The 59,600-nt window shown below is 35.5% G+C and overlaps 4 protein-coding genes and 1 long non-coding RNA gene across 7 annotated transcripts; all 5 read right to left on the bottom strand.

The window, feature by feature from the left end:
- Positions 1-564: 564 nt before the first annotated feature.
- On the bottom strand, positions 565-3,339 carry LOC145629961 (uncharacterized). The gene is made up of 2 exons (XM_081682205.1): positions 2,946-3,339; positions 565-980 (listed from the first exon to the last, which is right to left on the bottom strand). The coding sequence occupies exons 1-2, from the start codon at positions 3,337-3,339 to the stop codon at positions 565-567; spliced, it is 810 nt and encodes a 269-aa protein (XP_081538331.1).
- Positions 3,340-3,433: 94 nt separating this feature from the next.
- On the bottom strand, positions 3,434-4,600 carry LOC145629972 (uncharacterized). The gene is made up of 2 exons (XM_081682217.1): positions 3,651-4,600; positions 3,434-3,578 (listed from the first exon to the last, which is right to left on the bottom strand). The coding sequence occupies exons 1-2, from the start codon at positions 4,598-4,600 to the stop codon at positions 3,434-3,436; spliced, it is 1,095 nt and encodes a 364-aa protein (XP_081538343.1).
- Positions 4,601-15,484: 10,884 nt separating this feature from the next.
- On the bottom strand, positions 15,485-20,051 carry LOC145574711 (uncharacterized). Of its 2 annotated transcripts, none has more exons than XR_014098174.1 (3): positions 17,796-20,051; positions 16,749-16,843; positions 15,485-15,718 (listed from the first exon to the last, which is right to left on the bottom strand). XR_014098174.1 is itself a non-coding variant. In XM_081632591.1 (3 exons), the coding sequence occupies exons 1-3, from the start codon at positions 18,078-18,080 to the stop codon at positions 15,629-15,631; spliced, it is 441 nt and encodes a 146-aa protein (XP_081488717.1). In that variant the 5' UTR covers positions 18,081-20,051; the 3' UTR covers positions 15,485-15,628. The 2 variants fall into 2 exon arrangements, 1 of the variants encoding a protein (XP_081488717.1); XM_081632591.1 differs by having other exon boundaries at positions 16,749-16,814.
- Positions 20,052-20,869: 818 nt separating this feature from the next.
- LOC145629982 (uncharacterized) lies at positions 20,870-26,610 on the bottom strand. Its single transcript, XM_081682226.1, has 3 exons — positions 26,294-26,610; positions 26,106-26,189; positions 20,870-21,029 (listed from the first exon to the last, which is right to left on the bottom strand). The coding sequence occupies exons 1-3, from the start codon at positions 26,479-26,481 to the stop codon at positions 20,870-20,872; spliced, it is 432 nt and encodes a 143-aa protein (XP_081538352.1). The 5' UTR covers positions 26,482-26,610.
- Positions 26,611-34,521: 7,911 nt separating this feature from the next.
- Positions 34,522-38,548, bottom strand: LOC145574821 (uncharacterized). Of its 2 annotated transcripts, XR_014098210.1 has the most exons (4): positions 38,440-38,548; positions 38,097-38,239; positions 35,972-36,178; positions 34,522-34,746 (listed from the first exon to the last, which is right to left on the bottom strand). It is a non-coding gene; the product is annotated as an uncharacterized LOC145574821 (long non-coding RNA). The 2 variants fall into 2 exon arrangements; XR_014098198.1 differs by lacking the exon at positions 38,440-38,548 and having other exon boundaries at positions 38,097-38,381.
- Positions 38,549-59,600: the final 21,052 nt, after the last annotated feature.

Genomic DNA, 59,600 nt, shown 5'->3' on the forward strand with positions numbered 1-59,600 from the left:
ATGCGAAAAACATGATCGTGGAAGATAGACAACAACTTTATTAAGTGTTTTCCCTTGAGCTTTGTTGATGGTCAATGCAAAGCTTAGCTTTAAAGGAAACTGTTTACGCTGAAATTGAAAAGGATAAGCTGAAGACTCTGATGGTCTTAGCTTAATTCTTGGTATCAATACATGCTCTCCTTTATGATGGCCAACAACAATAACACATTCAATGAGATTTGGGAAGAACTTTTTGCATATCAGCCTTGTCCCATTGCAAAGACCTGATGATGGTAAGATGTTACGCAATAATATAACTGGACTGTTGGCTTTCAATAAAAGTTCATGGGGACTCATGCCGCCAGGACAAAGCTTATTTAAAAATTCTGTAGGATATATGGAGCAATTATCGTCAATCATGGAATCATAACTCTTGTAGGCCACAGCTTCACCTGGAAATTTTGCTATTAAGATTTCATTAATAATATCTACATCGTCATTGATTGGTGTGAGTATAGCTCTGGTTGTGAATATATTAGCATCAAATGGAGGCATATCCATTTCTGGAAAAGCAACTGAAGTCAGCTACATATCTTGACCTACAACAGTATCATAAGGCTGTACAATTGCTGGTGGAAGCTGAACAAGAGCATTTTCACTGTTCTGCAACTGTTCATTTCCTAATGCCAGCAAAAAGGCTGCATAGGTTGGATCTTGTCTAGCCCGAATATTCTCTGTTAATCTAAACTTAATTAACAGCGACCACAGAACAGAACTGACCAGGCTAGCAGCAACTGCTTCGCGTTGTGTTCTTTTTGGGACAACTGGAAGAACTTGCCTGAAATCTCCTCCAAAGACGACAGTTTTCCCTCCAAATAAGAGTTCAGGGTTACAAATATCCCTGAGTAACACATCAAGTGATTCGACATTTTCTTTTTTTGCCATTGAAGCCTCATCCCAAATGATGAGGGTTGTTTCTCTTAGTAGTGCAGCTAGACTGCCTTGTGTAGGGAACATTTCAAGCATTACCCCTAGCTTGAACCCCACTGTGATCATACACTAAAGCATGGTGGCGTCCAAAGGGAAAGAAGATAGAGCAAAAGAGTCGCCAACAAGTTTTAGGAACTTGTAAACCGTTCACAGGGTGAAGGTTACACCCCTTAACGATCCAGGAGATTGTCAACTCCAATAGGTCTGGAACCATGACTGGTAGTTTGGGGATGAAGGTACAAATCCAACCTAAAAGAGATTGAACTTGCCCTAATAATAGGCCTCTACTTTATTCTGATCGTATTCATGTGCGCTTTCTGACTAACATGCAATCAATAGGATTACCCTAAACTTGTTTATCTATGTTGGTTGAATATTAATGCACAAATAAAACTATTATTGGCGATCACTTGAATTATAATCAAATTAACCCTAAACAAGATTATTAATTATCTTATTAAACGTGATTACAAGTACAAATTCCCTTTAAACATGCATAAAAGGCGTGATCAAGCAATAACAATAAATATAATCAAGCAACATAATAATCATAACAATAATCATAATAATAATCATGTTAAAGAATAATAATAGCAAGATCCTAGGCATGATACTAACAAGATTAATAACAAACCCTAGCATGTCACTAAAAATCAAATATATAGCCCTAACATGATACTAAAATCATAAATATTAGGAAGAACATAAAAGGCATCATACTTTTAATCATACTTAATATTAAATTTACCCTAAACATGATACTAGGAATCATTGTTGTCATTCAAAACATCAAATTAAGGAAACCATCCTAACATGATACTAGGAATCATAATAACAATCTAAGCATAATTTCTATATAATAACATCAATAAAAACCATTAAAGTACTTACTTGGATGCATCGTACCTCTTTCTAATAACAAAATACACACGTTAGTAACTTCAAGGAAAATAATAAACAAAAAATTAAATTAAATAATAATTGAAAGAGAGATTTGGGACCAAACCCTCAGAGATTAAAACCTTTCACTTCTAGGGCGAAGGCAACTTCGAATATGGCTAGGTGTATCTAAGTCTCGTGAGTGCGGAATTTTGTATTTGAGAAAAGGCTAGTTTAGAAAAGAGAGAGAAAGAAAGTAATCAAGAATTTCTTGATGAGAGTTGGTGAAAATTGGTGAATAAGAATTGATGAGAATTGATGATTGAAAACGGAGTTTTTGGAAGACTATTTATAGAGAAAATCAGCCAAAAAGATAACAAAACAAATCAGAGTTCTGACGCAAATAAAACCTGATTAGCGCCGACGCTGGAAATTAGCGTCAGACGCTAACGCTAGCGCCAGGCGCCAAGCTTAGCGTCAGGCGCTAATGCTGGCGTTTGGCGCTGACTAAAATATTGACGCATTTTCTAAAATCAGATAGAAATTTCCGTACAGGAGGATAAAATCGTATTTTCCTTTAAAAACATTCTTTTATTCTGATTAAAACTCTAAAAGTCAACAAAAGTCAATTTATCAATGCTAATTGGATTAGGAATGAAAAGAACCTTCTAGAAGAATCTAGAAGACTAAAACCATTCCTAATTGCATTATGAATGATAAATCTATATTAGGCCCTCCTCTAGATCATTGGGCCGCATGTGAGGCTCAAACCGGGCCCAGTTCAGTATTTTGGCCATAACTTCCTCATTATTCATTGGAATTGGGCTTATAATATATCGTTGGAAAACTCTTTTCAAGCCCTATCCAACTACAGTACTATTGGACCCACATCATGGACCAACCAAACTGGATTGGATGTTTTCTTAAAATAGGTTTTCAAAACAGAGAGAAGAGAAAAGAAATTAAAACTATCTGCAACACTAAACTTTCCACACTTTCACTTCATTCGATTATGATTCAACGTGAAAGGTACTCATCACTGGGTTTGGTTTTGGGGAGACACAAATGGGTGTCTACACCTTGTTTAGGCACATTACAGGCAAGTGACTCAAGAGGATCCAATGGAATTTTAAACCGGGAATGAGCAGTCCTTCTAGAGGGAATATTGGCTGCAGCTATACCAGATGTTGCAGTTGGCAAAACAATCTTATTCATGAGCCTTATTTCAGCATATAAAGCATTATGTAAAAAGGTCTTTCCTGTTCCACCAGGACCATCTATAAAAAATGATCCATGTTTTTGCTTTTTAACGTGATCCATTATAACATTAAATGCCTCTTGTTGAGCCTGATTCAATTGACTCTTGCATTGTAAACACTGGTCTGGTATTGGAGCATTCAATGCATCTTCTATATCCTTTGTTCTTCGTATTTCATCATCATCAGGCTGAACTAAATGGTCTAAGCCATATGCAGCAAGAGAGCTGCCCATTGATTCCAGAAAGCACTCAACTGATCTAACAGTGAGTTGCCTTACTTTTTGTGGATCAGAAGCATATTTGTGTCTAAAATCCTCGGACAAAAAACTATAGTATTTCATCCAGAGAGAGACAGGATTGCTGGGTTGGCAAAAGATAAGTACAGTAGCAAAGCTTGCGAACTGCAATTGGCATCTGAACTGCACAACCTTCTTTCAAACATAAATCAACTGAATCATCTTCTTCCAATAGCCTGAGTTTGAGTGCAGCTTTCTGAAATGTAGCACATAAATGACCATTCACTGTTCGCAGATCTTCAAATTACCTGGGACTTCTGACATTGTGCAGCAACAATCTAAGATAGCATCTTTCTCCTTCTGAAGGTCCAACAAAAGCCAGTCTACCAATGACTATCTTTTTATTTTGCCTTTTATACCAATGTTTGCTACCTGCATCCCAACGATAGTGCTCAGAAAACTCATTGTATAACCAGCCTGTTCCAGATGGTAGCTTACAGTTCATGCGAAAAAATTTTGTAAGGCAAGTTCTTGAACGCTTGTCATTTGAAACAACCGATGTAAGCTGTTCATGGGGTCTTAACTGTATAAGCTGTGAATTTGGTAAGTGTACAGGAAGAGGCAAAACTGGTGGATGCATTTCGTATAAATCAAAACCAAAAAGGCACCAAGCAGCTTCACATGGAGAAACCCAACGACATGATTGATATTCCTGTATTTCATCATGAATGGGCATAACATCTTTAGATTGCATAACATTGAAAGATATCTTGTCATGACCCTTATAAACATATTTGTATAGATACTTCACCACCTCTATAGTGGAATAGACTTCAACATTTAAGTGGCAATCAAAATATGATGATAAATATGGATTATATGGAATGACCCATTGATTATCCATGACTGTCTTTCGAATTGTAACAGTCACTCCTATATCTCTTCTCCGATACAATGGATAGCCATCATTGCTATTTCTTGTTTCATCACAAAACTGCTTTGGATACCCATATTTACAATGACCATGACTTCCCTTATGTTTCATGCAAGGACACTCTGGATCCAAATGACCACATGGACCATGCATCATGTGCTTTAGAATAATTTTACTAAGATGACTGTTGTCAGCAGATGGTATTTCAGCACAGATAAATTTGTCAAAGTCAGCAGGGCATTTGATTTTATAGTCCTGCTTCAGAATTATCAGGAAATGAGCATGAGGTAGGCCTTTTTTCTTAAATTCAATTACATAGATCATTGCTGCTACCTCCCCAAACACCTTTTTCTTTTTAATCAAGTGCTTTAAAGCAAGAACTTTTGCTCTAAAGATCCTTGCAACAATATCTGGCCTGTCTTATGCCTTTTCTCCAACAGCAAGCTCTTGTTTAATTTCAGGCCAATTAGCATTGCAGGTCATTATAATGAATAAGCCGGGTTTGCCAAACCGCTGAACCAGAGCCATTGCATTTAAGTATCTCTTTTTAAGATCTCGAGGACCACCAATGAATGTTGGAGGCAGTATGACCTTTCGCCCCACATTTGCTGCACAATTCTCACAACAATCAATAGTATCAAGGATTCCTTGATAGAGATATGTTCTTATAGTCTGCTGATTTCTACGGAAAAAATCTAACCGCGTATTCTCAACTTTGACATACATATCCACTATGTACTGTTGAAAGCATCTACCTCCTCTTAGCAACATGTTATTAGGTCTACACTAAAGCTTGTATGCATAGTATTCCCTAGCTGAAATGTTCATATCTGTCTTTGATGAGCCTCCACTTGCACTTGAAAATGCACAATTTTTTTTTCCAAAGTTTAAAGAATTGAAAAAATAGTTCAAGGTACAACATTGAAAATCCCATGCTAGAACATAACCAAGCATATCAGTCTACCCTTTTTCAATAATAATCTGTCTGCTTTTGTTCTTACCATACATTTCCTAAATACATGGATTATCTAAGTGTTAAAAGATATACAATGTACATACGCCTTGCTTCCTCCTCTAGCATCTCTTTAGTAGTATGAACACTACACGAAGAAACAGGATCAGTCTGTGATTGCAGTTGTTGTCTTCCACCTCGAGACATATTTTTTAACCCTTATGTCCACCCGCAATCACCATACGGAAAAAGCAGCGGATATTGTAAAGGATCATAACAACCATAATAATGCATGATTCTATGACACGAACTCTTTTTAGGTAAATCATTATAACTTGACTCATCTTCTGATAAATCATTTTCAGCTAAATCATCTTGAGGTCTATCATGCTGAGATGTATCTTTTTTTGCCATCACCAAAATATGGGGACTTTCTGATTCACTGGAAGATGTACTTTCTGGCCATATGACAGCAACTTCAGCAGTTGAGGGAGCATCGTAAACACGCTGATCTGGCACAGTTGTTTTGTTTATTAAAATTTGTGTAGATTCAGTCACCTGGATCTCTCTCAGTGAACAAAAGAATCTAGCATAAGGATTTAGTTTAGTAATTTCCATCAGAATAGCCAGCACATCTTCCCTGAGTTTTGGAAAGCAGCCAAGTCTTTTTTTGGCCTCAAGTTCTCCATCATAGAAATAGAGCTGCATGTACTTAGGTCCTTCCTTTCCAGGGAGTAAATAGGGAATATAATGATATAGCTGACCATGTAGCTTAAAGACATATATCCCCTTTTTAGTCTTAGCATCGAATTTTCCACCCAATGATGTAAATGCAAACATGTTGTAATATAAGCGTATATATTGCCTAAAATGTTTTGCATCTTCGTCCATAGAAGTAAGCAATCTCACAAGCTGTGCAGGGAATTCGTTTGCTGCAATCTTAACCTCACCATCAGCACAACAGAAGTGAGGTGTTTTAAAAGCAAATTTACGTGCCCCACACTTTGGACACTCGGTTGGAGAACGAAGTTCATAGGGTGATGTAGGTAAGCTATTGCCAATTGCTGCATCAGGGATCCCTGCTTAGCAAAACATATTTGTAAAACAATGAAACATATATATCTTAGTTAAAATGGGAGATACAGATACAGATGCTGAATGCATTTATATTTCTATTCAAATGATTGCCATAAATATTCAGTGTCATATAAGATATGGCATAATCTGAATTACTTGTAACAGGATGCTTGGGTTTAGGTATTTTGGCACGCTTTGCAGCTGGCAGACTCTGCATCCTAGCAAAACAGAAGCAGCAAAACATGTAGCTATTCCATTAGATAGTTTTTTAGGCATGCATAGCCTCTATTGCAGGAATTAAATGATATTTCTAAGACGGAACAGCTTCATGGATGCGAAGATTCACTAAAACGCATTTCAACATGTAAATATACCTCTGCATTCATCCTGAGACCCAGATTCTAAACTCTTAAGTCGTTTAGTATTATATCCTTTTGAAGATGATGGTTCTCGTAATAACCGATCTACATCATGATTTTGAAAACACACAACTCAGAATAATAACCTTAGATGGCATATCCATTTATAATAAAGATAAATTACATGTTGCAGGACATACTCATAGCTGAACAGACAACGACTTTAGACAACTATCGTACTATAATTCCATATTATGAGCAACTGTACTGCATAGATCCTGGTTATTACCAAATATAGAATATAATAGATAGTTAGCCAATAGCATTGCCACCACTTTAATAAACAAACAGCATAGAACAACACATACATAAATTTTGCATATCTCAGAAATGAAAAGAACAGGCTCAACAGCAATCATACATAAAAACTTTTAGCTAAGTCCATTCTATTATTGCATCAAATATATATTATACAAAATACATAGGATTAGAAATGCTTGTAATAAAAGATGCCTTACACAATGTCACTTAATACAACCTTGATATTAGACTGGAAAATAACAGATAGTCCTATGATAATTCTAGTACTAAGGAACTAACCCAGCTACACAAATAAACAAAAGAGCTAGGCAATACAATTACCGCAGCACCACGTTTCTGCAATACACTAACAGGACCTAATTTTTCTTAGCACCACGCTTTGCTCGCTTAAAACACTTAGCCAAATCTTCTGGAACTGGAAAGACAAAAACCATCTTACAACCAGAATCTGCAGAAGGAGATGTTTCAGCATATATGTGTCTTAAAAGCCGCTTCTTAGGAGGCAAAGCAGGTGGAATAGACACAGGCACCTGAAATTCCTGCCCAAGTGGAGTAAGACAATCCTGCTCAATAAGAACTGTAGAAAGTTCTAGCTCCTCTTTAATTCCCATCACACGTTCTTTGACACCTACATAGCTCTCCCTCTCTAAGGTACATAAGATGGCATTAAACCTAGCTGTCGTGACCTTATAATTGGCATCAACTATGACAAGGTTAAAGACATCACTAAGATAGTCGATAGCCTTTCTAGCTAGGCTTTGCTTAGCTGCAGCTACAGTTCGGCAACGATCACTAAATAAACACCGAAAGCCTATTCCTTCTTTATGAGGTAAGACAGTAAACCATGAAGTATACTCGTCAGGAGAATGTTCAATCGTTTCAATTGGAGTGCACCTTATCTCAACAGTTCTAAAGATGGCCCTTAAAATGACAACAAAATCCACAACAATCTTCCTATAGTTATCCTCAGTTCCAAAATGAAGGTCTTCATACAAACACACCTTGCATTCCTCCTTTTCAATGCGCTCTAGCTCTTCCTTCTTCAACCAAAACAGCTGACCACAACGATCATACATTTGTTTCCTTAAATAAGTCACACCCTCAACAACTATTTCATATTTTTTCATTAGGTCATAAACAACCTTTTTAGCAGCCACTTCACAAGACTCTTCTACACTGCTAGTATAGCCACCAATGTAAACAGATGCAATGGGATCGCAATCTGTCTGGATCACCACACAAGCAATGCTTCCTGGCTCATCAACAAACTGGTAATCCGGATCAGGAAAGTTCAAGTACTTGGTAATTTGCTTCAGAAGGGGACGAAATGGCATCACTACTTGTGTGGGTGGCAAGTCCATGACCTGTAAAAACAGGCATCAAAATTTTAAAAAGACCTAAAGAACTAATCATTATATGCAACCCAAATTTAGATACCTAGACAATTTTGGCTAACTTTTTACAGCAACAAAGCAGCCTATGACAGGACCACATATTCGCATACACAACCCTAGAAAATCAGCTCATAGCAGCAGCATATATCACAGCAAAAAAAAAAAAAAACTATAAAAAGGGAATATATATAGCTGCATACATGGACAAGTATAACTAATGCATAAAACAGGACACTTCCTAGAAAAAAAGATACTCCCAAAAAAACTATATAAGAGATGATAGGAAACAAAGGAATCTCCTATGACCGTATAGTATAATCTAACAGCACACAAAGCAAGTCAACATTTCCTATCATTTCATGACTACTTAGAACCATGCTTTCATCACTTTTCACCTCCAAAGCACAATCAACAAATGACAAAAAATACATGCAAAACCCAAAGAAAGACTGACCATAATGCAACAAACACATAGCTTAGCCCATAAATTCCAAAGCTACTCAACCTAAATACCAAATCTCCAGACCTACTACATCACATGGCTAAACTCTGCAAATCAACACCCAAACCCCCAGAAAGCAGAACAAGTATCAATCTACCACCATTATCCAACAAACACATAAACTACTCCATAAATCTCCAAATTACTGAACCAAAACAGCATTTTTCCAAATTAGTTACAGCACACGACTAACTCAAGCAGATCAACCTCAAAGAGCAAACAAAACCGAACCCCAAAAATCTATGCTCACCTTTTTTGGGTTCTATAAAAGCAATCCACTCAAATTCTGCCTAAAACAACCGATTTAGATTGAATAGATGCAAAAATCTGCTTATTCATAAATGCAAAAATCTAATCTATTCAAATGTTATACTACTTAGCATGCACTGATAGCTAATTATCTTTGATTTTTCAATCAAGAAAAATAGTGAAAATTTCAAAATTGGAAAGTATATGTTAATATGAATTTAATGACGCCTCAATTCACAATGTACAAATAAGGGTAAAAGTGTAGTCAAATTTACAAATAAGAAGTCAAGAACTCTTCATAGCCTATGTGACATACTCCAAACAACACAACCACACCTCCTAACAACACATAACATAATTCAGCAGATAACACCACACTAAACAGACCGTTCTCCCAACAATAACTAACATAAAAGCAACAACTATAACATCTAAACCAAGCACTATATTTCATAACAACCAAAATCATACATTATGAAAACCTAATCCTACATTCCATGATTAAATCACAACAAACCAATAACAAATAATTTCAGTAAACGCATCAAGTTCCATTCATCAAACAGCAACATAATGACACACCCATATGTATACAAATTACAATAGAAAATCTTCTAAGTCCTTGTCACCATCTTGTAATATATGGAATTGTCTTGTGTCATGGATAATCAAAGTCTTGGTCCATAAGATTATTGGCAATTGTTCCATAGATCATAACAATGTAATAATGAATAAGATACATATATGCAATATACATTTATATATCCGAAAAAGCTCACAAGATTTGAGTTACCTGATTTTCTTTGCTTAAAACTAAATCACTTTGCTATGACTTTTTTTTTATAGCACCAACAACATAACAAATCAAATGAAAGAGAGAGCTCAAGTGCTAGACTTATTTAACCACAAACAAGAAAACTCATTTATATAAATTCACTATTAGTACAACCCAATATCCCTTTTTTAAAAAAATAAATAAAAGAACACCTAATTTCAAAGTCTATTGTTAGTCAAAGAAGCATACACAAGGCTACACTCTAATAACCCCTAAAACATGGAAGACCAAATCCTTACAAGTAACAATTATGATTGACTGAATAAACATCTCCACCTCACACCACTTATTTTCAATCTAATAATCACTAACATTTAATTAGCAACAAATTACTAATTAATTTGTAACCGCAAACCTTTTTAAAAAGCAAGGCAAATTTTTCATAAATTCAGCCAGCAACACAACAAAATGCTTTAATATTAATTTTCAACATTAATGATCAACAATAAACTAGGTACGAAATAGTTAATTTTTAACATTAATGATCAACAATAAACCAGATACGAAATAGTTAATTTTCAACATTAATGATCAACAATAAACCAGGTACAAAATAGTTAATGACTAAACCAAAATCACATGCGGAAAACTAATACATGGTTGATCATCAATGTTTTTGGTTAATTTTAAAAAGAAAGTGTTCCTTAATGTTGATCATTAATGTTGAAAATTAACCCAAAAATCAAATCCTAAGCCATCAGTCTTTCCTTTTTTTCTTATAAATATTTTTTCATTTTCAAAGAAAAAACACGGTTGAGGAAAAAAAAATAACAAATTGTTTTTGAAATATCATTTTTCCTTTTACTAGGGATTCTTACGCGCGCGATGCGCGCAGATGGCTAGCACTTTAAGGAGATTTATTATTAGTGGTCTTTATGCCTTATGCATATTTTCATGGTATATATTTTATTATATCTATTTCCATATTAAGTACGAATTGATGAGACTAATTAAATAAATTAAACAAGTCATCATATAATCACATATTTTGTAAAAAAATGGAGAGTGTAAAAAATGGAGAGTCTAAACTCTTAAAAATGCTTTAAATATTGAAAAAAACACAAATAATTAATCAATTTTGGTGATTCAAGAGACAATTTTAAGGCTTTTGAATTCAATAAGGGTAAATATGTAAAAGAACATCTTTAGGGATATAAATGTCCATGCATTATTCATAAGAGTATTTTCTCACTTTTTATAAGGTAGGGAAAAAAAAAACAAAGATTTTTAAAAAATACACAAAGAATAAAGGGAACCCCAAAAAGGGAAAAGGAACACTTTTGTTACGTGGGACCCACAACAGCTAGATACATCAGAAATCAGTGAAGACATTAGATACATACACTAGGAAAAAGGAAAAAAAAAAGAAAAAAAAAAGCAACAAGGGTAAAAACGGAAATGCACTGTAGATTTCAAATAGTGCTCACAACTTCTTGTTTTTAAAAGGGTAGAGATATAAATAATGTGATTAATTTATGTTTATGTTAATGTTAATATATTTTGTTTAGAACAACTTTATTTTAATTAAGGTTATATAAATTATTTATCTAATTATGTTTAAGTATATATAAACAAATAAAAACAATTTTACTAATTTAGAAAAAAAACAACAATGCATATAATTAAAAAAAAATTACGAGTGCAATAATCCGAAAACACAAAAAATTGAAGAATAACTTATTTTATTATATGCCGGGAGCCGATACGATAAATCGATAAAACAAATAATTAATGATAATTAAAAATCGTACAATATTTGGTGAATAACTTCATTTATTATACGGAATACGAAGTTCGATGTTACAAAAATTGTACAATCTATATATATATATATATATATATATATATATATATATATATATATATATATATATATATATATATATATATATATATATATATATATATATATATATATATATATATATATATATATATAAGGGGGAGTTTTTCCCCAAGTTTTTAGAGAGCCACGTAGGATTTAATTTTCTTAGCCCGCTATGTAGGTTTATAAATTTAAGTGGTAGTCAATTAAATAAGAGATTATTAATTTCTTTTACAATTAAATAATTCAAATTCCACGTAAGCAAAATTGGCGAATGAGATTTTAAAGTTTAAATTAATTAAGTATAAAATATTATCTTTTGAGGTTAGGAATTTTATCTAATATTTTAAAACTAATATAATAACAATTTTAATCACATAAACATGATTTTTTTTTTTTAAAAAAAAAAAAAACTAACAAACCGTGCATCGCACGGGCTTCATAAGTATATATAGGGGAGTTTTTTCCCGAGTTTTTAGAGAGCCATGTAGGATTTAATTTTTTTAGCGCGCCACGTAAGATAAACAATTTTAGTGGTAGCCAATTAAATACGAGATTATTAATTTCTTTTAGAATTAAATAATTTAAATGACACGTAAGCAAAATTGGCGAATGAGGTTTCCTTGTTTAAATTAATTAAATATAAAATATTATCTTTTGATATTAGGAATTTTATCTAAATATATAAGAAATTTTAGCACATAAATATATTTATAAATTTTTTTAAAATAAAATTTAAACAAACCGTGCATCGCACGGGCTTCATCTAGTAGTGTATAATGGTGAGTAAATATGGGCCTCGTGTCGTGCCGGTCCATGCCCGGCCGTGCCACGTGCCGTGCCGGCGTGCCGCCCATTGTGCCGCGTGTCAAAACTGATTTTTTTGTTCACGGCACGGCCCACGGCCCACAGGTGGGCCGCCGTGCCGGGCCCGTGCCGCCCGCGTGCCGACACGGCCCGTGCCCACCTTTATGTGGGATCTTGTTAGATTCGTCACAATATATATTTTCAAAATATCAACTTTTCATAATTTTTGTTTATCGATAATTAAAGATATTAATGGCTGAATTTGTACATTGGCAAACGTGACTAAAGAAACATGTCAACTAAAAAGAAACGGAGGATGTACTAAAAAACACACCAGCAATGACACGTATCATTTTCTGGTGTACCTCTTAGATTTTTTTTTTATTATTATTTTATAGCAAACAAATCATATACATAAATAAAAAGATAGCAAAATAATACATAAATAAAAGATTTGATATGTTTTTCTATAATATATACATTAACAACTATATAAACTTAGATTAAACAACAAATAGTAAATCAAATTTTTAACATAAACTGTGCCATAATGTTATGTCCTACTTATTACAGTACAACAATTTTTTTTAATTATTTATATGTTAAAAAGCTCCTATAAAGTAATTTGAATTTCAAATTTTAAAAAATATTTAAAATAAAATATTTGATGTATCCTTCTACAAATAAGTATTAACAACTATAAATTTAAGGGGGAAAATAACAGATTCTTAACATAATTGAAAACTAGGTTAGCGTTCGTGCAATGCATGGATATAGTGAAAAAAGAGAGCTATATAAAACAACAATACTCCATTAAAAAAAAACATAAATTAATATTCCATTGGGTAAATGATTGTCAAAAGGTTTATTAAAAAAAAATTGTGAAACTATTCAAAAAAAATATATTGTGAAGAGTTTAATATATAGTATTCTGTATTAAATTATTTTGTAGTCAATATTTAGATTTTTCTATAAAAAAACGTAAAAGAGGAAAAAAAAAGTTTTGGCGGGAAAAAATTAAAGGAGAAGCTGACACGTGTACAATATGGATAAATGAATGATGTCGGCGATTGCTACTTTAGTACTCCGTACTAGTATAGTACTCGCGTGTTGCACGGTGGTGATAAGTAATATTTCCATATATTTTTATATATATTTTGTTATTAATATCATTTTAAAATAACTTGGCTTTTTTTTTTCTTTTTTTTTTTTAAAAAAAAAATGGTATATAAATAATAAAAAAAAAAAACATGTACATAGTCCTTTTTTTTTTTTTTAAAAACGTTTATTATTTAATGTTGCAGCATAATAACTACTATGATGGTATGTAAATTTTACTAAAATGATGGTTAGACAAATTTTATTTAATGTTTCATGTCTATTGAGCTTAAATGTTTAGCTTGTCCAAAAAAAAAAAAAAAGTTTAAATGTTTAGGGTGGAAGCTAAAAAAATGCATATAATTAGCTATCAAAATCTAATATTGTTGTATATTGAAATGATTGTAGTAAGGAGTATAGAATAATATTGATGTCAAAGTCAAGTTTCATATTTTTAGTTTTAAACCTAAGCTAGTTAATCCTAAATTCTAGCAAGTAAAAGGAAAAGGGTTAAAAAATAAAAATAAAAATAAATTGATGACATCATAATTAAATTTGGAGGGAAATTTTTTAATGAAAGCTTGACACGTAAGACCCTTTAAAGAATTGATGACATCAGCACGTTTTGTTTTAGTAATAATTAATGTATTAGTTATAGATTGTACCAATTTGTTGATGAAATTAAATATATAAAAATATACATATTGTAAAATGCGTTTTAAAAATAGCTATCCAACAATAGGCTCTTTTATAATAACTAAATGCATTATAGGCTCTTTTATAATAAATTCATTATTCCGCATAGTATTTTAGAAAAAATCATTGTTAATTTAAAAATTGTTATTAAAAATTACCGTGCATGACACGAGACCTAACCTAGTACTAAATTATTCAAAACTACATTCCTTAATATTTGTATTGACACAAAATAGTATTCTACTCTATGTTCCTCAATATTACTATGGACTATTATAGCTTATTTGCATGTATATGACGACTTAATACTTTATTTATAAATGTAAATAAATTTATTACATTCCTTAATATTTGTAATGGTGGCATAAAATATTTCACAAAACCACATTTATTGTTATTTGTATTCAATATTATTGCGCATAGATGATGACTTAATACTTTATTTGTAATGTAAAAAAAATGTACTACTATTTTAAGGTGAAAATAAAGCTACACTAGCGTATAATCTCTCATAGGCTAACTCAACTTGCGCTAGCTGCTGAACTATTGGGGTTTGAGGGGGAGTGTAAAGGAATCTCTAGTATGAAGTGTCCCGATTGGAGTTTAATCCCGCAACCTCATAGTTGTAAGATAATTATTCACTATAACAATTAAGCGTTGCTTGCAGTAAAGATATTCAATTTCATTACTCCATTATATATATTATTTATATCAGTTGGTATATATTTAAATTTTGGGGTCAAAGGCCAGTGGAGCAAAACGATTCTAGAAAGCTTCTTCATTAAAGCTTATTAAATAATGTTTTTTTATATACTTATTATTAAATGTAATTAAACTTTATTAATAGAATTCCCTATGATTGCAAGTTACAAGTCAGAAAATACCTACAATTAGGCCAAATATAATTATCATTTTGTAATCTTAGTCATCAATTTTTCCAAAGTTGCCTACCTATATTGTATATATAATTCAAGAGGTCAGTTATCACTTACTTTGTGAGCATATAAGTATATACATGGCTTCCTAACTAACAAAGGAGAAAATATGCCGCAAGTTGAATAAATTTACTAAAGAATGACATGCTTTGGGCACAAGTTGAATAATCCACAAACAAAATTAATTAGGCATGACAATCGTACTATAAATGACAAAGTTAAGAGCCATATTCCATTACCTAAGACCCTATAAAATTAACTCACATCGACCGACCTAAAGAAACTCTTACAACGAACAAAAATTATATGGTATTTGAGGATGTGTTGGCCTTGCAAGATCTTTTCCTCTTTCGAGGTCTGCTTCTCTTCGTATCACTATCAGTCTTGTCAGTCTGCATTACACTCATGCATCAGTGAGAGATAATAGCTTCAATAGCAATGCTAGCAGATTAGTTTGGTCCATGGGTAGCACAAAGGCCAATGGAGGAATTTGAACCTATGACCTTATCATTAAGCCAAAACCTCATTGGCAGCTGGCATGCTATACAAGTTATTGTGCAATGGCGTTTAATGCTCTATAGAACATGTATGAGCCTGATTGAATGACTAACACATCCTACTACTTTAATAAGAAGCTAAACCATAATAAACGATGCCAATTGATGCAAAGAACATAGAGCAATATTGTGGAAAAAAAATCCCTGAAATTTCTTCATTATTAAGCATCTAATGCACATTTCATGGCTTGAGGTAGCAAGGAGTCTAATAAATATAGTATAAACAACTGAATGATGAAACAAAGTTGGGGAAGGAGAACCGCAGGTCAACACCAGTAATCCTAGAAGACTGCTTACGAGTTCGGTAATCAGTCTGTCACTATTTTTTACCTTAAAATCCAGCCAATACCTTGATGGTCATACTTTACAGACACATATTTGCCAGACTTGTACCTAGTTTCACTGAAACATGACACCCCATTGGCAAGACAAGTAATGTTAGATCTTGAGAAATAGGACTACAAAACATAAATATAAACAAGATCCTTAAAGCACTTGCTAACTATTTCATTTTTGTTCTAATAACAGAGCAAGAAAAACAGTCAACATCTTTTCCTTAAGACTTAGCTCAGCTTAAACCAATAGCTTTATAAATGTTTGACAAAATGTGAAACATTAATTAAAACTTCAACCCCCAACCTATCCTAAGTCTTCTCTTAGCCCTTCTTCCCTCCACAATCCACACCCCTAAAAACAGAAAAAGAGAAAGTAACATAGCCATCTCCATAATTATACCATTACCAGAATTTCATAGCATTCATTAGTAAATAATTGATACCAATTGCAAAATCTGAACTACATTGCTGCACTAAGATGTTTGAAAATTCATCAACATAATAGATAAAAGATAGCTTGAAAAGCTTACCTTCCCAGCACTAGGACCCCGAACTGCTAATAGTTTTCTTCTTTTTACATGACTGCGGGTTTGGACCTTGCAAGGTTGGGCGGAACAATGAAAGCCTATGAGTTAGATGACCACATAAGACAATATGATAAAAATATAAACGAGAAAACAGGAAGAAATACATCATTATCAAGTGTATTAGCACCATTAAAATAGCCTTAATCACGAGGGGAAAAAATAATAGATATTAGGTATATTTCCTTACTCATAAGTCCAACATCAGTGATGGATACAGGTACATTCAGATTATGTCCTCGATTGAACAAAGCAAGAGCTCTCGTAATTCAAACCCTAGATCTAAAATAATTTCACTAAAGCACCTTCATGGCTTCGTGACCACTAAATACGGGTCGAAGGCTAGGCTGAAGGTATTTGTTAGTAAGTTTCCCCCTCTCCTTCCTTTCTCTACTCTATCAATCTCCATCATGATAATAAAGTCATATTTATCTAAGAAATGTATCCTAGGAATGTCCTGCATCATGCCATAGTGCACCAACAGCCAATATCTAGGAACAAAGTACGAGTCAGAGCAATTAAACTCTCAACCTTCGGAAAGGTTACAAAAAATATACCACTGTCTTTAATGGTTGATGTAACTGTCAAAGTAATATAGCTGCCATTAGGTTCCTAGGTTCCATAGTTCTAGGATATAATCAGGAAGAATAAATCTTTGGTAACCTATACCATAGGACTAATAGAACAATCTTCTATTTGATTTTGGAATTATGTTCCAGTTGTGTAGATATACTACTCAAAGCATCAGAATTACATTAAAAACTGTCTACAAACCTTTTCGTACATCAACAATACTTAAATGCCAATGTTCCTAAAGTAGATCAAAGATAATGAGAAATGGCTCCTTTTCCCCAACACGTTAGACCCACTAAAGAGACCAGGCGGAGGCAGGGAGAATGGCACACACACATGCAGTGAGATTATACAAAAATAAATAAATAAATAAATAAAAAGTACACGTATATGATTTCATCAGGTGTAATGGATTATAACCTTTGCTCTTTTCTTTTTAAATTGAGCCTTGTCTTTTGCATGAATTGCATCTGTCTTACTAGGCACTCGAGTTACTACAGGCTGACCCGACAAATCCTCATCGTCAGTTCCTTCCTCTGCCGGATCCTTTAATTCCTTAGTATTCAATATGCCCTTTACTCTCTTTTGTAAGAACTTATATTCTGAATCAGTCATATGTAGCCTTTCTTCTTCACCAGCCTTCACAAAGTCACGCTGATATGATGAAAGTTGCTCAAGAAATACAGTCATTCGTAAACCGAACATCACTAGGACTCCAGGTATGTAATCCCCCGTATTTTTAAATATTTTATAAATGAAATTTTATTTTATTTATAATTTTTTTTTGGTATTTTTCCAGAATTTAATTTCAAAGGTTTCAATTATTAATTTGGGTCGAAAATTATTTTGGTACAAATTATTATATGTACCTTCATTCTATAATTCAAGTCCAAAACCATCAAAGCCAACCTCACTTTAGTTACTTAATTAGCCTATTAAATTTATGAGGCCCAATCTTACTACTTACCCTACACCACTCTCTCTCCTATAAATACCCCATACATCCCCAAAAATTTCCCCACACAAAAAGGTTAGTAAACCTTCTTCTCTTTATTTTTTTTCCTTTATTTTTCTTTTTCCTTTATATTTCTTTTCTTTTCCCTTTTTCTTTTCTTTTTCTTTCTTTTCTTTTTTCCCTTATTCCTCCTTACGTGAGAATTTCTCACACCTTTCCTCCTTGTGGCCGCCTGCTGCCACCTCCGGCGCACCAACCTGCTGCAGCCGCCGCCCTCTGGCCGTCGACGAGCCACCCTGCCGGCCACCGTGGCCACCCTCACCTTCCTCCTCCTTTTATTTTTGTTCTACTATCTCGTTTATTATTAAATTGTTTTGGGTATTGATTTTGTAGTATAAAGATTATATTTTTAGTATCAAAATCATGTTTTTGATGTTTTAAACTAAAAATTTCAGATTTTCATTATGTTATAAATTTTCAGATTTTATGAATTATAAACCTAGGGTTTTAATTTATTGAAATTGGGATTTTAGGGTTCTTATGATCAATTAATTTGGGGGTTTTTGTTCCTATTGTATTTCTATTGATTAATTAAGCATAAAAACATGTTTTTAATGAAGTTTTAAGAAGTTTTTAATCTAATTATATTGCTGGAAATTTGGTTAAGTATTAATTTATTGTTGTTGGTTGTTTTCTAGGAAGTGTTTATTCCCTAGGAGACTTTTAAGTAACTAAAAGTGGCACAAAGGATTGTTTACACGAGGTACGTACATGTCTACTTCGTTGTAAGTAGTATCATGTTTAGGTACCAAAAGGAATGAACTTAGTTTCATGTTTAGTTTCATGTGCTTATGTTTATGAGACATGTTTTGGTGAATTAATTATGTTTGTATGGAATTTTGGTTGCAAACATGTTGAATTATCTTGGATTAATTGTTTGTATGGATTGTTGATACAAGCATATTTTTATTGGATTGGTTTGTTAACCACATTTGGATTATTAAAGGATTGGAATTGAATGGTTTGAGTGGAATGTATTTATTAAATATTCCACAAGGTTATTATTATTTTATTTGTTACTCAATCATGACTTGTTAGTATGTTGAGTAAAGGTGGATTAAGCCGAAATGGCTAGGTGGGTTGACTATATTCAACCAATTTTGGATAATTTAATGGAATTAAAGGTCAAATTCTGATGTGATCATCATTGTCCTAAATAATATTAAAAGTGAATTGATGTATGGTTGTTATGTATGGTCTTCTTGAATGAGTCGGCTATTAATTAAAATTGTAATAATGTAAAGTGAAACATGGATAAGCAATAAAACTTTGGAAAGCGTGCACTTCTAGAGTATTGACAATTATGGGTTGGGATACACGGTGGTAGCCCGTGGCTTTCCGAGGCTTGTTTGATCAAAATGTCCTCTTCTCTTTTAGTATTTACATTTTTTATTGTATAATGAAAGTTAGATGGGATCCTAGACTAACTTTGTGATAATGGAGTCGCGCCCATTCTTACATTGCGCTAAAATTTTATTTTAAATGGTCATTTGGGACCAAAATGATTTGGTGGATTGGACAACCTCGTCTACTTCTTACTCCAAACTAAATTAATTAAATTAAATATAAAGAGTCAAGTGTTTGGAATTAGTTAGTAAGTATGTTGAGTCACTTGAATTGTTTAAGTGTGGAGTCTTGATTATTAAATTCACGTTGTATGTTTATTTACTTTAATTAGTTGAGCATGCTAGGTTTTGTGCATTGTAGCTTGTATGTACTCAGCTTTGCTGATTGCGTGCTTTTATGTGTGTTTTCTTTTGGTCATGGCCTTCGCCTTTCAATGACCCTGTAATGATCCAATTATTACACTTGTATTATTAGGGAGCAGAATTGCACATGTTAGCTTAATGATGTGACGTTCGGGGATTTGACGTACACATTATCAAGGGATTCGTGTGATTGAGAGTATTCGTTCTTTGTGTTGAACTTATTTATGTTTTACTATTTTAGTTATGTTGTAGGATTTTGAATATTGGTTTGGTTTAATAAGGGCCTTTATGGTTCCAATTTGTAAGCTTTGACTTATTCGTTTTTCTAAACTATGTTATTTTAAAGACTTATGTTTGGTTTTCCGCTGCAATACTTTGATAAAGCCTTAACGTTTTAACACGTGGCCTGACGATAACATGCCAATGGTTCTCCACTATTTTATTTAAATTAAGTGGTTTGGAAAAGGGAGAATTATTGAAGTGTTACAAGGTACCTGTGAAGAATTTAGAACAATGAATTAGTGATATGAATCCAGTCAGGAACATCTTCATAAACTCAAGATTGTGTTTGGATAACAGTCACAGAAGCAAAAAGGAAGAGGGGAAAAGGTAAGCTTACCCTCTGCACCTATTTAGCATTATAGAGCTTTGAATAATTATTGTACTAGTTAAGGATTTAAGGCTATAATGCTACATTCTATCATTGGGCAGTTCATAATAGTAAATTTCTTTTGAATAAATATTGAATTCTTAAGTACCATCATAGAAGATTAAAAATAATAGAGAACAAAGGCAATAACTAAAGTTACCTTTCGGCACTTCTTTCGTAACTCAATGTATTGTGTAGCAACAAAGAAGTGTTCAGGATTATTTTCTCCAATAACTTCTATTATGCAATTTAAGGCACTTTCCTGTTCTCCATGCTCACATCTACCATAAAGTCAAGTGTTAAAATATATCAAGGAAACTCATTGTTTTGATCAAAGCAAATCTGCAAACGAAAATTCTTTATGGTAGTATCATATAAAAAAGCCCATGCAACCATTGAAAACTTTAACAGCCAAACGGCTCCAGGAAAATTTTTAAATTTACCAAGCATAAGCCTCTTCAAGCACATAGTGACATAGACTGATGATATAAAACATATTTAGATGCCATACCCAATCCATCAAAGTGCCTTTTCAAAATATATCAATGTTTCTCTAACTACCTATTCAGACAAAAACTACAATAATGTATCGTGAAACATCTTACAAGAAGTCAGTATACAAAGAATATGGATGCTCTCAGTCTACAATCTATCTCTAATTGCCTAAGTAAGACATAAACTACTACTAAGGGCAATAATAAATCATAAAACAACTTATAAGAAAAATCAGTCTAAAATGGGAGTGTATGGTTCAAATAATTTAGGTAGAAGGTATGGGTTTAATATAGGTAAAACAAAATATCAATTTCCAAACACATACTTCCTCTGTTATTTTTTACTTGACTGGCTTTGACTTTTACACTATTCACCACCCCTCCTTTGACTATCTTTTGTGGATTATGTGTAAGGAAAAACATATTCACGTGGGATCTTGTTAGAACCATCTCAATATATACCATAATAATATATAACTTTTATAATTTTTACGTATGGAGGATTAAAGTTATTAAAGTTAAATTCTTAGGCAAACGTGATAAATGAAACAGGTCAAGGAAACACAAGGAGGGAAGAGGTGGGTATGACTCAATCCATATCTTCAAGTATCAAATAAAAACAATGTTCGTTGCTGAACAAAGCTAAGCACATAGTATTGTATATCAAATCCAACTCATACCACTCTGTAAACTAAAGGCCCCTTGTAGACACCCATTTGTGTCTCCCCAAAACCAAACCCGTTGATGAGTACCTTTCACGTCGAATCGTAATCGAATGAAGTGAAAGTGTGGAAAGTCTAGTGTTGCGGATAGTTTTAATTTCTTTTCTCTTCTCTCTGTTTTTGAAAACCTATTTTAAGAAAACAGCCAATCCAGTTTGTTTGGTCCATGATATGGGTCCAATAGTAGTGTAGTTGGATAGGGCTTGAAAAGAGCTTTCCAACGATATATTATAAGCCCAATTCCGATGAATATTGAGGAAGTTATGACCAAATTACTAAACTAGGCCCGATTTGAGCCTCATATGCGGCCCAATGATCTAGGGGAGGGCCTAATATGGATTTATCATTCCTAATGCAATTAGGAATGGTTTTAGTCTTCTAGATTCTTCTAGAAGGTTCTTTTCATTCCTAATTCAATTAGCATTGATAAATTGACTTTTGTTGACTTTTTAGAGTTTTAAACAGAATAAAAGAATGTTTTTGAGGAAAATACGATTTTATCCTCCTGTACGGTTAATTTCTATCTGATTTTAGAAAACGCGTCAGAAATTTAATCAGCGCCAAACGCCAGTCATTAGCGCCTGGCGCTAATGTCAGCGTCTGACGCTAACCTTGTTTTTTCGCGTCAGAACTCTGTTTTGATTTTCTATCTATTTAGCTGATTTTCTCTATAAATAGCCTTCTAAAAACTTCGTTTTCATCAATCAATCATCAATTTTCATCTTCAATCTCCAATCTACAACCTCCAATCTACAATCATCACTTTCTCTCTAAACTAAAGCTTCTCTCTCTCTCTTCTAAACCTATCCCCTTTTCTTACAAAATTCCGCATTCACAAGACCTAGATACACCTAGCATTATTCGAAGTTGCCTTCGCCCTAGACGTGAAAGGTTTTAATTTCTGAGGGTTTGGTCCCAAATCTCTCTTTCAATTATTTAATTTAATTGTTTTAATTATTATTTTCCTTGAAGTTACTAACGTGTGTATTTTGTTATTAGAAAGAGGTACGAGGCATCCAAGTAAGTGCTTTTAATTGATTTATTGATATTATGATATAGAAATTATGTTTAGGTTGTTATTATGATTTCTAATGTCATGTTAGGGTGTTTTGATCTTCCTAGTATCATGTCTAGGGTAAAGAATAAGTTTCTTAAATCAATTATGATTCCTGCGATGCTTCCTATTCTCTTCCTAATATTCATGTTAGTATTATGTTAGGGTTAAAGATTTGATCTTTATTGTTTAGTGTCATGCTAGGGTTTGTTATTAAACTTGTTAGTATCTTGCCTAGGATCTTGCTATTGTTATGCTTTAACATGATTCATTATTATTATTATAATAATAATAATAATAATAATAATAATAATAATAATTATTATTATTATTATTATTATTATTATTATTATTATTATTATTATTATTATTATTATTATTATTATTATTATTATTATTATTATTATTATTATTATTATTATTATTATTATTATTATTATTATTATTATTATTATTATTATTATTATTATTATTATTATTATTATTATTATTATTATTATTATTATTATTATTATTATTATTATTATTATTATTATTATTATTATTATTATTATTATTATTATTATTATTATTATTATTATTATTATTATTATTATTATTATTATTATTATTATTATTATTATTATTATTATTATTATTATTATTATTATTATTATTATTATTATTATTATTATTATTATTATTATTATTATTATTATTATTATTATTATTATTATTATTATTATTATTATTATTATTATTATTATTATTATTATTATTATTATTATTATTATTATTATTATTATTATTATTATTATTATTATTATTATTATTATTATTATTATTATTATTATTATTATTATTATTATTATTATTATTATTATTATTATTATTATTATTATTATTATTATTATTATTATTATTATTATTATTATTATTATTATTATTATTATTATTATTATTATTATTATTATTATTATTATTATTATTATTATTATTATTATTATTATTATTATTATTATTATTATTATTATTATTATTATTATTATTATTATTATTATTATTATTATTATTATTATTATTATTATTATTATTATTATTATTATTATTATTATTATTATTATTATTATTATTATTATTATTATTATTATTATTATTATTATTATTATTATTATTATTATTATTATTATTATTATTATTATTATTATTATTATTATTATTATTATTATTATTATTATTATTATTATTATTATTATTATTATTATTATTATTATTATTATTATTATTATTATTATTATTATTATTATTATTATTATTATTATTATTATTATTATTATTATTATTATTATTATTATTATTATTATTATTATTATTATTATTATTATTATTATTATTATTATTATTATTATTATTATTATTATTATTATTGCTTGATATTTTTATTGTTATTGCTTGATCACGCCTTTTATGGATGTTTAAAGGGAATTTGTACTTGTAATCACGCTTAATAAGATAATTAATAATCTTGTTAGGGTTAATTTGATTATAATTCAAGTGATCGCCAATAATAGTTTTATTTGTGCATTAATATTCAACCAACATAGATAAACAGGTTTAGGGTTAATTCTATTGATTGCATGTTAGTCAGAAAGCGCACATGAATACGATCAGAATAAAGTAGAGGCCTATTATTAGGGAAGGTTCAATCTCTTTTAGGTTTGATTTGTACCTTCATCCCCGAACTACTAGTCATGGTTCAAGACCTATTGGAGTTAACAATCTCCTAGATTGTTAAGGGGTGTAACCTTCACCCTGTGAACGGTTTACAAGTTCCTAAAACTTGTTGGCGACTCTTTTGCTCTATCTTCTTTCCCTTTGGACGCCACCGTACTTTAGTGTATGATCACAGTGGGGTTCAAGCTAGGGGTAATGCTTGAAATATTCCCTACACCCCTGAATACGGATGCTCTAACTGCCTAGTCAGACACACACTACTACTAAGAGCAACCTTATATCATAAAACATCTTACAAGAAAAATAAGTCTAAAATGAATGTGGGAGGCTTGATCAGCTTATGGGGGTGTTTGGTTTAGAGATTTTTGGAGAAAAAAGAGTTGTAGGGCCATTTCAAAAAGCTATTGGGGTGTTTGGTAAAGAGTTTTTTGAAATAGCATTTTAAATCCAAAAAACTCTTTTTCAAAAAGCTCGTATGAGGATCTATTTGAAAGAGCTTTTAGCTTTTTGGTCGTTAATACATTAAAACAACGAATAACTAGAAGCTATTTACCAAACACTTATACACAAACAATTGATTACAATCAGCTAGTTGAAACACCTAATGCAAACAATTATACCTCTTTGCCTCACCCTTTCTTATTTCGATAATTGTTTAGATAAGTTCAAAACAAGTTCAAATTTCCAATTTCCCATCAAAGTTAGAACAAAACAAGGTGCAAAAAAGAACTAAAAAAGGGTTTCTAAATTAGAGTGAATTCACCTAAGCAACAAAGCCAAGGATGAAGCCTTGATATATTTAATAAACTAGATCAAAAGGCATAGGTCAGTATTTCAAAGGGAAAAAAAATACAATACTGAGCAATTTAAATAGCTGATGCCTGACATCAAAGAAGGAAATCTCAAAATAAGATGACCATGACAATAAAATCACTTGGAATTAGGAAATAGAAGATTTCAACGGAATTTCAGGTGCAGCTCCATTCTCACCTTCCTTCCAAATCCCCCTAACCTCCTTTTTTTTTTGGTTTGCGTATTATTTTTGTACACAAGGGATGTCAAGCACTAGAGAAAGGAAGCACCTCGATATAAACCCAAAAAATTCAAACTGATCATTACCGGAAACTAACAAGAGGCATTCCAGTTGAATTACATATCCTAGCAGTATAACTACACTAAAAATTACACACTTAATATATGATTTCAACATAACATTACAAAGTAAACCAACACATTTCACACAAGGGAATACTAATTCAAAATTGTTATACAAAACCCATCAAAATAGCATGGTTATGCAAACATTAAAACAAATTCCAATCCTAATTAAATTAAAATCTGCTAAAATAAAAGAAGGAAAAATTAAAAGCAAACCTAGCAAGCTTGTAATCTCTTCGAGCAACACGATATGATTCAGCATGTGATTTTCCAAGAGATTTCAACTCTTCAATAACACATCTAATATAAGAAATTAGTATAAGAATAAAAATTAATATAAGAAATTAACCAAAAACACAGAAAAAAATTAAATAGTACTAAATACAATCAAAAGAAGAAATTACTTGGTAGTGAAGAGCTGAACAGAAGCACGAAGAGTGTTAGAGACAATAATTTCAGGAGAAAGATGATTAGAAACAAGGTGATGAACAAAGGTACCGTCGCATAGAACTTTGAATGGTTCTCGAAAACCAAAGCAAGGAGTGTGGAATTTGATGGTTTTTCTGTGACGCTTTTGCTTTTTGAATCTCATTGTTTAGGAGTTACAACTGAAGGAGGAAGAGTTTAGCAGGTGGATGAAGAGAGGGTGGTGGCTCGTCAGGAAGAGGAGGATGAGACGTGTTGAGGTTTTTTTCACAAAGGTTATTTGACAATTGTAAAACCTTCCTCACACTTTTTTTTTTACATTTAATAAAAAACGTTACTTTTGGTATCCTTTATATATATTTTTTTACTCCTATTTTGGTACCTATCAAATTCTAAAAGTGGAAAGCTAAACGTCGCCCTCAAATCTTCAACTAACGCCCGCATTTAAAACCTAAAAATACGTTCCTACCCTTGTTATATAACTAATAAAATATATATTTTGACTATCCTCTCCGTGGTTACCAGCCACTAACAAGGCAACAACTATCGATCACCACTATAACTTTCAAAATCAATTAAATAATTCCAATTTTACAAGACCAATAATATTAATAATACTAACAATAATCAATAATAGAGAAAATACTACACGTCAAAAAAAAAAGGCAATACTAAAAATAATACTATTACTAATAACAACAATAATACTGTAATACAATACGGAGTACTAACAACAAAATAATTTTAGGAGTACAAAAATAGATTTTGGGCAAATTGACCATTACTTTTGCACAACAGAGTAGGAAACACCCACAAATTTCGACTCTTGGACGGTGGTTCGAAATATTTGGGCGGTTCCATATGAAACGCCCAAAAATTACGAACCTCTGTTGGTGGTTTGAAATTTCTGGGCGTTTTCACCCAGAGATTTTGAATAATTGGACGTTTTCACCTATTTCTAAAAAAAAATTAAAAAAAATACTTTGACGTGTTGGCATCCCCCACAATGGCCTTCCCTGGCCTTGTCCTACATCGACATTTTCGCGCAACAGTGATGCGAATCTATCGTTTGGGATGTTAGTGAAGTGTGGGTGGTCGTGATTTTGTAAGTAAAGGGAGGAGGTGGTGGTGGTGGTTGATGAAGATTGTAATAATGAAGTGCATATTGTATTGGGAAGAAGCAAAATGCAAACCCAATTTCTCTCTGAAATTTTCTCTCTCCAGAAAATAGGAAGAAAGTGGGAGAAGCTGGCTTACAAACCCAATTTCTTCTCATCTATGATTATTTTTTGACCATCGTTTTTTTGTAAGAAATTTAATTAATCACATTCACATTCTTTGATTTTAATCAATTTTTATTTTTTTTTTTTGTAATTTTGCTGAATTTTTTGATTTAATTTGGAAAGCTTTTAGAGTGGAGTGAAATGGGTAGTGGTGAAAGTGAATGGAGAATGGAGATGGTAGTTTTTGTTTATAGATATGGGTAAGTTTGTAAATTTAGGTTTATTTTTTGGGCGTTACTCGGAGACTTGAAGGCGATGTTTAACAATCCACTTTTAAAATTATAGGTTTTGGTACCTCCGTCAATCTTTTATTAAACTTTCCGTTAGTGAGGCCCAACCATAGTCTTACCACTACCCAGCCACCCCTTAGCCCCCCTCCCTCTGCCGGCTGCAGGAAACCCCAAAAACCACCTTCCAGCCACCAAAACATTGATTACCACCCCAATACCACCTTCTAATCCCCAAAACACCGATTACCAAGCGCACAACCCACCACAGCAGCCTGCCGCCACGGCTAGGTCGTAGCCCAATCACTGCGACGAGGCATGCAACCTAGTCACCATATTCGGTCGATGATTAGGCTTCGATTCTTACATACTCCAGCCGCCACCACCACCACTCGAAACTCCCTAATTCACCTCCCCGTTTCCCAAAAACTAGAGGTGGTTTACAATGTCCCGGCTTGCTAGCCCGACCCGAAAATAGGGCGTGTAAGTTAAAAAGAAAATTTTTAGTTATAAGCTTGAACCCGGCCCTAAAAGCCCGTTTTGGCCCACACTTTTGGGTGGATTTGAGCATGAGATTTGATAGTAAGGCCCAACCATGCTCGAATTTATGATCACCTTTACGAAAAACTCCAAACATTCATCTCTTACCATCGAAAACCCTAACCGCTAGGGTTTCGGGGTGGGGGAAGGACCGATTCGAGGTTTGTGAGAGGGAGGTAAGGGTTTTTGTGGTGGTTTCTGTATGTTGTGGTTGCGCTATGGTTTCAAGGAAAGGGGAAATTAAGGGGTGCGGGTTTGCGGCTGCTAGAAAGGGAAGGGTGGGGTCGCCGACGCTGCAACGTTAGGGGACCGACAGTCGACACAAGGAGGGGGGAGGGTGGCTGATAGGGAAGGGGAAGGGTGGCAGTGGCTGGTTTTTTTTTTAAAAAAAATAAATTAAATCATTAAAAAATTAGATAATGAGCCTTACTTAAAAAAAAACCCTAACAGATTTAAATGGTACCAAAATCTATATTTTGTATCTTTGATGGGTACCACAATAAAATAAAATTTTGAATTTTTCTACCACAAAAATACACCTGTTTCACTTTTGCTACCCATCTTTTATTTTATTTTACTAGCACCCAAAATCACTTTGTTTTTATTTTATTACCTTTTATCGATTCTGTTACCGTTTTCGTTTGGGGGCCCAACTTAGTTTTTTGGTGAAGAGGTCGGGCCCCACTTAGTTTACTAACCTCTCTTATTTTCTTCTCTCTCCACGAATCTATACCCCTCTGCCAACCTAATTACTCTCCTTCTTTCTCTATTGAATACCCTCAACCCCTAAATTTTACTCTATTGAAGGTTGTATAATATTTTTTTTACCACAAATCTTTCTCTCTCATCTGTTAACATCTCCATCTTTCTCTATCTCAACTTTTCTATTGATTGAAGGTTCAACTAGTGTGTGTGGAAGGTTTTGACTGGTATAGCGAAGTGGGGGAAGAAAACCAACTACGAGGAATCGTCATCTCCATTGTTGGAAGTTGAAGACTCTTCTAACAACAACTGATTAGAAAGTACGAAATCCTATCTATTTGTAGTGGTCCAAAAATGGTGGTAATTTTGCAATAATGTATGTAAGTTGGGCTATTTTTGGGAGAATCTGAACTAAACTAAACCCTAGATTAGTGAACTTTTATTATTTTAAGCAATGTTGTTTGGCTAATTAAAAATTGATGCTTACATAGTCATGTGGTAGGGTATGGGTGTATGAAATTGCCTTTTTATGTTAATTGAATTGATATAAGTATTGTTAACAATTAAAACGTTTTTTATTTGTTTATTGCTATGTAATTGTAGATTAAAGAAATGGATGATGGTGATTATAACATTGATATTAAACTTAGAATATTTTGGGTTTTGTGTTTAAGAACCGTAGGGGAAGCCAGTGCCAAGTGTATGAAGTTGGGTTTACTAATTGGAAAATGAATGCCCCACTGTCTTACTTAATAGTAGGATATTTAAGATATTTATGTGCTGAAGGGATTAAGGACATGGAATAGAGCTGGCAATTTCACCCGAACCCGTGGATAACCGATCCACCCGACCCGAAAATATGGATAAAAACTCGATGAAAGGCGGATTATAAATGGATGACGAGTGGATCGGGCCGGATTCGGGTGGACCTTCATCCAACCCGCCACCCGATCCACCCACCTATCCACATATATTATTAGCCATTTAATAAATATAAAAAAATATTAAAATAAATAAAAATATATATACAAGTAGTATTTACTACATCTAGAAGCTACTGATAGAATAAAAAATTAAATACAATATACTGTTTAATTCATGGGTGTTGATATTAGTAGACTACTTTTCCAAATCTGATTTTTTAAAAATTAAATTCAAACAGAACTTGAATTTCACCCATTTATCACTCGATCCCCCCGATTTATCCTTGGATGATGGATGGATCGGAAATGGATGGAGTTTGGATCGGGTGACAGATGGTTCGAGTGATGGATGAGATAGGAGGATGGATACAAATGGAGCATAATCCGACCCGTATTTGATCCATTGCTAGCCCTAACATGGAATGTACCTAACATATATGTACTATAGTACAAAGAAAAGGGTAAAACTTGGATGACAAGTAAAAGGAAGATAGAAAGTGTTGAGGGTGTACAAGGGTTAATAGAGGCTAAGCACAAAGATAGGTACTTTGAGGTATTTATCACTGAAGATCCTACTCGTACCGAGGATCCCTAGAAGACTGTAGTTGAAGATTCTAACCCTACCTCAAACCCATAAGAATCCAACCCAAATTAAAAGTGCATCCAAGTCAACTCCACAAGTGTCAGCCCATACTAAAACTGGATCCAACCCTTCCCAAACAAAGCCACCCCCAAACACTACATTGCTCAACTGTGATTCCTAACCCACCTCAAACCCATACAAAAATTACAAAACACTACTGACTTTGTTGTGAGAAAGAGCCCAAGACTGTGTAAAAGTACATGAAACAGAAGCAACTACTACTAAGAACAAAGTGAGGGAAACCCTAGGTTTTCCATATAATAAAGGGAAGGGTAAGGTGATAGAAAAAGTTGGTGATGGTGGTGTGAGCTGAGGTTGCATAAGGGCAGGGAACTGGGAAAAGAAAAGCAAGGAGGGTTCTGCAGTTGGATGATGAGGATGAATCAGGATCTGGGTCATCAACCTCATATGCAAGTGATCTAGAAATTGATTGGGAGCCTGGGAAGAAAAGACAAATAGTGATGACGATGAATGACATAGGCAAACTAGAGAAGGCATCTTAAAAGAAGTTGATATATGTAATACCTCGTATTTTTATACGTATTTTATTTAAAATAAATATTTTGAGAAGTATTTAAATAAATTGAAATGTTTTATTTAAAGTATTTTAATTATTCATTTTAATAAGTTCAGAAATATTTTATAAAAGGAAGTTTATTTAATTAATTATTTTATTTAAGTTGGGGTTTAATTTAAGAAAGTTTTATTTTAGTAAAGTTTTATTAGGGAAGGGATTAGGAAAGATAAAAAAGGAAAAGTTTAGGGAGAAGGGTTTCTAAAGAAGGGGTATAAATATTGAACACTTGAGGCAAATCAAACTTTGCCCAGAGTGGAGAAAACTCAAGGTAAACTTTCTCTCCCTTCTCCTTATTTTTCTTTTCTTTTTCTTTCTTTTTCCCCTTCCCCTATTTTGGCCCTCACCATCACCGCCGGCCACCATCACCACCAGCATGCCGCCGGCCACCGGCAGCACCAGCCGCCAGTAGCTGGCAATGGCTGTCAGCGCTGCTCGGTTTTCTCGAACAAAAAAAAAATAAATCTTTTGTTATAAAAACTAATTTAATCCTAGATCTAATTATCAATTGAAAAGCCCCAATTTTGAAACCCTAGATTCTTAAATTAATAATTATTGAAGGATTATGATATACAATGGTTTAAACCTTTGATTTAAGTGTTTTAAGGCCTAATTACAGCAAGTTTTCATTAAAATATAATGCTGGAATTTTTGGTAGTGCATTAAAAATCAAGTTTCTTTAAGGAATTTCAATTACCCATTAATTGGGGTTAAAGTATGATGTTCTAAATATAATTTCAGCTTATTTTAATTAAATTATGAGGGGTTTAATAATATTATATATATATATATATATTGCTGGAATTTGTGTAGAGAGGATTTTAATACTCTTCTATGATTTTAAATTGTAGGAGACTTCGAAGTGAGTGATTTCTATTAGTCGTGGCGATTTTAAGATCGTATACAAGGTATGTTCGCGTACTTAGCATAATATTATTGATGTAGTAGCACGCTAAATGTGTTTAATTGATTACAAGTAGTATCATGCTAGATTATTTGGAAGGGAAATTATGATTTGGTTGTTATTGGTGATTGAATTATGAAGCATGATTTATTTGTGATGGATTAATGGTTGGAAAATAATAGTTTGAAATATTGTTTATGAACCACACTTTTGTTTATGGCATGATAGAGAGCATGATTAATTAAAGTAAATGTTTAAATTGGCTTGGAATATTAAAAGGGAATTTTATTATAGTTCATATAATTTTTATTGATGTTTTAAGCATGGGAAAGGCGCTATGTAAGTGTCTAAGTACACGAGGAATAAATTGTATGTTGGTGCCTTAGTGCACTTAAGGTGTTTTTAACACCGAGGGATAGGATTTGTGGTGCTTTATGCGTTTAAGGTGTCATTGGCACCGAGGTAGATTTAAAAAGGGTTCAAAATTAAATATTAAGTGGTCACTAATTATTCGAGAATTAAATTGGTTATTTGATTATTTGAATAATTATTGTTGATTGAATGATTATAGTTTGAGAGTCATCACCAAGTTTAATAATATGTAAATAATGTTAAGTGAAAGAGATTACGCACCAAAACTCTTGGAAGGTATATACCTGGAGTATGAACATATGGGGGGAGTTAAGAGGTTTCATATTTAACCATAACTTCTACTAGATTACAGGACGCTGTACATTCCTTTTGTTATTATTATGCGCAGGAATTCCGCCACTTACGAGTGGTTATTGATGTTGGCTCGGCTAGCTCCCGTGTCAGTAACCTCTTTTATTGGGGGAGGTTAGTTGGGAACACTGTTCAATGCGTAATCAACGCTAAATAAATTGTGTAGTTGTATAGTTGAAAAGTTTTGTTGAATGTTGTATGCTTGAAAAACAGGTAAAACAAGGTAAGCTGTGTGTTGATAGGTAATTGCATGTTAGTGTGTTAATTACGCTTCTGTACTCAGCTTTGCTGATTGTGTGTTTTGTGTGTTTATTGGCCTTGTCTTTACCTTGGCCCTATGATGACCCATTTTTAATGGAGAGTAGTGGAAACAAGTAGAGAGGAGCTTTTCAGGTGATGAAGCATATTCATGAATGGGCATGAGTGAAGAGCGGATCATGCTAGTTTCCATAAGTTTATGATGTGTTTAATTCTTTAATTATTTATGATATGATTATTCATGAGACTAACGCAAAGTTTTGAAGTGGGTTTGGTTTTAATAAGGCCCTACAGTGGTTCCAACTTGTAGGTTGATTTCATTTTATTTCGTTTGACTTTGGTTTTGACTTTACTTTCGTTGGTTGACTTTTCCAGTTGACTTGTTTTGAATGGTTTTGAAATTAGTCTTCCGCTGTGTGTCTTTGATAATTGCCTTAGCCGTTTTCACGGTGGCGGTAATATCTTAGATGTTCCTATTTAAAGTTTTAAACAGGGCAAAACAGGTATTTTAAAAGAAAGGAATTTCTAGGATGTTACAATATAAGCTTGGAGGTTTTAAGGTAACGAATACGAAGGTTGACGACACGACGACAACGGTTACAAAGGTTGTTAACATGAAGACAACAAAGGTTGTTTAGAGTGGATATGAGATAATGTTAGCTACAATTAAAGTGATATAAGATCAAGTAGCTGGTAAATGTTTTGAAATTAGGAAAAATCAAAAAGGAAAGAGAAGAAATGGTTTAAAGGATTTGAAATGCCATCAATTGATACTGGATTTAAAATTCTGTAAACTGAACCTTAATATTGAAGGACTAGAATTTGGATCAAATCCAAATGCAAATTCTAATAATTTCGAAATAGGCTATTTGAGACAATTCCATCATTTGAAATGAAATGATAGCTTCCAAACAGGCTATTAACAAAATTCATTTCCCATTAAAAAATAAGAATTATAGGTATTGGATATAGAGTCCATAGTTCCATATCACTTAATGGGCTATACCCAGTAATTCCCAACAATTAGCCTCATTAGTGTTTTCACTACTACAAAAAAGACTTTATGTAATAAAACGGTTAAAATAGGCTTTATGGAATGTCTCAGAATTGTTCTTCTGCTAAGTAGTGTGTAAATTTTATAGAACGGTTCATGTAGGCGTTCTATTAACTCAACTATCGAGAACGGTCATCACACACAAGCGTTCTCTATTCCCTAACTAAAATCAGAAAATAAAGAAGGAATAAAGAATAGTTAGTCTACTTGACCGTTCTATATAGCATTACTAAAGAGAACGATCAAGTCACATAACCGTTCTCTAATCCTTATTTACAAAAAAAAGCTAAATACGGTATTTTATTTAAAAATACCGTATTTTAATTTCTTGCTATAATAATTAGGAAACAAATTTAATAACTAATTACAGTAATATTGAATTTGAAATTTAAAAATAATAATTGAATATATTAAAAAATCAAATAAAATATTTACAATAAATTTAGAAAGAAAATAATGAACAACATTAAAAGAGGAATCATATAATAATAAAACATAACAAGAGGTACAAATTAAACAAAAAAAAAATGGCCATTCATTGTTCAATCGTTCTTATTTCTTCTTTTCCCTGCGTTCCCACTTTCTTTGATAGTTGTAAATCTACAAAGCAAACATAAGATATAGGTGAACATTTATTTAAATGAAAATAATTCTATCATAAAAAAAATGTTCTACTACAAAATTCTATGTTATGTAATTTAAAAGTAAAAGCATTGTTATATGAAAGACTATATGGGGAATTTGCAAAAACTCAAAGGAGAAATCAAATAGAGAATGAAACGTTTAACTCGAAGCATATCTAATATTATAAAAAGGAAGAATTTAGACTAACCAGCTAAAAATTGAAAATAGTATAGTGCACCCGGGTGCACCATGCGCATGGTGCACCCGGAAAGAACATTAGACATATTTTAAAGAACATGGGAAAAAAAAAGAACATGCTAGTGTTAGAAAAAGAACATACCTATGTTTGACAAAAGAACATGTTTGCGTTTGACAAGAACATGACATTACAAAGAACATAAAGTCTTTACAAAAAGAACATATTATTTTTCATGGTTATTTAGGTGTTGAACGTGTTTGAAAAAGAACATTATATTTGACAAAAAAGAACATGTTCGTGTTTGACAAAGATATAGGTGATCATTGGGTGGGCTGGGCCAAGGTTAAAATATCAGCTCACTTCTCAGGTCGGGCCAAATTTTGGGCCGAAGTTTTTGGCCCAAAATTGTTCGGTCGTGCGAGCTTTTCGGGTCGAGTAAAAAAATCAACTAAAATGCATAAATCGCATTCCCAAACCCGCCCAAAAAATTAAATTTAAGGGCCGGGTCCGACCCAATTTTGGGGGCGAAAAAAATTCTGCCCAAAACCCGTCCAAAATCGGGTCAGGCCGTTCTAACTTTGATCACCTCTAGCCAAAGAACATAAAGTCTTTACAAAAAGAACATGATAATACATTAAAGAACATGTTCTTTTTTCTGGTTACTCGAGTGATTGATTTTTTTTTTTTTTTATACATTAAAGAATATATTGTATAATATAAAGAACATATAGTTCAAACTCAAAGAACAAAATCATCAAACTTAAATAACATATTATGCTCATGTTCTTTATAAATATATATAATGTTCTTTTTTTGCCCATGTTCTTTTAAATATACCTTATGTTCTTTCCGGGTGCACCATGCGCATGCACCCGGGTGCACCAACCATACATTAGCTAAAAATAAGTAATAATTGGTGCTCCAACGTCAAAGACGATACAAGAAATTGTATCTAGTAAATGAATTGTGAATCATAACAATAAAAAAGGAAAAATTAGCTACCTTTCATTCACTTTGCCTCATTCATACTCGTAGCAAGTACAGTAGCAATGCACACTCATTGCAAAGAACAAATGGTTCACTATTTACATCACATTCTATTTCATCTCCAGAAATCTGACAAAGTTGTCCACTCAATTAATTCTTTCACAAATGTCACTTGTAGTCACACCAAAATTACATGGGCCAAAAGATTAACTCATAGTTCACCTACCAAAATACAGCAAAAACCAAGTTAAATATCCCAGAATTTTTAAGTCAAAATTGTTACAAGTTCAATAATCTATGAGAGTATGAGCTAAATGGAAATAAAATCTGAAAAAAAAAAAAAACAACAACAACAACAACTTTCTCATAGGAGAGGCCGGTGTAATGGTTGTACAGAGGTGAAATGTGATGGGGCTTGTGGTGTTGGCAGCTAGGTGGGGGGTCTTGATTGCAACTAGCTCATACTCGAAATTCTCTTTAATTAATAATATCACCACTTTCGTTCTAAAAAAAGAAAAAGGAAAATTCTCTTTGGTAACACCATACTTTTTACTTTTCTCAGTGGTGAATTACAAAAAATTTTATTATCTTTGGTAAACCTAAGTTTTGATTACCAAAGATAATACTTATTTTAATTTAAACTCATTAACCATAGTTAGTTTTTATATATTTGTAAATAATTAAATTATTTTTATTTATAAAAAAAAAAAACCCAACCCCACCCACTGGTGCCCCAGCCAACCCCAGCCCCCTCCCTTCCGCCAGCGCCACCGCACTTCATTGCCGACTCCACCCACCGTTGCCGGCACCCAAACCCCTTAATGCCGGCGACCATCCCTCATCTCTGAAAACCGCCAGCCGCTCATCCCCCCACCCCCGAAAACCACTAGCCGCTCACCCTCCACCCTCGAAAACCACCAACCTTTCATCCCTCACCTCTGAAAACCGCCAGCCGCTCATCCCCCACTCCCGAAATTCGCCAGCCTTTCATTCCTTATCCCTGAAATCCGCAACCACACCTGGAACCCCTCTCCTTTCGGACTCCCCTTCCCCGATTTCCCAATTCCCTCTCCTTCGCCAAATCGGACCCAAACCCACGAACCAAACCACCATCGAAAATCACCGGCGAAAATCAGGACAAAATCATCGGTTTTTGTGGTGAAATTCAACGACGCTGCTTCGAGACGAAGCCCGATTAACGTTTTTGATGGTGGGGTATTAGTCGGATGGGGGATTTCAAGGGTGGTTTCTAGGGTTTTCGGGGAAAAGGGAGGTGGGTTTTGGGGAAGGGAGGTGGGTTTCAGGGATAGGGGATAGGCGCGGCAAGCTGGGGAGGCCGAGGCGCCGGTCAGGGAGGTGGTTGGGCGCCGGAATGGGTTGGGGCATGAGGTGGGTTGCCGGCGCCGGCGTGGTGAATGTTGTTCGGGGAAGGGGGTGAGGGTTTTTTTTTTTTTAAATTTTTTTAAATTTAAGTTAATTATTAAAAAAATAATAAAACTAACCATGGTTTATGATTTTAACTAAAAAGATGTTAACCATGGTTTAACATTAACTAAATTGCTTCATTAAGTTCACCATTGAAAATTACAATAAATTAAAGTTTATCAATGATAATAAGAATTTTTGCAATTTACCACTGAGAAAATTAAAAAGTTTAGTGTTAGCATTGAGAATTTCCCAAAGAAAAAAAAAACACAATTAACCTAACCTACAACATTACTGATCGAAAATTACATTCATAAACAAAAATCAGTTCAATTGACTGCAAATACAGTCGAATTAAATTTTTATTTCGAATTCTAGCAACACCCATTACTCTGTAATCAAATTAAAGTTCGTGAATGGTTTAAGAGACTGCCAATATCATCATTTCATCAACATTGATAAGAACAACTCGTTTCGATTGTGACAACCAACAACTAGCAATTTTGCGTACACAAAAAACTGATTGAATTATTTTCCTAAAATTGGAACTTTAATCCACCTAAAACTGAATAAAATTACTGCAACTTGATGAATACTATGACTAATTTATCATTACAATGCAATTAAATAATTCAATTCAATAAAAACTTCAAATAGATCTACAATTATCAAATAAAATTTCTACAGTCGAAGGAGAAGAAATTCAAAAGCCTACCTTGATATTGCAGTGGTGGCGTGGTGATGCGCGCGGAGGTGCAGTCGTGGTGGTAGGCACCGAGGTGCAATGTTGACGAGGCGGTGCAGTGTTGGCCAAGCATTGCGGAGGTAGCAGCCTTGATGAATTTGAGAAGACGATAACTGCAATTCAATTTTGGAGTAAAAAAATATAAAATGAAAATTGAGATTAAAAATAAAAGATGTGAAATTGATATAGGTGTCGTATGAAGAATTTTTTCAGTGGCCTTTGAATAAATTTTTAGGGAAAATTTATAATCCCTCTAAAAATAATAAATAAATAATTTTTTTGAATGGCCAGAAAGAAAATTATATTAATAAACCTCTCTAGGGGCATGGTTTTCCAACACTTGTTCAATGCCAAATGGGACTAGCTTAGCGAGATGATGGGCTACAACGTTGCCCTTTCTCTTAACATGAGACCAAACAAAATGCTTAAAGAAACAACAAGACTCTAAAATATCACCAAGAACACTATCTAAATCAGAAAGAAAAGTGGTGCCTTTTGACAAACGAAAGATAAGAGACTGACAATCGCTTTCAAGAATCACATCCTCCATGCCATACCTCTTCCCTAGCTAGCTTCACAGCCATTGCCATGGCTTTTCCTTCAGCAATTTCCGGGGGCTAGCTGACAGGCTCAAGTTGTATTCACCTAATCAAAAATAAAAACTAAATCCACTAACTATGTAGATAGGGAAGAAAGGTCGAACCACAAGGAAACAGGTCAATTTATTCCTAATTAATTAGAAGCAATCTAAATTATCAAGTAACCAAATTTGTTGTAAAAGAGTAATTAAACTACTAAAGGTAAAAGTAGGAAGGGAATAAAAAGAGGATGTAAATCAATGAAGGGAAAACCTAGGGTATAGGTTCACTAATAAACAATATTCCAGGGCAAATCATAATAAGCAATCATCAAGCATCAATTAATCAGATTATAAAGGGCTTTCGCTACGTATTACAATCACAGAGTTAATTTACCGGTAATAAATCTCATCTCTCGAATCTCGACTTAACCATTTATAAATTAGTTCGCCTATTGAAACTAAGCCTAAACATCAATTCTCATATGTCAAATCTCGAATTAATATTGCTAAACTCATACAATTAAATCTGGCCAAACCTAATTGCATAGCATTAAATCAATCAATAGGAAATTAATCAAGCATTGATAATCAACAATCACAAATTACCCCTTCATATTATTTATTAGATCCCCATAAACCCTAGAAATAACACTACTCAAGCATAATTAAACCTTAACAACTAAAAATAATAAAACAAGACATCATGAAAGAATTAAAGAAAATAACTGAAATTAAAAGAGAAGAAATTGTTACCAAAAGAAATCTGGATTAAGGAATGGAATTAAGAACAAAGTTGAGAGAATTTAAGAGAGAGAAAATATCCTAAGTAGAGAGAGAAAGTCTAAAAAAGAAGGTAATCAAAATTACGTACAAAAATCGTACTTAAATATCCCTATTACAAATCCTAATTGAAAACTAAAAATCTCGACAATCAGGTCCTCTAAAAACACGTGCCCGATTAGGCCCGCCTTTTTTCCCTCGCTCTTCCTGGGCAGCCGCGCCCGATCGAGCTTACGCTCACCCGATCGGGCGCGCCTTCTTGCTGGTGCATCCTTGTGCGCGCCCGCCTGATCGGGCGCATACTTGCCCGATCGGGCCTGACTTCTTCTTCGAGACTTGGACTTCGATTGGGCTCGATTCTTCGGCCCAATCCGGGTTTTCTCTTCGGGTCTTGAATACTCGGTCCAAATGCCCCGGTATCACACACCGAGCCCTTAATCACCGGCTCTAACCGGTCCTGGGCTTCAAAGACGGTCGTGTCCTCTTAATGCTCGTAGTTGCTTAATGAAAAACCCGGAAAACGCTCCAAATGTGCAATTTCCTACAAAACTCAAGCAAAACTACAAAAACACTAGAAAACACTAATTATTAATAAAAGTGGCTCTAAAGAGCCAAAAACACTACTAATTATGACCAATGGACGGGGGTAAAACACTATATAAATTGGACATATCAAACTCCCCCAAGCCAAACCTTTGCTTGTCCCTAAGCAAAGAGCTCATCAATGAACATATAAAACATGCTTCATCCCAAGTAAACAAAATCAAGCACAAACGATTCAAGGCAATTCTAATGAACATGCTTCAATGTCAATCAATCTCATTCATCTAATCATTCTTCCACCCCAACAATTGTCAAGTAGAGCAAACCACATGAGCATATAGAATTCAAGACTAGTACTCACACACTCAACTCTCATTTATGTGTTGAGTAAAAGATGTACTCGATCGCTCTCCAACCAACCCCTTTATATGTGAACAATTCCCTCCCAACTCACACTCTCGTGTGTTTAAAACAATGTACGCTCAACCTACTAGTTGACTCGAAATATGTCAAATCATAACTTGCATTGATAAACAACACTTTCACATTCATACAACTCTTATGCACAAAGGTCGGAAGGTCTTTAAAGCTTGTAATGTAAGGCTAGGGTAAAGGGTAGGATAAATTTAGGAAAATGTGAGAGAAAAACCATGCTTTAGGGAGCCATATCCTAATAAAACCCAAGGTCAAAAATGAATAATGACCAAAACATCTCTAATCACAACTTAACTTCCACAAAAATTCACCAAGCAATCCTATACATAACAATAATCCCAACACTTACATATTCACTCACAAAGTATGATAATAGGGAATAGAGTGAATTAAAACAAACTCTGAACTACTTATTCTTTTTTTTTCTTTCTTTTTTTTTTCAAACTTGGAACTTTTTTTTTCTTGAGCAACCTTTACATAGAACATTTGAACATTTGAAACAATTTTTTTTTCTTTTTTTTTCATATTGGAAATTTTCAACTTTGAAACACAAAACATTAATATTTTCCAATCATAATATCAAAGAACAATCACTCTTCTTTTATTCCCACATTGTGCAAATAATATGCATACCACAACTCCCTCACCTCACCAACTAATAGCTCCCCCAAGTCAAGCTTGGGACTAGTAACCAATGGGGCTCATATAGGCTTGTAATGTGGCTAAATAAACAATAAAAAAGGCACAAGCAACAACATGGGTAGCAAGAAGGGAACAAATGTATCTAATATCGTCTGAAGGCTACCTAAGAGAACAAATGCCTTCGTCATCCTCAATGTGCATAATGTAGAGCCATAAAAACATTACTTATAGTTGCAAATCAATACTCAAATTCATTGACATACCAGGAACTGTCACACAATTCCTAACCAAATCAACTAGTCAAGCACTATATTCACAAATAGTTGGCAAAATTGACGCATGTTTAGGCATCTAAACAATTAAACTTCAAATCATGATCAACAAATTCACAAAACTCATTATCATATACCAAGAATCCAAACAATATTTTCCAAGTATGGGACACGGGGAAGCATGATTTACAATTCATTGGAACGTATTTTTGAATTTTTTTATTTTTCAATTATTTTACATTTTTTTTCATAAAGGAAAGCAATAAAAACTACACTAGAAAGCGATAAAATCTATACTAAAAAAGCAATAAATAGAGAAAAGAGAGAAAGAGTTACCATATGTACAAGAAAGATCCCCCCAAGCAAAATCAAGCAATGCCCTCATTGACTTGGGAGTGTAGCTAGGAGAAGCTACTCCTCGTCATCATCCATCCTCTCGTAGCCTCCTCTATAACTCGAGCTGGCACCACCTTGGCTCGTTCCAGCATCACCATAGCCCGAACCACCTGCAAAGTAGTTAGGGTCTACATTTCCCCCCATACCCCTAAAAGGAGCATCGCCCCCATAACCATGGACTGAAGAGTAGTCCACATAAGTACCGAAAGCTCCGAGGGTCAAATACCCTCCGTGGGGGTATTGGAACCAATCGGGAACTAATGCCTCGGGGGGGATAGCCCTTCGGCGTGCATTATCATCGTACATAGGGTATAAACCCCTCCCGAGGTTCCTCTCAACATGACCTACCCTCCTATCTAAAGTGCTTAACCTAGAGTCTAGGTTTTGCACCATGCCCTCCACTCTCCCTTTCCCTCTCTATATACGGTCGAGTTGGCTTCTAAAAGCCGAAAAATCATAAGGGGCATGGGGGTCGATGTTATAATCGACGGAAAAGGTGGGTATGTCATAGGTGTAGGGTTGGGGTAGTGGTTGGTATTGGGGTGAATGGTGTTGGGGTGAATGGTGGGGTTGTGGTGAAAGGTGAGGCTCTTGAACCACGCCTTGATCGTTTATTTCAAAAGTGTAAGAAGACTTCCCCTTCTCAAATTTGGTCAAGGCGGGGTTGGGTAATGTAAAGGTTTGGTCTCTCCTACCTGATACCCGGTGGACTATCCACCATGTCTCACCGCCCATAGGTTGTACCCAGTTATGGCCCCCTAAGTATGCTAGGTCCATAAGGGTCGAACCCTCCACTTTACTATGCTCGGTCGAGTTCCATCCTAGGTGTTTCACTGCAATTTGGGTCACCAACCCCCCAAAGTAGATAGGCGCCCTAGACCTACCCCCCTCAGCCGCATTGGCCGCCCTTTGAAAATGTTGGGCTATCCTATGTGGTATGTTTAGTTTTTCGGCGTTAGGAATCATATAGGAAGCCAACAATTCAAGTTCATCCCTCCTAACGTTTGCCGGTTGTAGGCGTTGCTCGAAGTGCGCCTACGTTAAAAGCATGTTGTGAATATGCTTGGCACTCATAGGAAGTGGGAATTGACACAATACGATTATGGAAAAATAAAGTAGGGAGCCGCCAACAAGTTTTTAAGTGTAAACCGTTCACATATCATAAAAAGGCAACCACGATAAGGGACAACGATAGGCAACAACGATTGACCCATGAAGGTTACACCCCATTCATAATCCATGAGATTACTAACTCCATATGGTTCGGAACCACGAAAGGAGGATCGGGGATGATGGTACGAAGTGAGTCATGGAGTCACATTCGCCCGTATTGGCCTCTACTCGATTCTTATATTGAAAAGCATTCCTGTGATCTCAAAGGCATACAAACAAAATATTCAATTCGCTTAAGGACAGAACCACAAGTAAAGTATGGACTCCTGGGAGTGCTTGAAGAAGGAATTTTGAAAGAAGAAGGGTAGGCTAGTGTTTAGGCTAAAGCATAGAAGAAAGAAAAAACTAGAGAATTAATTCATGCCCCGTACATCAGAAATGAGGGGGTATTTATAGAGAAAATGTGCCGAGGGAACATACGGAACCCTAAAATGATAAAAACCCTAAAAAAGTATCCCAAGACACAGCAAAGTGTACCGTGACACGGGAAATCCCACCGTCAGACGGAAAACATTCCCGTGACGCGGTGCACTTTTGTGTGACGCGGGAAATATTTGCTGAACGGGAGAGAAAACGCGTTAAGGGTTTACGCGGAAAGGACACGGAAACCCCCGTGTCACAGAAGGTGCCCCGTGTCACGGGGAACCCCACCATCAGACGGGAAAGTTTCCCGTGACACGGTGGACTGTTGCCGTGACGCGGGAATTTTCAGTCCGCTTTTCCATCTAAATTCATTTTTAACCCTAATTTCGTTCAGCATTTTAAGTGCCGATTGATAATTTCGAGCTATTTTATGATTTTATTATTATTTGGGCTAAAATAAATAAAAAGGTTGGGCCAAAATAAATAATAAAACAGTAAAATAAAAAAAAAAAAAGGTTTTGGCTGAAATTACATAATAAGTTTTGGCTAAAATTAAAACTATGCTTTGACCAAACATCAAGACTAATCCATGGACTATTCAAAAATACGAATTTAATTAAATACGATTTTTTAAGCACTCTCGGGATTAAATACTGAACCCGACCAATAGTGGCAGTGAAAGGTTGTTCATCATCGGGTTTGGTTTTGGGGAGACTTTTTTAGGTGTCTACAGAAGCCCCCACTTTGACTGAGTTTGTAGAAACGTCAGTTTCAAAAATGATAGTCAAAGTAGTCGATAGGGACGGAGAATGATTTAAGACGTTCTGCGATCCTAAATCACTCTGTATACGCCGATACCTGCAGAAAAATGTTAATTCTATAGATAAAAGAGTAAAAAAATAGAATACGTATCTGGCACCAGTGTATCGGTGGCAAATGAGTTTGGCAGCTTCCTATGCTTGAAGGAATCCACCGGATGATGTTTGTTGAAATGCTTTCCATGCTTGAGGAGAGCCGACTGAGGAATTTGGTAGCTTTCTAAGCCTGAAGAAACCTACCGGATGATACTTTCCATGCTTGAGGAAAGTCGACGTATGAATTTGATGGTTTTTTATGCTTGAAGAAATTCACCGGATAATACTTTCCATGCTTGAGGAAAGTCGACAGATGATGAGAGTGCAAGTCTCTGTGTATCGAGAACCTTGCGTCGTGAAATGATGGTGGTTCGATTGTCCCCGAACGTGGGCTATAGTTGGTTCACTTGTCCCCGAACGTGGGCTGTAAATGGTCCGCTTGTCCCCGGACGTGGGCTGTAAATGGTCCGCTTGTCCCCGGACGTGGGCTGTAGATGGTCCGCTTGTCCCCGGACGTGGGCTGTAGATGGTCCGCTTGTCCCCGGACGTGGGCTGTAGATGGTCCGCTTGTCCCCGGACGTGGGCTGTAGATGGTCCGCTTGTCCCCGGACGTGGGCTGTTGTTGGTCCGCTTGTCCCCGGACGTGGGTTGTAGATGTTCCGCTTGTCCCCGGACGTGGGCTGTAGTTGGTTCACTTGTCCCCGAACGTGGGCTGTAGATGGTCTGCTTGTCCCCGGACGTGGGTTGTAGTTGGTGCGCTTGTCCCCGAACGTGGGCTGTAAATGGTTCGCTTGTCCCCGAACGTGGGCTGTAGATGGTCCGCTTGTCCCCGGACATGGGCTGTAGATGGTCCGCTTGTCCCCGGACATGGGCTGTAGATGGTCCGCTTGTCCCCGGACGTGGGCTGTAGATGGTCCGCTTGTCCCCGGACGTGGGTTGTAGATGGTCCGCTTGTCCCCGAACGTGGGCCGTAGATGAGACCTGCAAAAATAAATTTGCCAATGGACTCATATATATTGTGATTGACTCGACCACTGACTTGACCAAGTTTGACTTGATGTGACATGACATGTGTATGACTTGTGAGTGTGTGTGTGTATATGTGTGTGTGCAGACACAAGCAAACGAAAGATGCAAAAGCAAAAATTTTCCGTCAATTTTTGTCATGAGTGGAGGATACCGACTTTCTCTCGAAAAAGAAAGATGTGAAAACTGAACTTTTATTTTCGAACTTCCCTCGATGAGAAAATTTTGAAAAAGTTTTTTTAAAATTCCCCAAAAGAAAAGACGCGAAAAAAGGAAAGAAGTTTTGAACTTCCTCGTTGAGCAAGACAAAATGAATCGCATGGATTGAATTGCTTTTCTTGAAAGTAATGTATGCATGATGCATGTCCTTAGGCTCCTATCATGTGACACAATGAATGAACTTAGATCATGGAGCTAAGCATCATTTATGGTGTAAAGAAACGATCTTGAACGTCACTTAGGTCTGGAAGCTAAGCACGTATACAGATGAAGTGATTATTGCATAATAAACGTTGCTTAGGTCATTGGTGTACCTTGGGTTTAGTTCGGTAATTGATTTTTTTTTTTGTTATTTTTTTTTAGAATGAATGAATGAATGAAAAATTCTATGATCGAGATGCAAAGGAAATTTGCTCATTTTATTAACGGAAAAGGTGAACAAAACACATGAAACATATAAAAATTCAGAATGGAAAACCTATGCTAGACATGAATGGGGGAATGGAGATGAATGATAAAGAAAGAAATCATGAAATCTTGCACGAAGGATCTGCTGTGCGCCTTGTGTTCATTACTTCTTGCCGCCTGGAGGGACAGGAAGTTTGTTTGCATCCACCAAGTCTTGAATGACGTCCTTCAAATTCCAACATTGCTCCGTAGTGTGACCCCTTCCTTGTTGGTACTTGCAATGGGCATTGGGATTCCATTTGGCGCTCCTTTCTTCAGGTTTTGGCTCTGGAAATGGCCCAATAGGTGTGATCAAGCCTTGACTGTAAAGGCGATCAAAGGCCGCATCATAAGTCATTCCTAAAGGAGTGTAAGTTCTTTTCTTCTTGGGCAATGGAGTATCAAGAGCTAACACTTCATTGAGATCAACTTGGCTTATATTGTTGGTAGTATTTTCGTGCTTAGAAGACGAAGAAGAAGGATGGTCGTTCTTCTTGTTTTTCCAAGTGTTATTATTGTTACTACCAGCAGTCTTTATTAGCTCATCCTCGATATTGATGCTGATGTCGTATACAGCTTCGAAAGTGTTCTGTGGAAGAAATTTGAGATGTTCCCTATATTTATGAGTCATATTTTGAATAAAGAGGCGAACCATCTCTCTTTCTTTGGGAGGATCTACCAAGAGTGAAGTTGTTTCCCTCCACCTGTTTAGGTAAGCGGTGAAGCCTTCATTCTCTTTCTGTTTGAGAATGGAGAGTTCACGTTCAGAAGTTTTAGTTTGAATGTTACACTTGTAACGATTCATGAAACTGTCGGTGACATCTTGCCAAGTCGCAGTATGCTTGGCATCAAAGGAATAAAACCATTGTTGGCAAGCATGTTCTAAGGAGAGAGGGAACACCGTAGGGAAGAGTGTTATGTCCAATCCCTTAAGAGCCATGGTTGCAGAGAACGCCTTCAAATGGAATATTGGATTGTCAGTAGGCTTGAACTTTGGAATATCAGCAGTGGAGAACTTTTCAGGAAGTATGTCCTTCACATCCAAAGGAGTGGGAGCCGTTCCATAAAAGTGAAATCCTCAGAAATCTTACTCATTTGTTCCTTCAGTTTGTCAAGGATGGAAACAGTGACCTTGTTTTGTTCCATGGTAGTGACCCTAGTGGTAAGGGTTTGCATCATGACAGATAGTGCCTTGATGGATTTGTTGATGTTCTCAATTTATTTAGTGGCCATTGAAAGGTGATGAGCAATGGAGATGGAAAAGTTCTCTTTGAACGCCTATTAGATCTGAGAGATTGTTGCGGTAATGACTCGAACCGTATTAATCTATCCCTGTTCCTTGACCAAGTACTGTGATATAAAATAATTCACTTAATTATTTGACTCATTGCTCAAGATAGGAAAGGAAGGAAAAAATAGACATTTGAAAACAGGTGAGAAAACTCCACTCATTTTTTTTATTATGACGAAAAAAGGGTGCATGAACCTAGTATACGATCATAAACGACCTGGTGCAGGACTCGAGTCGGAACATAAAGAAAGTGTGTGGACTATACTTGACTCGTGAGTGACTAAGTGATGTTATAAGACTCGTGGTATGATCGTATGGCTAGACATGTGAACAATAACCAAAATGACTGACGCGAGGACCAAATTAACACGGAAGACTTAAAAAAAGCTGACTGGACTTATTTCAAGGGCACCATGACACGGAAAACTGTACCGTGTCACGTGACAAACTGCGGTGGTTTTTTTTTCTTGGGAAATCCACCGTGTCACGGTAGAAATTGTCGTGACACGGTGAACTTTCCCGTGCCACGGTGGATGCTGACGTGGCACGGGATTTTTTTTTTTTGGAAATCCACCGTGTCACGGTGGAAATTGCCGTGACACGGTAGAGTTTCCCGTGCCATGGTGGATGTTGATGTGGCACGGGAATTTTTTTATTTTTTTTTTTGGAAATCCAGCGTGTCACGGTAGAAATTTGTCGTGACACGGTAGAGTTTCCCGTGGCGCGGTAGACTTTTTTTTTTTTTGGCTGCAGGTCCACCGCGCCACGGTGGACTGTGCCGTGACCTGGTGGACAGTCCCATGTCGCGGCAAACCCTTCCCTCTTTTTTTTTTTTTTTTTTTTTTTGCTAATTACTAAGTGAGTACGGTCCATTGGCAATCGTTAGTCATAAAATAATCCACCATAGACAAAGAAAGATCGTTAAGGTTAGGATCAAAACGACCAAACATAAAACACGTAGGCACAATGATGCAAAGAATAGTTCGCAACCTAAGGTCAAGTTCTATGTTCGACTATGGTCAAGTTTATTTGGTGTCAATAGGGTACCATGGTTAAGAGTTTGGACGCGTTAGCAAGGCAGCCTCCCTTGAGGGTGTATGCCAACGGGCTGCTCCGCGAGTTCGTGATGAAATCGAACTCGACTCCATGGTTTGGGTGGATTTAATAACTCGGATGAACCCTAATTGCCATGAGCGTTTTTGGGTTGATAGAGCTTAAATCCCCCGGGGCTAAGACGCATGTAGAACACACACGTTTTTTCAGAAAAATCGAAGGAAGTTGACTGTGAGAAGATAAAATAAGCCACCGGACTAATTTTAGGACTGCCGTCACACGGCAGAAATTCCCGTGTCACGTTACGGCACACCGTCAGACGGTGAACCGTACCGTGTCACGGCAGATTTTGCCGTGGCACGGCAGCCAGAAAAACTGACTGGTGCCCTGTTTTCCTTCGTACGCAATTAAGTTATTCAATTTTTCCTACGGGACAGACCTAAATGCGACGTTAAAACGTCTATGCATATGCAAAAATGCCAAATTAATCGCAGGAATGCTTTTCAAGAATCTTTCAAGTCTCATCCACTCATCTTAATTAAATATTGATCACCCAAATCGATAAATAACCAAGAATCCTCCCTAGTGGAGTCGCCAAATTGTAGGCGTCGCTCGAAGTGCGCCTACGTTAAAAGCATGTTGTGAATATGCTAGGCACTCATAGGAAGTGGGAATTGACACAATACGATTAGGGACAAATAAAGTAGGGAGCCGCCAACAAGTTTTTAAGGAGCTTGTAAACCGTTCACGGATCATAAAAAGGCAACCACGATAGGCAACAACGATTGACCCGTGAAGGTTACACCCCATTCATAATCCATGAGATTACTAACTCCATATGGTTCGGAACCACGAAAGGAGGATCGGGGATGATGGTATGAAGTGAGTCATGTAGTCACATTCGCCCGTATTGTCCTCTACTCGATTCTTATAGTGAAAAGCATTCCTGCGATCTCAAAGGCATACAAACAAAATATTCAATTTGCTCCAATCTATTATTAAGCTAAATTGGTTTAATATTAATGCAACATATAATTCTAAAAAATTGTGATCACTTGATTTAATAACAAGATTAAAAAGGAACCTAAACCGGTTGTTCAAATTATCTTATTAGTCGTGATGTTCAATTACATATTCTCTTTAAACATGCAATATGGTGATCATAATAACAATAGAATAAACATTAATATTGGAAGCAATTTAACAATAATCCTAACAATATAAAATCGTTAGAAAAATAATAGAAATAAAAGGAACATAATTCTTACTTTGATTCTGTTTGTTTGCAACTACAAAATAATAAACGAGTTAGTAACTTCAAGGAAATAATAATAAAACAATAATCAAATTAAATTAAATTAAATTTAGTAGAGTTGATTTGGGGCCAAACCCTCAACCAGTTCTACCTTTCACGCCTTGGCTTAAGGACTAAAGTATAGACTCCTAAGAGTGCTTGAAGAAGGAATTTTGAAAGAAGAAGGGTTTTGTAGACAGTCATTTGTGTCTCCCCAAAACCAAACCCAGTGATGAGCACCTTTCACGTCGAGTCATAATTGAATGAAGCGAAAGTGTGGAAAGTCTAGTGTTGCGGATAATTTTAATTTCTTTTCTCTTCCCTCTGTTTTTGAAAACTTATTTTAAGAAAACAGCCAATACAGTTTTGTTGGTCCATGATATGGGTCCAATAGTAGTGTAGTTGGATGGGGTTTGACAAGAGCTTTCCAACGATATATTATAAGCCCAATTCTGATGAATATTGAGGAAGTTATGGCCAAATTACTGAACTGGGCCCGGTTTGAGCCTTATATGCGGCCCAATGATCTAGGGGAGGGCTTATTATGATTTATCATTCCTAATGCAATTAGGAATGGTTTTAGTCTTTTAGATTCTTCTAGAAGGTTCTTTTCATTCCTAATTCAATTAGCATTGACAAATTGACTTTTGTTGACTTTTCAGAGTTTTAATCAAAATCAAATAGCATTTTCGAGGAAATTATATGATTTTATCCTCCAGTACGGCAAACTTATCTGATTTTCGACAGCGCGTTAAAATCAAGCTTGGCGCCTGGCGCTAGCCATTGGCGCCTGACACTAGTGTTGGTGCCTAGCGCCAGTTAGCCAGGGCTTGCGCCAGCTCTGTTTTTTGTGTGTCAGACTCTGTTTTGTTTATTTTATCTTTTTGGCTGATTTTCTCTATAAATAATGTATTAAAAACTCCGTTTTCATTCACCAATTCTCATCATTCACGAGTTCTCATCTACAATCAGTTTTAATTAGCATTCTCTTAATCATTCAATTCTTTCTTTCTTTCTCTTCTCTCCAAACTTGCTTTTACATACAAAATTCCGCATTCACAAGATCTAGAAACACCTAGCCATATTCGAAGTTGCCTTCGCCCTAGACGTGAAAGGTTTAATTTCTGAGGGTTTGGTCCCAAATCTCTCTTTCAATTATTTAATTTAATTGTTTTATTATTTTCCTTGAAGTTACTAACGTGTGTATTTTGTAATTAGAAAGAGGTACGAGGCATCAAAGTAAGTGCTTTAATTGATTTATTGATATTATGATGTAGAAATCATGTTTATATTGTTATTATGGTATTCCTAGTATCATGTCTAGGGTAATTTTAATATTTAATATGATTGTTGCGATGCTTCCTATTTTCTTCCTAATATTTATGATCGATTGTTAGTATCATGTTAGGGTTAAAGATTTGATTTTTATTGCTTAGTGACATGCTAGGGTTTGTTATTAATCTTGTTAGTATCATGCCTAGGATCTTGCTATTATTATTATGCTTTAATATTAACATGAACATGATTATTATTATAATTGTTGTAATTTATGATGATTATTTTATCTATGATGATATTATTATTATTATGATTATTTTAATTATTCATGATTATTATTATTGTTTATTATGTTGCTTGATATTATTTATTCATTGCTTGATCACGCCTTTTTATGCATGTTTAAAGGGAATTTGTACTTGTAATCACGCTTAATAAGATAATTGATAATCTTGTTAGGGTTAATATGATTATAATTTCAAGTGATCGCCAATAATAATAGTTTATTTGTGCATTAAATTCAACCAACATAGATTAAATAGGTTTAGGCTAATCCTATTGATTGCATATTAATTAAAAAGCACACATGAATACGATCAGAATAAAGTAGAGGTCTATCATTAGGGCAGGTTCAATCTCTTTTAGGTTGGATTTGTACCTTCATCACCGAACCCTTATTTGGTTCTAGACCTTATGGAGTTGACGATCTCTTGGATCGTTAAGGGGTGTAACCTTCACCTCGTGAACGGTTTACAAGTTCCTAAAACTTGTTGGCGACTCTTTTGCTCTATCTTCTTCCCTTTTAGACGCCACCGTACTTTAGTGTATGATCATAGTGGGGTTCAAGCTAGTGGGATTAAAGCTTGAAAATATTCTTTACAGTTTTTGGCGACTCCACTAGGGGGGATTTCTATTTTAATTCCTGAATTTGTTTCGGCAATGATTTAGAATGAGTGGATGAGACTCGAAAATTTCTAAGTATTTCATGTGCGTAAGTTTGATTAACATTATTGTCATATGCATAAAAAAGATCTCATTGGAAAGACCATCCGTAATGAGTTAAAAACATAGGATTTTACACGTAGGAAATTTGAGAAATATCTTTCACAACTAGGACCGAAATAACACCGCGCGAAACTGGAAAATTTTATCGAGCACAGAAAGCTGATGAGGCATGTGGGAAGTAGCGTCAGGGGACAGAGCTTGGCGCCAGCATTTTAGTCGTAGCGCCAGACGCCAGTATTGGCGCCAGGCGCTACAGTTAAAAGCTGGCGCCAGTCTCTGTTTGCTGGCGCCAATTTCCCCCAATACCGAGCCAGAAATATACGTTCTAATTTTGACCGGTTTTTCGTATTGTTTGCTCGATCCTGCTTCCTGATTGAATTTTTTCTCACTTTTCTGAAACCCATATGTGTTCTACATATGGACATAACCCTCTGGGAATTCATGCTCCATCTACCCGATTGAACGCTCCGTGCAACAAAGGGTACATCCGAGATGTTGAATTCACCAAACCATGGAAGCGAGTTTTTTCTAAATCTCGCGGTGTCCCATCGACTCGCGCCAACCCTTCACGGTTAGGCTTCCGCGCGGTGCATCCGGACAATTAACCATGGACCCTCTATTGACTAACCCATATCCCGAACTTTAGAGAACTAGAGCCATGTTTAGGTTGCAAACGCATTGCATCATATTGTGCCTACTTGACTAATTGTGCATTATTTGTTGCGCATATATATTTTATGTTTCTCTTAACCGTTTGTTGACTTGTGTTGAGACTAAATAAACTAATGACTTAAAGAACTTTGCCTAATTACTTAGTTAATTAATTAATTAATTAGAGTCAATAAAGCCTAATATTTTAATCGGAATTGACCTAGTACGACTTTAGGCATACCCCAATTGACTAATAACACCGAAAACAGTCCCAGATCGAAGCTCCAATATTGGCGCCAAGGTCTGAGCTGTAGCGCCACACTATGAAGTGTAGCGCCTGACGACAGCTCTATCGTGTGGCGCCAAGCTCCACGGTGTGACGCCAGTCCTGTCGTTTGGTCGACAATTCGGATTATTGGTCGAGTCATCACCTAGAGTCTAATTAATCAGTTTGCTAATTAATTCGGTTAAATTTTTGCTGTCAATAGTACTTATTTGAGTCGATGATCGAGTTTGGGCACTAAGTCCCATGGTCTTACACAAGAGTCCAAGCATGTCACTTACACTCAACGCACACACCAATACATATACTTTGACCATGTTTAAGAGAGTCTTGTGTGCGCGTTTTTTCCGTCTTTTTTTTAAGGGGGTAAGTCGGATATTAATCCTCCAAAAAATAAAATAAAAACTATACTTAGTTCCCTAAAAATATATGCACCCTTTTCTTTTTTCTTTTCTTCCTTAAAATAAACCGTGAAGTCAAGTTGATTCGAGTCAAGTAATTAAAATGCAAAATGGTTTAATTTACAGCGCGTGGTCAAGAAAAGAAGGACGGTTAATCAAAGACAACCTCTTCGTACAAATCCAACTTTTCGACAAACCCATAGCTCGTAAGAGGAAAGCTAAGACTATAATGGCAACACAAGAAGAAGTCAATGATCTTAAGAACCAACTGGCTACCGTGACTGAGACACTGAAGCTTCTCGCACTCAAGATCGATGATCCCGTGAAGCAACAACAGATGGACCTCATGCAAGAGAGTCTAAGCAAGTTGTCTAGTTACTACAAGTTTCAAGAGCTTACATCACAAGGGGTCTCGGTGGACAAAGAACTTCTTCCGCAGAAGTTCAATGCTAACGACATCCCAAAATTCAGAGCAACTGACAACCCTTATTTTCATTTAAGAGCATTCGAAACAATCAAGAGTATCAAGGGTATTGATAAGAAGGTGTTCCCTTCTCTGTTCTCACTATCTCTCGAGACCGTTTTCCAACAATAGTTCTTTTCTCTCGAGAAAAAAAAGACCTCTACCTTGGAGTCCATAGCAAACGCTTTCGTTGATAGATACAAGTGCAACATTCAAGTCGAGACTGACCATAGGGAACTTGAAATCCTCAAGCAGAAAGAGAATGAAGGCTTCACATCTTTCTTTAACAAATGGAGGGAAACCTCAGCTAAGATGATAGAGGTGCAAAGTGAAAAAGAATCTGTGAGACTGTTCATCAAAAATCTTCAACAAAAATATTCCAAGCATCTCAAGTATCAAAATAATCTCCATACCTTCAAGGCCGTTTATGATATTGGGATCAATATTGAAGACGATTTGGCTAAGTTAAAAACTTCCAACAATAACTCCAACAGTGGCTGGAAAGGAAAGAAGAACAACAATCCTTCTTCTTCCAAAACCGCCCACTCAAACAACGTTAGCACTTTTAATTTAGGAGAAGTCCTTGCTATGAACAATCAAGGACAGAAGAAACCATTTAGGAGGAACTTCACTCCTATTGGCATGAGTTATGACACCGCATTTGATCGATTAAATGCAAAAGGTCTTATAACTCCTATTGGACCATTTGGGGACCCACTAGTTGAGAAGAGGTCGGCTAATTGGAACCCCAATGCACACTGCAAGTATCACCAAGGTAGGGGCCATCTCGCCGAAAACTATTGGAAGCTTAAGGAAGCTATCCAAGACTTGATTGACAATAACAAGCTGCCGTTGCCCCCTGCCAGTAAGAAGCCAAGCATTGACAATGCACCTCTCGCTCATACCCTGGCTATCTCTGATGAGAAAAACGAGGTTGACCCCTCATCTCTCATTAGACCTATCAAAGAAATCCGTGCCATAGAAAAGGAATAGGAAATCTTTTTTGATGTCAAGGATGATCTTCCAGAACCGGCAAGTAAGGAAGATATACAATTGCTCACACTGTCTATGAGGGAAGTATCGCATCTACTACGTGAAGCTCTCAAAGCTATGAACGAACTCCATAAAAAATATGATGAGGTTTCATTTCCGAAAGATAAACCTAAAAGAGAATTCACACCCATAGGAATGACCTATGATGCTATTTTTTATCGTCTCTATAATCAAGGACTAATCAAACCTATTGGTCCAACAGAGGATCCAATATCAGAAAAGCGATCTCCAAGGTGGGATCCCAAATCCTACTGCAAATACCATCGAGGAAACGGTTATACCATTGATGAATGCTATAGGTTTCAAAACCTCATTCAAGATCTTGTGGAAGCTAATAAGATCTCATTACCTCTAGCTAGCAAGGGAACGACTTATGAGGCAAAGCACTTTCCCTTACAAGTCAGTGAAAAACCCAAGAAGAGCAATAGAATCTACACTCCAATTGGGATCCCATATACACAAATGTTCGAAATGCTCTCCGAGAGTGGCGAGATCAAACCTCTTAAACCGAGACCATTCGAATCGTTGAAAAGGACGGATAGATATTACTGTCAGTATCATCAATCAGGGGGTCACACTATAGAAAACTGTTTCAAATTCAAGGATTTGGTTTAGAAAATGATTGATGAAAAGAAACTAGTCCAAGTTCAACAAGAAGAGGATACAACCATTAACGGAGTTTGGGACAGTGATGAAGAAGATGTCTATCTAAAGGACATAGTAGGACCTTCACCTTCTGTGTCATACACCACAGATGACATTTGGGCTGAAGAAGACTCATCAATAGACGTCCTCACAAGATCCGGGAGAATGCAACCTCCCGTTTCAACACAACCTATGCCAACCACACAACAAGTTCCCATACCTATCATCGAAGACAATGATATTGTTAAGCAGTTTAAGTAGACAAAAGTTGAGATGAATGTATGGAAACTTTTGGCAACATCTCGAGAACATAGGTTGGCTGTAATGAATGCCTTGGACAAAATTGGGATAGATTCTGACACTACTCCTGAGGGATTAGACAACTTCCTCATAAGTGACCTTCCCAGTCCGATTAATTTGATCACTTTTTCTGACAAAGATTTACCCCCAGAAGGTGACAAACATTACAGGGCATTAAACCTCACAGTAGTTTGCAAGAGGATGAATGTTCCTATGACCCTTGTAGACAATGGATTAGCCATCAACGTCTGCCCACTTAGAACTGCGAGGATGCTTGGCATAAGGGACGAAGATTTAACTCCGTCTACACAAGGAATAAGAGCCTACGATAACACTCGTCGTCAAGCTCTTGGCAAGATTACCCTAAATGTAACGGCAGGAGCAATAGAACATGCTACTACTTTCCAAGTAGTAGATATTAAAGCTTCGTTCAACTTGTTCTTGGGACGCCCTTGGCTTCATGATCTAAAGGTCGTCCCTTCATCTCTCCACCAACAAGTAAAAGCTATAGTTGGGGGAATTCCAATCACCATCGATGCTTCGCCTATGAGGATCAAATCTATAGAGAATCCAATCATTAATGTGGAGCATGACGAGGATGATGAAGATTTATGGGGCTTTAACGAAGAAGTCTCCTTAATCCAGGAGGATGAAAGGACCCCTCTTTGCCATGACCCCCATTCCAACATGATTGTCAATGCCATGCTGAAGAAACAAGGACATTTTCCCGGAATGACCCTAGGAAAGAAGAAAGGAATGGCAAAACCGCTGGAGTCACCTGGCCTCCCTAAGTTAAACACTTTCGGACTTGGTTTCGAACCGACTCGGAAAGATCTCAAGCGAGCCCAGGAAAAGTCAAAAGCACGTAGGGACGCTCGCATTCAAAAGAAAGCAATCCCAATAAACCAGTACCCTCTTACACTTAATGGTCAGTTTATAAAAGAAGGAGAGGACTATCCATGCCATGAATTTCCCGAGCCATTTGTTGTAAACGACATAAGACTACCGGGATTCGAGATTTTCTTGGATTGCTACTTCACTGAAGAAATCCCAACTCCCGTCCACAAGGAGAAAGCACCCCCATGCTTTGACTTTAACGTCATGGGATTACTATTCGGGCGAGAAAAGAATGAGCCAACTTATAAAGAAGATAACTCCTCGCTCATTCAAACAGTCCTACAAAGCGAAGGCTTCGATCCCTCGAAGCTAATTACTCCAGCTGAAGGATCACTACAAGGGTGGTGCAAGACTATCAAAGTGACTACTCCAAGCGGAAGGAAGATATCCATCACGACAGGGCAAGACCGATGTTTGAAGAGTCGTCTGAGTCTGAGTCAGAGTCTTTCCCTCTAGAGTCTTCTAAGTCTTTAGTAGTAACACCTTCCCCTCCTATTTCTTCTCCTAGGATAGTTAGTGATCCAGTCCCTGAGGACATATCACTCTTTGATGTAATGATCTCAGAGTATAATAATATTTCTCATTCTCCTTACTTCTCGTGTTCTTCTCTAACCCAAGATGACGAGCATTGCTTAACTAACAATGAAAAAGACGAAGAAATTAATAAAGCAATGGAAACACTTGAAAAGAAAACACCGGTAATTGAAGAAACTGAAACAGTTGATATCTCAAATGATTCAACTCATAAAAGAGAAGTTAAAATCGGATTAACACTGAATAAACAAGAAAGAACCAATTTAATTAACTTACTTAAAGAATTTATTGATGTATTTGCTTGGTCATATGAAGATATGCCTGGCATTAATAGAGAAATAGCTCAACACACTATACCACAGATTCTAGGAATGAAACCTGTAAAACAAAATTTACGTCGAATGAAACCCGACGTAGCCCTTAAAATAAAATAGGAAGTTCAGAGACAAATAATTGCAGGTTTCATCAGGGTATCCAAGTACCCCGAATGGGTCGCCAACGTCGTCCCAATTCCGAAAAAAGACAGAAGGGTAAGGATGTGTGTCGACTATTGAGATCTAAATAAGGCAAGTCCAAAGGACGACTTCCCTTTGCCACACATCGATATTCTGGTAGATAACACGGCAAATCACGCGCTTCTCTTGTTCATGGATGGATACGCAGGTTACAACCAGATTCTCATGGCAGAAGAAGACATGGAGAAAACAACTTTTATAACACCATGGGGCACTTACTGCTACACGGTAATGCCATTCGGGTTGAAAAACGCGGGTGCTACTTACCAACGTGTAGCAACTGCCTTACTCCATGACATGATGCACAAAGAAGTCAAAGTATACGTCGACGACATGATTGTACAGTCGAAAGACCGTCCAGGCCATCAAGTAGCTTTAAGGAAATTTTTCGAAAGGCTAAGAAAAATAATATGAGGTTGAATCCATCTAAGTGTGCTTTTGGAGTCACCTCAGGCAAGCTTTTGGGTTACGTCATAAGCTCTAGAGGAATAGAGTTAGATCCAACCAAGATCAAAGCAATCATGTCAATGCCACCGCCCAAGACTGAGAAACAGATTCGAGGATTTATTAGCCGGTTGCAATACATAAGTAGGTTCATATCAAAAATGACGACAATATGTGAACCAATCTTCAAGAAGCTCGAGAAGAATGTACCAGTGATATGGGATGACGAGTGCCAAAAAGCCTTTGAAAAGATCAAAGCCTATCTCGCAAATCCTCCCGTATTAGCACCAGCACTCCCCGGAATACCTCTTAGGTTATATTTGATGGTTACCAAAGAAACAATGGGAGCTATGCTAGCACAAGAAGTAGAAGGCAAAGAGAACGCAATCTACTACCTAAGCAAGAAGATGCTCGAATACGAAGCACGCTATACACCACTCGAGAAGTTGTGCCTCGCCTTGGTGTGGGCCACAACTAAGTTAAGACATTACATGCTGGTGCATACCGTCTTCGTAGTCTCCCGATTAGATCCACTCAAGTATCTATTCGAGAAATCTACGCTCAATGGACGCATATCAAGATGGATAGTCAATCTAGCCCAGTTTGATGTAAGGTTCATGCCACAAAAAGCTATCAAAGGATCCGTGGTGTCAGACTTTCTAGCAGATTTTCCAATAGAAGACTCGACGCCAATACAAGACAATGAATTTCCAGATGAAGACCTAATGGTTACTGAAGATGATACTTGGACCTTGTATTTTGACGGAGCCTCAAACCAAAAGGGATGTGGCGTTGGAGTACTACTAGTATCACCTAAAGAGGAGCATGTTCCAATCTCCATAAAGCTTGATTTCGACGTTACCAACAATGCTGCTGAATATGAAGCATGCGTGGTATGCCTTAGAACAGCTTTGGCATTGGGAGTAAAAAAGTTAAGGATATTCGGAGACTCTTCTTTGATCATCAATCAGATATCTAAAAGGTGGAAAGTAAGGAGCGAAAGCCTAGCCCCTTACCAAACATATCTGGAAACTCTTACTGATCAGTTAGAGAAGGTAGAATACACATATCTACCTAGAGAGGAAAATCAATTTGCTGATGCCTTGGCAAGATTAGCCTCAATGGTTAGGATTCCCACGGAAATCGAGCAAATGCCTCTAACTATAGAAAAAAGACACAAACCAGCATACATCCAGGCCATAGAAGACGACGAAGTAGTCCAAGGCGAAGAAGAAGAAGAAGAAGAAGAAGAAGAAGAAGAAGAAGAAGAAGAAGAAGAAGAAGAACCGTGGTACACAGACATACTCAATTATGTCACCAATGGAGAATACCCTCCTCATGCTGACAAAAGAGCAAAACGAGCATTAAGGCTTTTGGCTTCCCAATATGTACTCATAGACAACGAGCTACATAAAAGGGTACCTAAGGGTCGAGCTCTCTTATGTGTAGGAAAAAAATATGCACAAAGAGCAATGAGGATAGTGCACGAAGGAATCTGTGGAACACATATAAATGGCAAAATGTTAGTCCAGAAAATAATGCGAGAAGGATATTATTGGACTACGATGAATAGGGATTGCCATCAATACGTAAAAAGATGCCCTAAATGCCAAATTTATGCAAATTTACAACATGTC

The sequence above is a fragment of the Chenopodium album genome, chromosome 1, assembly GCF_948465745.1.
Source record: "Chenopodium album chromosome 1, dcCheAlbu1.1, whole genome shotgun sequence".
NCBI classification, from domain to species: domain Eukaryota; kingdom Viridiplantae; phylum Streptophyta; class Magnoliopsida; order Caryophyllales; family Amaranthaceae; genus Chenopodium; species Chenopodium album.

What these genes read in the sequence shown, in the direction of transcription:
- LOC145629982 (XM_081682226.1), bottom strand. Translation starts at nt 26,481, where the DNA reads ATGAGATTCAAAAAGCAAAAGCGTCACAGAAAAACCATCAAATTCCAC. An exon ending in GTTCAGCTCTTCACTACCAA is followed by an intron (nt 26,190 to 26,293) that starts GTAATTTCTTCT and finishes TTCTTATATTAG; the next exon opens with ATGTGTTATTGAAGAGTTGA. An exon ending in AGAGATTACAAGCTTGCTAG is followed by an intron (nt 21,030 to 26,105) that starts GTTTGCTTTTAA and finishes ACTTTATGGTAG; the next exon opens with ATGTGAGCATGGAGAACAGG.
- LOC145629961 (XM_081682205.1), bottom strand. Translation starts at nt 3,339, where the DNA reads ATGGGCAGCTCTCTTGCTGCATATGGCTTAGACCATTTAGTTCAGCCT. An exon ending in TCCTCTTGAGTCACTTGCCT is followed by an intron (nt 981 to 2,945) that starts GTAATGTGCCTA and finishes TCCCTACACAAG; the next exon opens with GCAGTCTAGCTGCACTACTA.
- LOC145629972 (XM_081682217.1), bottom strand. Translation starts at nt 4,600, where the DNA reads ATGATCTATGTAATTGAATTTAAGAAAAAAGGCCTACCTCATGCTCAT. An exon ending in CACAATGTCAGAAGTCCCAG is followed by an intron (nt 3,579 to 3,650) that starts GTAATTTGAAGA and finishes ACTCAAACTCAG; the next exon opens with GCTATTGGAAGAAGATGATT.
- LOC145574711 (XM_081632591.1), bottom strand. Translation starts at nt 18,080, where the DNA reads ATGTTCGGTTTACGAATGACTGTATTTCTTGAGCAACTTTCATCATAT. An exon ending in TTAAAAAGAAAAGAGCAAAG is followed by an intron (nt 16,815 to 17,795) that starts GTTATAATCCAT and finishes CAACCTTGCAAG; the next exon opens with GTCCAAACCCGCAGTCATGT. An exon ending in GGGGTCCTAGTGCTGGGAAG is followed by an intron (nt 15,719 to 16,748) that starts GTAAGCTTTTCA and finishes AGTGTAATGCAG; the next exon opens with ACTGACAAGACTGATAGTGA.